The 72,089-nt window shown below is 32.0% G+C and overlaps 4 protein-coding genes and 1 long non-coding RNA gene across 8 annotated transcripts; 2 read left to right on the forward strand and 3 right to left on the reverse strand.

The window, feature by feature from the left end:
- Window positions 1-8,824: 8,824 nt before the first annotated feature.
- Window positions 8,825-15,410, reverse strand: LOC139510480 (uncharacterized). The gene is made up of 5 exons (XM_071297055.1): window positions 15,202-15,410; window positions 12,587-12,638; window positions 12,090-12,187; window positions 11,107-11,232; window positions 8,825-8,907 (listed from the first exon to the last, which is right to left on the reverse strand). The coding sequence occupies exons 1-5, from the start codon at window positions 15,245-15,247 to the stop codon at window positions 8,873-8,875; spliced, it is 357 nt and encodes a 118-aa protein (XP_071153156.1). The 5' UTR covers window positions 15,248-15,410; the 3' UTR covers window positions 8,825-8,872.
- Window positions 15,411-17,067: 1,657 nt separating this feature from the next.
- LOC139510481 (uncharacterized) lies at window positions 17,068-23,800 on the reverse strand. The gene is made up of 4 exons (XR_011661890.1): window positions 22,987-23,800; window positions 22,531-22,578; window positions 19,365-19,470; window positions 17,068-18,584 (listed from the first exon to the last, which is right to left on the reverse strand). It is a non-coding gene; the product is annotated as an uncharacterized lncRNA (long non-coding RNA).
- Window positions 23,801-43,680: 19,880 nt separating this feature from the next.
- LOC139510134 (perlucin-like protein) lies at window positions 43,681-48,417 on the forward strand. Its single transcript, XM_071296446.1, has 5 exons — window positions 43,681-43,743; window positions 44,702-44,796; window positions 45,623-45,749; window positions 47,468-47,669; window positions 48,313-48,417. Exons 1-5 carry the CDS (start codon window positions 43,710-43,712, stop codon window positions 48,344-48,346), a joined length of 492 nt encoding a protein of 163 aa, XP_071152547.1. The 5' UTR covers window positions 43,681-43,709; the 3' UTR covers window positions 48,347-48,417.
- Window positions 48,418-52,375: 3,958 nt separating this feature from the next.
- Window positions 52,376-57,853, forward strand: LOC139510135 (perlucin-like protein). The gene is made up of 5 exons (XM_071296447.1): window positions 52,376-52,487; window positions 54,331-54,416; window positions 55,875-56,001; window positions 56,629-56,836; window positions 57,730-57,853. The coding sequence occupies exons 1-5, from the start codon at window positions 52,454-52,456 to the stop codon at window positions 57,761-57,763; spliced, it is 489 nt and encodes a 162-aa protein (XP_071152548.1). The 5' UTR covers window positions 52,376-52,453; the 3' UTR covers window positions 57,764-57,853.
- A 1,379-nt stretch (window positions 57,854-59,232) lies between these two features.
- Window positions 59,233-71,777, reverse strand: LOC139510132 (E3 ubiquitin-protein ligase ARK2C-like). 4 transcript variants are annotated; one of them, XM_071296445.1, is made up of 8 exons: window positions 71,619-71,737; window positions 70,869-70,983; window positions 70,047-70,447; window positions 64,402-64,516; window positions 63,071-63,411; window positions 62,009-62,143; window positions 60,639-60,875; window positions 59,233-59,635 (listed from the first exon to the last, which is right to left on the reverse strand). In XM_071296445.1, the coding sequence occupies exons 3-8, from the start codon at window positions 70,428-70,430 to the stop codon at window positions 59,588-59,590; spliced, it is 1,260 nt and encodes a 419-aa protein (XP_071152546.1). In that variant the 5' UTR covers window positions 70,431-70,447; window positions 70,869-70,983; window positions 71,619-71,737; the 3' UTR covers window positions 59,233-59,587. The 4 variants fall into 4 exon arrangements, with proteins under 4 accessions (XP_071152546.1, XP_071152543.1, XP_071152545.1 ...); XM_071296442.1 differs by lacking the exon at window positions 70,869-70,983 and having other exon boundaries at window positions 71,619-71,777; XM_071296444.1 differs by lacking the exon at window positions 70,869-70,983 and having other exon boundaries at window positions 71,085-71,681.
- Window positions 71,778-72,089: the final 312 nt, after the last annotated feature.

Raw genomic sequence — 72,089 nt, forward strand, 5'->3', positions numbered from 1 at the left:
TCTTATAAACAAAGATGTGTTAAAAGTCGGTAACCAAGAAGTCAAATTTTTTTTTAACTCAGTTTATATTGATGAATGTTTATATCATATATGTCTAACTATTTTGAATTTTAACCCTTTATTATACCTCAGTTATATTTTTCTATATAATATAAGTACACAATATTGTGTTTTTTTTTTATTTCAAATTGTAAACGTTAAACTACTAGTATTGGACCTGGGAATAGTTTCCATCTATTGAACCTTGATGAATCTATTTGACCGCAAAGGTCATTACAATTTGCGCAATATCCAATGCTACAGGATTAGATTATTTTGAAAATTCCGCGGGAGTAACTACGTCGCTTTTTGCCAATTGTATCGATGGTTGACGTCAGTGCAAAACGTAGCCTTATTATTTCAGAATATTTAAGAAGTTAACGTTATGGTTGGATTTCTGCCTTTTATACTACGATAGTTGATTATTCACCATCATTTATTGTCTGTTGTCTTTTCAATATAATAAAACACTAACTGAATGGATATTCGTGGAACAGTAGGTTTATTTGAGTTGGTCAGTACATTGGAAATTATAATTGTTTTAATTTTTTTAATTGATTTTTCTACTGTTATGGGGGACTTCGTCCCCTAATGAAATAGTCTTAGATGCATGATTTTTATTAGCTGTTACGTTACTTGCCTTAGACTAGCTGTTAGCAAGAACTGCGAGTACTTTCAGATCCGTGCTCGTGTTTTTTGCTTTTTGTTTTGGGAAAATATAAGTACCGGTCAAAGTGCACTCTCTGTTTTTGTTAGATGTATTTATATGTGTATCCATCCGATGAATTGCCTTTTTCAACTTACTTTTATAGTTTGTTCTTATGCTGTACTGCTATACCAATGTCCCAGGTAAGATGGTATGCTTGTACACGTCCACAGTCAGGTGATTGTAATTAAGTGGTTTTCTTTTGTTTCTGTGAAACGTATTTGTTTTTCGTTCATCATATGTAAGTGAATTAGGCCGTTAGTTTTCTCTTTTGAATTGTTATACATTTTTAATTTAAAGGCCTTTTTAAGCTGACTATGCAAAATGGGCTTCACTCAATAATGAAGGTCGTACAGTGATCTATCGTTAGTAATTTCTGTGTCATTTAGTCTCTTGTGGAGAGTTGCCTCATTTGCAATCATCCCACATCTTCCTGTTCCATTTGCCAACAAAATGAATGGTTTTATTTGTTAGCTGTTTTATTCAATTGTTAATTTTTTCAATTGGTTTTCATTTTATCAATGCAAATACCGTAAAGCGGAAATCTTACCTTCTTTATTGGCTTCAAATCAAACAACATAACAAATTTTCCGTCACCAAGCAAATGAATTGATTAGTAGTATATTTGCGTATGAGATGACTATCCAGTATAGGCAAATGATCAAACTTATGATCAGTGTTAATCGGTTATAACTCATCATTTAACAATGAGTAAACGATGATATCGTTAATCTATGCATAAAAATCTTCAATTATCTGTATATATTTATTCTTTTAAAGGCCACAACAAAGTAAAAATGTATGTAAAAGGGTAGGAATGGAATATAGAAAAAGAAGATGTGATATGATTGCCAATGCGACAACTCTCCACAAAGAAACAAATGACACAGAAATTAACAGCCATGTGTCTCCGTACGGCCTTCAAAACGATCAAAGCCCATACGGTGTTGTCAGCTATAAAGGGTCTCTAAATGGCAATTGTAAAACAATTTAAACGAGAAAACTAACGGCATAATGGAAACAAAAAATGAACGGAAAACGAATTAATACGTCAACCAATGATAACCTTCATATTACAGACTCCTGACTTGGGACAAGCGCATGCATACAGAATGTGGCGGGGTTATACATGTTAGCGGGATTCCAACCCTCCTCTTACCTGGGACAGTGATGTAACAGTACAACATTAGAACAAACTATAAAAATAGTTGAAAAGGCTTAACTCATCGGAAGGGTTTTAATTTTGGCAAAAAAAAAAACGCTCAATCTGAACAAAATTTGAGGATTGTCTGCATCAACTAATGATAAAACCATGCATAATATAAAAATAGATAGGCAAAGAAAATGAAAAATAATGTTTAAAGTAGAATTTCTTTAAATTGGCTTTATTTTCGGCATAAAAGTCTGAGTCATTTGTAGACGAAACGCGCGTCTGGCGTAAATATAAAATTTCATTCCTGGTATCTATAATTTTCTAGCATCAATGACGTTTGGTCTCTTGTAGAGAGTTTTCTCATCAGCAATCTTACTAATTATTCTTAGTTTTGTATTTAAACTATTTTGAATCAAACGTCAGACGCGAGTTTTGAGAAAACAGTTAAATGTCTGTATGGTATCCTTATAACTGTATTTATTATCTGAGAAACAGACTTACAACCAAATCTAAGAATTAACCAATGAACTGGTTGAAATTGAGGTCCAGCTCGGATTGACAATTCTTGTCGGATGTGTCAATTAAGAGTGCATTTCTTTCTAACCAATATTTTGTAAACGTTGTGTGGCTTTTGTTTTTGATTTCTAAACGCTACACAAGTAGAAACAAAAATATCGTTTAATCAGTTTTTACTAGTTTGTCAAAGTTAATGTAAATTTTGAAAGCATATGTTAGAAACAAATGATCCAAACATGTGCGCGCTTAGCCGTTTGCATCGTATGCAATCTAACAATCATTTCACAAAATATAAACGATAAAAAGGTAAACGGACCAAACGAAAATAGATCTAGTGAATTAGAGCCAAAACATTTTTTCGGTGAAAGTAGCAAATATCTGAAGAAACATTTGCTTGCGTGTCAGGGAGAGTTACAGGGTTTTTAAAAACATTAAGAAAAAATGTAAGTGTACTTGAATTATCGTTTATCATAATCTATAAAATAAAAAAACGCCATTTTACTCCAAATTTAAGGCCCTAATTAAGGAAATTTTCACAAAAACGAAAAACACCAGTTTTAAAATTATCCAAAAGGATAGATGTTTGTAATGTGGTTACGTTATATAGCAAAGTAACATAAGCTCTTTAGAAGGAAGTTGATATGTAAGATTAGAAAATTAACATCATCTTTATTTTAAGATTTTATCGGCAAAGACATAGTTTCTTTCAACCAATAATTATAAAAACAATAATATTTCTTCCTTATTCTCTATTTTGTAAGAAAATCTTTTCAAAGCATCTATAGGTCACTATTTTATCTTCAATAATCAGGAAAACCCCGTACAAAACAGTCAGCTCTAAAAGATCCTTATAAGTTCAATCCCAATGACCTGTTTTAAGATAGCAGGTGCTGCATGTTAAGCTGAAGACGGTTTCCAATGTCGACGGTTTTCTATTAATAGGAGATCAATAAATATAAATAATTTATCCAAAAAATTAAAAGATCTAATTTAAGGGGTACTTAATTGAAGCTGTAGATTGCGTAAATTGTTAACAGCAAAAGTGCAATAAAACTTTGATTAATCTAAATAAAAAAAAATAAAAAAGAATAAAAAAAGATACCGTATTGCAATAGTTACACACTGACTACCGTAAAACTGAGATGTGTCCAAAATTATTGTTTATGAATTCTGTAACATCATTATAAATCTTTATACAGAGTTCATAATTAATCAACACATCTTGATTGTTATTTTTTTTCTATTCTAGCAGGGAACCTGTTGTTAGAGGCAGTAGCCACTCTTCTTCACAAGGCCTAACTAATTATATTAATAGCACTGTCACTGGGGTAAAGCTGATGACCGTAACTGCATTCACGGTCATCCCAAGATGTCGGATGAAAAATTAGGTCAGTTTCTGTATTGTCTGTTAAAGTGTTTCTATATCATTTTCTTTACAAATCATACATTGAAACGATGTAAATTTATATAAGAATCACTCGAAAATCACTAATTACTTCCGAGAAATGTGCATGAAACGGGAAATTCGATTTGAAAAAATCGTTAAGATGACCGTAAATCATAATCAAAATATTTTCAAGATGACCGTAACATAAAACAAGGATGACCGTGATTGGTAAAAAGATGACCGTAACTTGTAAAGGATGACCGTAAATTGCATTTTTCTCGTAAACAATGAAATATTTATTGATATCGACGTTAAAATTTTAACACAAATTGACAGCGATACGACGAAAATTTGAAGAAACATGAATATGTCCCTATATAGCTAGTACACGGATGCCTCATCTACACTATCATTTTCTATGTTTAGTGGACTATGAAAATGGGATAAAACTGTAATTTGGCATTAGAATTAAAAAGATCATACCATAGGGGAAAATGTGTACTAAGTTTCAATTTTATTTAACTTGAAGCTGGACAAACGGACAAACAAACAGACGAACGGACGAACGTACGCACAGACCAGAAAAACATAATGCCAATAAGTGGAGCATTAAAAACATTAATAATACATACGAATATTTGGTAATCGAGCCCATGTGTATGGTTCCAGAGGAAGCAGATTAAAATCTTAATTTGTCTTGATATATGCAGGCGGAAACACTTTTGAAATAGAACAAAAGAATCGAAGCTCTGTGTTTATCGAGAAAGCGATAAATGTTAACTGTAATGTTTGATATAGTAACAAAATTTTAAAAAGTTAATAGAAACAAATAAAACGACAATTTTCTTATTTTAAAAACACCATTTGCATAAGTTTTCAATGTATCTATTACATAGTAATGCAAAACAATAAGATATCAAGTCGACGACATGGTTCTTATCGGGGCCTTTTATAGCTGACTATGCAGTATGGGCTTTGCTTATTGTTGAAGGCCTTACGGTTACCTATAGTTGTTAATGTTTGTGTCATTTTGGTCTTTTCTGGATAGTTGTCTCATTGGCAATAATACCACATCTTCTTTTTTATATATAGTATCTATAAGTTGGATGTAGAAAATGCATAACCTCCGATTTTTTTTTATCACGGACGGAGAACATATCAATCTTTTAGTTCAGAAATTTTCGTGTCTGTCCTTCCATTATGTGAATCAAGAAAAAATTCCCCAAAACAGGTAACGATTGTATCGAAACGAGAAAAATCGAGTGCACCTTTTTATGTTAGGGCATGTTTGGGGTGTATATTTTGTCTTTAAAACGTACAAAGCAAGAGTATTTTATATAACATCTCGCTTCAGATTCTATCATTATTATATATCAAAGCTACAGGTTGACTTCATAACGTAAAAAAATGACAGTACGAAAAGATGAAATATATGGGTCAAGTGAGATACCTATCTAAAGAATCACAAAAACAGAGTAGGTGTGTTCGAAAAGCTATTTTTTCTAAAAGTACTTGACGACAGTCTTTTAATTTGGATGATGAAAATGGATATCTTCGAAAAAATATGATTTTCTTGTGTGTGATAACTAGGGTTTATAATCTTCAACTACTGAAAAATGTTTAGTCTGCCCTTCCACGAAATATTTAATTAGAATTTTTTTAAATGCTTAAGAATTTTCAAAAATTCCATCTGACATCCGAACAGACAATATTTTTAAGTTGAATCAATGCAGACAAGATCATTAACTAATGCTCATTAGCTAGTAGATACATTTGTCATTTAAAATATAACTGACGTATAACGATCGATCGTAATGGTGCTATGTGGATAAATTTATCAGTTTTCAAGAGCAAAATTGGCAGAGCGTCATCCCTACAATGGCTTCCATTTCTACGATTGTGAGCATGAACTGGCGTAATGGGGAGATAATTTTGAAGAAGTAGAATCCTGACTGTATGAATAACATTTCTGTATATATACAAATTGACAACGTTCCGCCTTATGATACGCTTTTCGTACAATACTATTTTAAGGATCTACTTTGCTGGAGCTCACTAGTTTATTCGAATGATATTTTCAAAATGTTTCTGTTATTTTATTTGCATGACAAAATGAAAGACGATATAATATCAATAGGTGTACATGCAAATTTTTGGCATTTTTAAAAATGTGTATTTATTATATGTCTTTTAAAGGAATCCCAGAAACAAAACCAAATCTTTTGTCGAGCAGTTGAAGGCTGTGCACCGCATTTTTTTCATTATGCTTGTAAGGTGTCATTTTATCGCGCTTTTGTAGCATTTTTTCCCTTCCTGTTCATTTGCATGTCTTTTGTCAAATTCATTTTAAAAATTAAACCCTCTACTGTAAAAAAGATACATATGGTAATCTTTGCATTTGAAGCACGTCTTATTTTCTTCTACCTATAGGATAAAACTCTCATATTAATATGTGTATACCAACACGATTAATCATTTGATATAAAAAGATAGTTATATAAATACGGATATTTCTTAGGATTGAGGGTCATCCTTTAAAAGTTACGGTCATCATTTACAAATTACGGTCATCTTAAAAGCAGTTACGGTCAGCCTTGTTATGAATCTCTGATTCTGTTACGGTCATCTCGATTGTGATTTACGGTCATCTTGGCGATTTTTTCAAATCGAATTTCCCGTTTCATGCACATTTCTCGGAAGTAATTAGTGATTTCCGAGTGATTCTTTTATAAATTTACATCGTTTCAATGTATGATTTGTAAAGAAAATGATATAGAAACACTTTAACAGACAATACAGAAACTGACCTAATTTTTCATCCGACATCTTGGGATGACCGTGAATGCAGTTACGGTCATCAGCTTTACCCCAGTGACTGTTAAAATTTGGAATTACAATGCCATGAAAGGATATGAACAAATATAGGTAAAAAAAAGAAATAATGACCAAAATTGACAGTCAATATAGAATATACTTTGAAATAACTCTTCTACTCTCATCCAAGTAATTTTAAGAAATTGACATGTCCAAAGAAAATAACATAGGGACCTAAATAAATTAGTCATGCAAATCAAATTTTGGTCAATTATGCTCTGAGTTAGTTGGAAATTTATGTTGTTAATGACATCATCTTTTATCCTGAATTAGTTTAGGAAAAGTATGTTTAAATAATGTCAGTATCTAAAACTATCGAGCTTACGGTATCCTCGAGTAATAGCAGTTCATTAGTCTCTGAAGCGTTGGGTTTGGATGCAAGGGTATACTTTTTTTTACAAACCTAGAAATTACATTTTACTAACCTAGAAATTACATTTTACAAATTTAGAAATTTATAATTTAATAATTTTTTAAGAATTAAGAAATTTGATTGAAAACATAACGCAATATTAATTTAACAATTCAGACATTTAGAATTTCATCATTGGAAATTAAGTGAAAAGAACAAAGGAAAATTAGCTTTTTCTTTTGATAGCCCTGGTCGAGAAAAATCAATGATAAAACAATGCCGATGACGACTCTGATCAAACGTCATTTCTAAATAAAATTGAACATATCGTAGAAAGTATTTTTTAAACTGTAGTAACAAAAATATACATGCAAATACACAATGTTTTATGTTCAATAGTAATCAATAGAAATTGCATTAAAAACTTGTTAAACTGAAATTTAAGAAACACAAATCTGTGCTGCATATTGATAACAAATATTTAAAACAAATCATGCACATACAAAATCTAAAGATTGTTCGATTCACCGTTTTCAAGTGTTCCATAAAGCCCTCAAGTATAATTACAATTTCCAATTAAAAAAATTTTGCACATTGTAATTTTTCAAATACATCGGTCTGCTCTTGTACTATGAAATTCATTACATAAATATAGTCTTTTTATTAATATCTGGTTTCTATAAAATTTGAAGAAGATGTCAGTTCTTGATCAAACCATTTTTTATCAGTTTTTGCTCTTTTCTTTTTTTTTTTATTTAGGGTGATTCCCACATTTTTTTTAAAAGTGAATGGATTGTTTTAGTTGCTTGGTGAGTACCATCTGAATTAAAACTTAAATCTTCTGTGATAAAGTTCTTTAACTCATTTTGGATAGCAGGATGAGCAAAGGCATTTTGAAAACTTATTAATTTTTCCTCATTCCACTCGTATCTTGTTGGGAAATCTTTTAAATTTGAGTAAATGTTCTCGTTTGTAAATGAGGATAATAACTTAAATGATAGTTTACAGTGGCCATCTGAAAAAGTTAACTTGAAATCTGATACAGACATATATAAAATGTTACAAAATAATTGTTCTGATGCTAACACATAATCAACTACACTACAATCATTATACTTAAAACATGTATGCTTGCTGCCAGTGCTATTACCTAATATTCTCGACTCCCGTTCAAGTTACGGATTTGATTACATATACAAAAATCATAAAGGTCTTTCCCTCTAGAATCTACAGTATTATCGCAGCTGGTTCTTCTCTTATTCAAAATATCAATGTTATAATTGCTGTTGTTTAATGGAATGTGGTTGGTTGTGTCTCCTTCAATAAAATCACAATCATTTTCAGTTGGGGCGTTAAAATCGCCAAGCAATATGATTTCTCCCTTTTTTTCCATATTTACATGATTGATCTCTATTTTAAGAGCATTCCTGATGAAGGATAACCCAGAAAATCGTTTTAAACGAACGAAATTAATTAAGTGTTGTTTTCCTTTTTCTGGCACTTGTTTATCATTGTTGTCATCAGCACGGAAGTAAAGACGTGTCTCGTAACAGAAATGCTTTAAAAGCACAATTCTTAAATTGGTCGTTAATCAATTATAATGTATACAGAAAGTTAGAAAATGACGTCGGCAACCAAACAACTGTACTGTCTTTTGAATATTAAACATACTATAGTAAATTATTTTGCAAATTTGCTGCTTTAATTAGAGGGACTTTACTTTTACCATAATTTCGATAAAAGGATATTTCTATATAGCATATGAAATTATTATAAACATTTTTGAATAAAAACAACTTTTTTTAATGATAACTTTTTTTATTGTTTTCATTGCTTCCAGTGTTATTAGGCGAGCTTTGGTCTCCCTAGATAAGACCTAGCTGAAATAGAAAAAAATAAAAGTTGCAGTTTAGGGTGTATAGGTGGGGTTCGTGTTGTTCATATTTTAGTTTTCTATGTTGTGTCATGTGTACTATTGTTTGTCTATTTGTCCTTTTCATTTTCGTCCCTCTTTTATGCAGTTATTATATCTAAATATCTTGTTTGTCACAATTTTCTCCTTCTTTTATAAACACCTCGGTGCCTTTGTAATAAATATTAAAAATACGCAATGGGTCTCAAACGTTTTATAATCACCAATTCCAAATAAACAGTACAAGTTATTTACTGGAAACCAATAAAACATTTACACGCCATAGATATCAGAGTTTATTCTATTAAAGTATAAGTTTATATGAATTATTGTGAATGTTGTTAAGGATTAATATGAAATATACCCCCCCCCCCCCCCAAAAAAAAAACCCATCAGAACTGTGATATCACAGTCACTTGTCCCAGAAAAAAATTTCCTATATACCTTAATATAACACAAGGTACTTAACTCGCGATTTTGAAAAATGTCATACGGTGACGAAATTCCATTAGAAATGCCGTGTCTCGGCTGTCAACCCCACTAAAACTTGTTATGCCGTAAATCTAAATTGATTTATCTTCACAATGATGTATAACGCGCCTACTGTTGTTGTCGGAATCATCCGTAGCAATCCTACCCAAGTATGTCAATCGTAATTATTTCGTCAACCTACACAAAATTGGCAATAAACGTCTCGCAGTAAATGATTAATTATAAAAATTGTTTCAGAAAATCTGTTAATTTTCGTATGAGTAGAACTTATCATACAGTTATTAAAATTGTGTAATATACCGTGAAAAAAATCTAACAAGTGTTGTTTGTTGTATGTCTAATAAGTAACAAATTTTTTCCATGACGTCAATGTCATGCAGACTCTCTCTTGAATTTACGTATGAAATGAAACAAGATCAGATAACTCCGAGAATCATTTAGACTTTCCCATAGAATTGACCAATCGGAAACCGAGATATACAAGGAGGCGTGACGCGTTTATTGCCAATTCTTCAGCGGTTTGCAAAATTATTACGATTGACATACTTTGGTAGGATTGCTACGGATGATTCCGACAGCAAATGTTGGCATGTTATACACATATTAAGATTTACAATATAACTAGTTTTAGTGAGGTTGACAGCCTATAAAGCGGCATATAACGGAACTTCATCACGACCTGCCATTTTTCTTAAATGCAGGTTAAGTACCTTGTGTAATATTAAGGGGGGAATTCTGAGACAAGAGCCTGTGATATCAAGTCTCCATTTAGTAACTATGACCTTGACATTATAATGAAAATTTCTCGAAATCGGTACGGTAAAAGTTTCTAAAATTTTGGGATGAAACAATATGTTAAGTTAATTTAAGTGTCAATTTTGAATGCTCTGCTAAAATATTTATTTTTGAACTGGTGAAGATATAAGATTGAAAAATTTTAGACTTTTCTCCTTTTTCTATTATTAGTAACAATAACAAATTTCTCAAAATAGAATAGCAGAAATACAATTTCATTTTTTTTTTTAATTTGATAAGGTTATGTGTAAGGGTTTTTTTAAAGATAGATTAGTAAATTATACTATATAGGTGTCTTAAAATTACATACTATTTAAACCCCTAATTTGGCATTTGAGGACAAAAAAGAGGGGCACTGTAATCCAGATCTGTTGTTAACATCAAATATTTTGCGGATTTTTATTTCATAGTAAGAACTCTTAGACCCCGTATACTTACAATCCTTGATAAAAATGTAAATTATTTTGCATGTTGTTTATTTGCTAATTGTGGGCCGAATACCTTAACAAACATTTCTTTTTTAATAATTCTTGAAACAAATCATCGAATATTTTAAACAAGGGCCTATTTCTATAATCCAACTATTGTGTAAAAAGGAAAACAGTATTTGATACACGCATAATTCAATAGTGACCATAAAGACATTTGAATGAGTGAGAATCACAAAACAAAAGATATATGATATCTCATCTCATTCAATTCCTTTAAAACTAAGGTCTCAGTATATAAGAAAACACTACAGAAGGTGTATTATAAGAGTGTCATGGTTTTGAACATACATATATTTAGCTACATATAACACCCCGATAGCTACATAAATAGCATGGGATGAGAATTGAATTTTAGTATATGTTCCTCTTGTTGTTCTATTTATATTTACCTCTGTGTTTTAAAAACAGTCGTTGTTTTCTGAATCGTTTAAAACATCTACTTTTGCTGTGGTATTTTCTATAACAACTGCACCACAGTCGATAGAATCGTGTTTTATTACAGGTCAATTTATATCCTAAAAAATAAATATAATTACATTAATCACGAGAAAAATACGAATACTATTTTATTCTTGCGGTGAAAGGATACACTTGCACACACCGGAGCTAATTTTAAAAAAATCATAACATATGCAATTGTTTGATTTGCATACAAAGCAAGAACCCAAGTTCATCTAATGTCTCGTTTCAATTAATGTTTCATTTACAGTTCTCTCAAAAGGAGACTATTTTATATCCTGGGTATAACTGTAAAATCATCATTTAAGAAATACTAGATGACAACAAATAATGTTCAAGTTAATACCAGATAGCGTTACTGTAAACTGGTCAGCAATAGTTTTCAATATTTGCTGTCAAGTTTGTCACTTGAAGATGATTCATATGAAATAGAAGAATGTCGTTGATATAACGAGCTAGATAGTCTATTTATTTAAGAGTGTATAGTAAACATGTTCTTCTTTTTGTGCGTTAGAATGCACGCACTTTACCTTTTGATTCTCAGAACCTCAAACTGCTTAGATATGTTTAAGGCAAGTGTTGAAAACAGTAACGATACACATTCTGTCAATAGATACAGTTACTGTGGATTAATTCTTTTCCGTGGGTTCCAATTTTCGTGGTGTCAGGAAAACTTGCATATTCGTGGATATTTAATTTCCTGGTTTTGGAAAAGTTTGCATACATTCCTTAAGAATTTCTTTAATTCGTTGAAGATGCAAATTCGTGGTTTTCCTGTACCCACGAAATCAATGAAAATTGGTCTCCAACGAATGTTAATGAATCAACAGTATTAATGCTTAATCATCGCGGCCTTAGTGCAAGAGAAATCTAGTAATCAGTTAGACTAAACAGTTAAATAAATAGTACCTACCTATTCCATTGTAATGAAATATGCTCCGTCTTATTTTAAATCCGTGGTATCTGTTGTAGTATACTAGTCCGTACTTTCCACCACTGTAAATGGCAGGGCTATATAAATTGAAGTTTTAGTGCATTATACATTGTCATCACAGATAAAAACCGATGTTGTAAGTTGTTCTTATGCTGTAATTGAATAATTAGTTATCAAAAGTACCAGGATTTAGTACGCCAGACGCGCGTTTCGTCTACATATGACTCATCAGTGATGCTCATATCAAAATAGTTATAAAGCCAAACAAGTACAAAGTTAAAGAGCATTGAGGATCCAAATTTCAAAAAGTTGTGCCAAATATGGCTAAGGTAATCTAACCTATAACATCTAGAATGATATTAGAGTAGACAAAATATCTGTGAAAACCATGCAACTTGTTATCATTTTCTTTCGCTTTAATTATTCTAACAATCGAAATCATTATCAGCATTAAAAAAAGCATATTCATATACTCACTAGAAACCTTCTTAGTATAATTGACATCGATGTTATACCCATATGTAGCAACTGTAAAAATAATACATTACTAATTACAATGAATTATGGCTTGTATTGTCGTCCGTGTTTGTATTATATATATATTTATTCTCTCGAAAAGGTGATCTGAATCGTAGACAGAAGAATATAGATGTGTGCCATGTTTAATTGAAATCTAATTGTAAATGAATAAAATGAAAAATCATCATGCTGTTATCTGTTTAATTTTTTTTTTCGTGTTCGCAAATTAATACAGTACCGGTAATCATTCTGTTCAGACTTACCGGTGGTGTAGACGTATTTACACTTGTATGCAAATTTGTCCGCCATTACGTAAAATCACACAGGTTCCTGTAAACTTTGACATCATAATTTAAATCATTTGACGTCACAATTTAAAAGTGATTGTTGCTTGACGTCAAAAGGTGATTCGGAGTCGATCTAAGGTCATTCGGAGGCAAGATCCAGCTAAATACCAAAAGTGTAAATACGTTTATTGGTCAAACAAAGTTTGTTCGTTTTAAAACTGAGTATTATGTAACTTACATTTATAATGGTAAATGATTGAAAACATGGGGAATCGACAAATAACTTCAAAAAACACCACCAGTGAGTCACACGTCAAGGAAGCAATAGCATAATTAAACAGTTATCATTACATTTATTTTATTTCAACGGTACGTGTAAACCCCAACCCCATGAATCTGGAAAAAGCTGATTACTAAATCAAAACAGGACTATCATAGATATGCAAAATCCAAAAATTTCTAAATAACAAACCATATTTGCAACGACAAAAGACAATCACAAGTTACTTTTAATAAAAAATAATTTCACAACTGTTAAAGGCGTATACCTGCCAAATTGCTATGCACTGATTTGACTCAAATCTAATATTTGATTTATTTCATACTGAAACGTATATTTGAATTACAAAATGTGCAAAATTAACAATTAACAATGCATGCCATGGTTCGATTATATGTAACAATATGTGTATTTTTGTCTAAACGTCATCAATTATCCTTCGAAGACTGCCGATGGCAACATATCCCGATATAAATATAAATATAAAAAGCGACCACGTGCAATTTAATATTTGTAGGTTTGTTCAATTTCATATGGTGGGTACAAAGTATCTTTATCATCGATTTTACCTATATACAAATGATTTTTGTATCGATCAAATCAGTCAATCAATCGGTCCATCCTTGTATCATTTTATTATTCCTTTTAATTACCGAATACATGCGTAGCAAAACTCAAACTTTTAACTTGTTTGCATCTGTTCTAAGTCAGGAACCTGATGGTCAGTAATTGTCGCGTTTGTTGATGTGGTTCATAAGTGTTTCTCGTTTTACTTCAAGAGTAGGCCGTTGGTTTTCCTGTTTGAATGGTTTTACACTTTAAACTAGTAATTTTTGGGCCGTTTATAGCTTGCTGTTTAGTGCGAGCCATTGCTCCGTGTTGAAACTCGTACTTTGACCTACAATGGTTTACTTTTACAAATTGTGACTTGGATGGAGAGTTGTCGAATTGGCGCAAATACCACATCTTCTTATATGAATTTAAAGATAGAATTTAAGGTCACACGCATACGGCTTCAATGAGGTTAAAATTCTTCTCTTTCAAATGAATAAATAATTAGCGATGGTTTTTTTTTTGGCTTATTAGGATTTTGAAAAAATTAAACTTTATTGGCATTTAAAAGCGAATTATTATTTTACTATACCACTTTCAGTAATGATCGAACAAAAGAAAATTATATTTTATTTTTTTATATCTCGTAGCTAATGCCCCTTAAACAGGAACTCACAAATATTGATACAGATAATTTAAAGGAATGTGTATCTCAATGAGTTTGAAATAGCTAATTTGTATTGAATATTAAATTAGACCGCGGTTTACTATTTGAAATTGCAAGAGGATATTTCTGTCATATGTTCTCCCATTTATTTGTATTGTAGTCTTGTCATGTAATGTTGTCATTTTAATGTTATATTTAACATTGCCATAAAAGCGGGATGTTTTGCGTGCCACAAAACCAGATTCAACCCACCTTTTTTTCCTTAAAATGTCTTGTACTAAGTCAGGAAAAAATAGCAACTAATTACATAACAATTAATTGTGTAATAATTATGTCATAATGAAATTATCACAATTTGAAAGATTAATCTTTCTTCTATCTTTTGGTACCTCATTTATAAAATATAAAGAAGGATGAAATGAATTACATCAGTTTAAAGTTGTCTGATTGGGATGCAAAATCTTTGGATTGTGCTACCTTAAATACGTATGTATTGGTATTCCAAACATAATAGCCAAAATTTAGCAAGTAACAATTGAAAAACCAATTTTTATTTTGTTTAAACAATGCAGAAGTTTTGAATAATTACTACACACACAAGAACACATTCTTAGAAATCAGTTTGTTGATTATAATTTGAAGGAAACGAAATGTATCATTCAAATAAACTTTTAACTTGTACAATTTTGCTAGATAAACGAAAATATTGTATGTATCGAAGATATATTCTTCGAGTCATGATAATTAGATGAAACCAAATGTGGAGGGAAAATAATGAAAACTTACCTGTAGCGATGACCACTAGTAGCAAAACATACATTCCTTGAGCCATGTTGAATGATATGCTGTTACTACTCTATCGATAACTTATATACTAAATGGTCTGTGCCATATGTTACCATGTACACGATGAAATGCATGAAGTAACTGTTTGAACTTTTCAATATTCTCGTACACAATGCATTACATGTGATAAATGGAATATAGTTTATCGCTCTGACATTTTTTTTCCCACTTCATTAACTATTTAAAATACTCTGAACATTTGATTTATAAAGTAGGAATATTTTACATTGATTCACCTTAATTGAGTACACAGTAAACCATGTTTGACATTTTTTCGCAGCATCATATTATGTGCAATGTTTGACAGGACCTTGTCATAAAACCTTTGTTTCTTTCCGCTATAAAATTGGAAATATATCGGTGCAATTTTCACTAGTCGGTCAACACTAAAAGAAAGTATAATTGTAGTTTCATTTCCAAATGATATGTCTTAAAAAAATTCTTGGCAAGAGAAAAAAATCCCACTTTGGTGTGTGGTTTAACCTTGACATGAGCAATTGCACACAAACATTTAGATGTGTTTTCTTTAGTTTTTCTACACAATCGTTATTTTCTCATCCGTCTTCTTAAAACAATTCCCTCTGGCAAAGTTGACCTCAGAAGAATTTGGCTATTTTTAGAGGTTCTTTTTGGTCTGATAGCACTTTTTAAAACTGTTTTATTTCTTATACATACTTTGCTTTCAAGTATTCGGCTTTCAGCGTTCCTAAGGTAGTTAATTCCAGCGTTCCTAAGGTAGTTAATTCCAGCGTTCCTAAGGTAGTTAATTCCAGCGTTCCTAAGGTAGTTAATTCCAGCGTTACTTAGGTAGTTAATTCCAGCGTTCCTAAGGTAGTTAATTCCAGCGTTCCTAAGGTAGTTAATTCCAGCGTTCCTAAGGTAGTTAATTCAATCATGCAATTTATAACGTGTTGATCTTCTGTTGTTTTTTAGTTTTTGCCTTTTTCTTTGGTGTAAAATGTAACATTTTCATAGTCTCAGTTTCAAGAAAAATGCTTGATAACATGTTTCGTGTTTGTTTTTATTGTGATTAAGATTTTAACACATTGTACCCCTAATTTTGACATTTATACAGTTTTTGTACCTATTAAGTTGTTTTGTTTTGCGTACAAATTGTTGTCAGTAAAATGAAATTTTTAAACGACTGTCATACAAGGCCCCCCCCCCATACAGTAGGAGTTTTTGCTGGCTATATGGCAAGGTTTAATACACCTTTTTATACATGAGAAAATGGCTGTACCAAGTCGGGGGAAATGATTTTTGTTAACCATAAGTTTGATGTGTATGAGCTTTGATTTTGCCATTGGATTAAGACTTTCCGTTTTGAATTTTCTTCTGTGTTTTGTTGTTTTACTTCTTAGGGCATTGAGATGGAATACCAGTGTACTGAACTAAAAATGTTAAGTCACACAAACACATTAATTAATTCGTTCATTTTCTCGTCTAATATCAGTGAAAAACTACTAGAAATAATCTCATAGATATATAGGCTGATAATGTAATGCACCACACAATTACCGTGAGTGACGTCATAAATTATGTAAATAATAAAGTACGAAGTTCAAGAGCATTCAGGTCCAGATGGAAAACTAGAGTTTCTTTCGAAAAAAATAACACGAAATACGTGTTCCCAAATTTTTCTCGCAAAATGCGTGGAATGAATTGCATGTTAACAATTCTGCACTAATAACATGTACTGTATTTAAAACATAACATGATTATTATGGTTGTTTGACGAAATAATTTAATTCAAAGGCCATATAAAAGTACGATGTGTTCGTAAAAGAGTAATTCATGACAAACCAACATATTCTATAACTTTATTTTTTCTTATTTCAGCTAACTCTTATCCATATGGACCGAAGAAGATTGTTCTTCACAAGAAAGCAAAACAAGACTACAAAAAAAAAAGAGATTCACTCACAAGAGGCAAGTTGTGATATTCATGGATAATTCTGATAATTTCATTGTGGGATACTTTTATTTAAATTCCGAAGAAAATTAACATGAAAATAGTACAGATTTGACTGTCCCTCTGCTATCTTTCGTCCCTTTTTTGCAAAATACGAATAATTTATCTTGAATAGATTCTGCATTAAACACATAATTGGGTAATAGAATCTTTTAAAATCAAGACCTCGTAGAAGGAGTCCACTATTATTCCGGCGCGTAGACTTTTTGAAAGATCTTGTTCGGGTGATCATTTTCCTATTCACAATTTTACTCCGTCTATTGTTTATTCTGCAAAGAAGTTGTAAACAGCTTCATTCGATGGCAATCTCTCCTATTAGCAGTGAACAATCGATATCGGCTTTTTATTCAAATCAAACAAGTACACCCCTTTTGAACGATATTAACCGATAAAGAATTCAGACTATAGTATATATGGTAAACATCGAAACTAAAGAACATCAACAATAAACAACATTAAAACTAGTCATAAGCGGATAATATACCCAACAGTCCCACCCATTTGGATTTATTTATTGTCATGGATACCAATTCAATTCAAAGTTTAATTTACAGTTGATATTCAGTAAACCTAATGCACCAGCTCCCATAACCTATTGAAATCGACTAAATAACAAAAGAGATACACACATAAAAAAGTCATGAAAAAAAATAGTTTTAAATTGTAATGCATGAAATGTTTACAAAAATGTCAAATACATTTAAACGCACAACTTAAGTATTACATTAATGTTTTTAAAATACAATATATAAAGTAGAACATTGAGATAGAAACAAAAAAAAACTGTATATTAACCACTCATACAGTATGACAAAATAACGATCAAAAAGCACGGATACAAATTTTCGTAAAAAAGTCTGCATATTTTTACTGTCTTGTATATTTATACTCGTGATAGTAATTATTAGTTGTGAGAATCCTGATGATGATAAAAGATTCGCATGTTCTTATAGAAATCATAATTTTATATGCAAATATTTCTTACCAAAAACTATCATTATGATCAATTTTCAATATAGTTAACCAAAACTTGAACCCATTTTAAGAAAAGCGGCATTCCAAATTCCGATGTAACCATCTTCTTCAAAACAAGTACCACTTATTTAAAGTAATAAGATGCTAGGCGTAGGTATTGCAATGGAATATCGTTCTCAAAGCAGACAGGTGAACAATTTTTAGCAGTTTCGGCACAATCAAACTTTAAGTGGTATTCAGTTTCATTTAAGGAGCAAATGCGTTTCACTTCTCCAACTTCGTGAAAAACACATTTTAAAGTGCAGTCGCATTTAAAAGGGAAGAAAACACTTCATAGAGCACATTTGACCTCGTGGAAATGGAAACTGGCAAAATGCTATGAAAGAAAAAATAACATCATTTTAGACGTGATTTGAGTTTATAGTTTCCATCAAATAAAAAAGACACCAAATGATGGCAATGTAAATTGTATTTTATTTGTCAATATACTGCATATATTTAATCAAAACTATTACCTCAGGTCTTTTTAAAAATTAACATATTTAGTTAATTCAGCAGGTATGTTCCAATTGTCAACCAACAAACTACAAACAAGTCTACTTTTCCTCAAATGTGACCTACCGAATACTTATCACCTAGTTTCAGTAATTATGTCACATGTGATGCAGGATCTGCCAGGCCTTCCGGAGCACTTGAAATCATTCCCTGTATGTTGAAGGGTTAATCTTGCTCATTCTCTAATTTTCGATGTTGTGTTTTGTATATTGTTGTTGTTTAGGTTTTTTCCCCATTTCAATTGTCTGTTTGATTTGGACTTTAAAGTTCGAATATGTCTTTTTTAAACTATTAAACGCGATTCTGATATCGATTTATCTAATTCTTTTGTAAAAAGCAAAACCACAAAAAGACCGAATTCCGAGAAAAAAAAACGATAAGTTTCTTATCAAATGTCAAAATCAAAAGCTCAAACACAACAAACGATTGGATTGAGTAATCTGAACAAGAAATAACCTAATATCAATATGACTTCGGTGTTGATTATGTATGACCAAATAATATTGCCCCCTACCTTAGTTAGCTTTGACTTACAATAAATGAAAATGCAGTGAAATTGTGCTTCAACAAATAGTAAACAGACGCCGTTCGAAACACTTACGTTCTGAATGTAATTTATTGTACTCCTGCATCTTTGAGTATTCTACAAGATTGGAATAATGGGTTGTATTGTTGGCACTGGTAGCATTAGCGTTGCAATTATTATCCTACAATAACATAGATTACATTCTAAGAATTTCATTTAGCCAAACTGTTATAACTTGATGATATTAGACCATACTCATAATAGGACTAAATATACATGTACACCTTGGGCAGAGTAGCATGCAGATAAAACTAACCAGTCATAATTTATTGAATCGTTTAAAGTTAAAAGTTGTACAAATATTTTTCTTAGGATAAACATTGTAACGAAGCTATTACATACTTTTTAAATTACTAAAATCCCGTCACATTTTCGCGATTGTGACAAATCGAATTTGACTTATTACCGGTTAGGTATTTATACAAACAACACGATAGGGGCACATGTGCAGCAGAATCTGCTTTTTTCAGGACCACCTAAGATCGTCCCCGGTTTTTGGGTAGGTTCGTGTTACTCCGTCTTTTGCTTCCTTGTTGGGTTTTTAGAAACTATTGTTTGGTTTTTTTTTTACTATTTTAAAATAAGTTGTCAGTTTATTTTCGACTTATGAATTTAAATGTTTCTATGGTATTTTTCGACTCTCTTTTACAAGTTTGAAATAACTCTAATATATATATGACGTTACTTTTTGTCAAAAGCATAGCATTAACGAAACACCACCATGTTTTTTCCTCAAGTTGCTTGTGTCACTAAATATTTCTCTAATACCGTTCGACTTTTCAGTTCTAGTTGTCGTTTCTTGTGCTTTGAATAATCTTGTTTTGGAGTTTTTTTTTACTTTTCCCCATATAAAGGTATCAGGCGATGTAACAAATACAGGTGAATTTGTACTTTCATGTCTGTTTTATTATAATCTAGAAATGAAATACTGATTATTTTAAAAAATACTTGAGGATTCCGACTATTTTTAGATACAGGTAATCCGGATTTAAACCAACAGAAATTCCCTTTTCCAATATCTAATTATTTACTTATTTATAACGCCAGGAAGTTATATTTCATGATTAAATCAAAATTGATCAACGTTTACAAACAATGAAAGTTATCTGCTAAAGGACTGTAAATCTTTCATGTTACTTCAACTTGTTACTTTACTTGACCTTCCGTACTTGTTTGACTCGAGGGTACTGTTGAATCTTTTGTAAACAAAACACCAGTCTGGCAGTACCCAATTTGTAAACAAAACACCAGTTTGGCGGTACCCAATTTGTAAACAAAACACAAGTCTGGCGGTACCCAATTTGTAAACAAAAAAAACAGTCTGGCGGTATCCAATTTAAACCCTGATATGTATACTGAGTAAACGTATGAATGAAAACACGTAAAATATGTTAATAAAACTATAATGCAACCACAAAATAATATGTATCTACATCAATTCTTCAAAAATAGATATTTACACAAAATGTGAAATGTGAAGATATTAATCACCACTTTTGATAACGATTTTATGTTATTGTTCACCTCTAAAACACATATACCTTTATGCGTTCAGCAAAAAGTAATTGGACCACGTACTCTGAACATTTCAGTTCACCTTCGCATCACATATTCGTATGTTGAGGTTATTTATGAATAGAAAAATCAAATATTAAAAATCTTGAAATTTGGATCTTGATTCTTGAATCTATATATATGTATAGTGTAAAATAACAAACATACTGAACTGAAAATTCAAAACGGAAAGTCTCTAATCAAATGGCAAAATCAAATGATTAAACACATCAAACGAATGAACAAAATATATATCACAAAGAAAATTGAGAATTTGAACTTATGCCGAAGAAAGTTAAAAAAACAATTCAACCCAGTAAATATAGACGAATTTAAATATACTTCCAAACTCAGCGTTCGTTTAATCATTGTGTAAGATGGGTAAATCAATACAAGCTACCCCATTGAAATAAATGTATACGAAGAAGATTTATAATTATCATAATTATGTATTGCTATTCAAGCATCTCAAACAGCTACCCCGCTATATTGACATGCAAACCTTAATGATTTTTATTAAAGAATTTTTAGATTAAACTCAGATTTCATCACATGATTTCTTACATAAAAAAATAATTCATTTTTAGCCGAAGCACTTGCCATCCTCCCCGGTCTATGATGACATAGGTGTTGCTCAGTCTTTAATTTGCTATGTTGTGTTTTGTGAACTGTAATTTAGTTGGTTTTTTTTCTACTTTTTTGCCATGTTAGTTTTTTTCGACTATGTTTCATCTTTGGTCTTTGTTTTAGCTTATTTGGACTTGAAATTACTGAAAAAAATGGTGAAATGAAACTAGTTCATGTTTGTTCTATAACTTGTATGCATATGCTATAATAACGTCTTTATAAGATTGACTTGTGATCAGTAAAGTAAAAGCAATCTAAATATTATTGTTTTGTACATATACACAATAGTGGGTCTACAACTTTTTGATACCTTCATATTGGCATTGCAAAAAGTTATTTTGTTCTGACTGTTTGTGGCGTCTTTTTACTAAATTCATTGGATGTTGGGTGTGTACTGATTGATCTTTTAATATTAGATACATTTTTTATTAGTTGTTATTGACTTTGAACTATCTGTCAGTAACTGTGAGTACTGATCAGTACTCTTAGATCTGTTCTTAATGTCTGTTTGTTGTTGGTATGTACAAGAACACGATCACGTCTACTCTGTGTTTTTGTTTGATGTATTTCTATTTGTATCCATCAAATTAGTTACATCTTTGTCGACTAATTTTTTATGTTTTTTCTTATGATGTTTTACTTTACCACTGTCCAAGGTTACGGGAGGGTAAGACGCCCGATAACATATTTAAATCCCCCTCCCCCACATTTTGTATGTGCGTGTCGAAAGTCAGGAAATTGTTATTCAGTGGTTGTCGTTTGTTGTTGAATTATATTTTTGTTTTTGTTCGTTATTCTGTACATAAATTAACCGTTAGTTTGAATTGTTTAATATTTGCCATTTCGGGACCTTTTATTCCAGACTATGCAGTATGGCATTTGCTTATTGTTAAATGCCTTACGGTGAGTGCATCATTTTTGTTCTTTTGGAGAGTTGTTTTCATTGGCAATCATACCTCATCTTTTTATATATTTATTTAGACTATTTAAAAATACTCACTTTCTAGGTACCGGTGTAATGCATTATATTCGTTCACCTTTGAGTATTCTGCACAATTAAAAATATGATGTGTATTGTTTGAGATGGTAGCAATAGGTTTCCTGTAATAATATTTCTTAAACTGAAAAAAAAAACTGAAAAAACTATAATTTAATAACAAAACTGCTAAGTAAATGATTTTAGTAAACCTAAGACAGTTGCACATCGATAAAAGTAAGTAGTCATACTTTTTTTTAAAATTTATTCATTGAATTGTATTTAAAGAATCGTTAAAGTATATCACGGAATAAAAATATATAACAGGGCAATGCAGCTTTGAAATAACCTTGATACATAACTAATGATTTTTTTTTCTTAATTTCATCAGAAAAGTGTTTAATATAAACGAAGTTTCGAATTTCTCATATCAAAAAGTTAAAATTAAGATTATTTACGAAAAGTTAATAAAGTTCTTACCTCAGCATCACATTTTACTACATGTGTAGGCATGAAACGATTATGATCAAAGACCACATGTCCAAACACAGCAAGGTTGTATTTCTTTCTATTGGTTTACGTTTATCTCTTTTATCAACCAACTTTTCATTTCCTTTTCTCGTTGTCTTCACCTCATTGATTAAATACTCACTAGTGTCCTTTTATTAAGCGTGCCTTGATAAGTTCTTGTTCCTAATATATGGAATACGTCAATAAAATAATATAATGCAACCATGATTCTTTTCTATTGCATAACTGTGGTGCTTACAACATCCGTGTTGTGTTCAAGTGTCAAGGTACAACGGTGAAAATTAATGCAAGATTGAGAGTCCAAAATTTTTACTGCTACAAAGCTGTTTGATGCGGATAATCCTTGTCTGAACTTGCATATGATTTTTATTGAATTGTACATGTTTATATTGCACTGTTAGTATAGTTTTTAACAATCCATAATTTAAAAAAAAAATGGATAAATATATCCATTATTCGCAACCAAACATCGACAGTACTTTTTGTAAATTAAAATTCTATGTACAGAATTTTGGTGTTTAGCCCTGCCATAAGTAAAATACATCATGTTTCACTTCCGTTTGTTTTCAGTTTTCAGTCTCCCCCCCCCCCTATTTTTCGTTCGCATTAACTTAACAGTTGTAAGATCATGAAGATATATAAGGTCTTTTCTTGTTTTAAATAATCTATCATTTCCAATTCATTTTACAGTTTTGAAAGACATCAATTACAACATATTCACATAGGTCAAATCTTAAAATCTTATATTTTCTTTTTTGTTAAATAACAGGTTTTTTTTTTAGATCTAATAAGTAAAATTTGGAAACCGAATGAATTTTCTTTGATAATTTTGAACATGAGTTAAGAATGTGTGCTGCTCAGTTTCAAAATAAATTAGTTTCCATAAAACTAGTATATATTGATAGGGGATCAATTGAGGAATTAAAAAAGCAAAACAAATATATATATATATATATATATATAGGAGTCAATGTGCTTGTTTTCGAGATATTAGCCATTGGAATTTTGGCGGGAAAATGTTCTTTCTTGATTTTTCATAGCTTTATCCTTGACTAGTTAAAGTTCTCAAAAACTATTAAAAAATAAATAAGATATTATAAGACTTTTACAAATGGCTTATATTTATACATGTAAAAGAATTATAAAAAGAAAAATGAGGGTTCATTGGCAAATTTTTTAAGGCATTTAAATGGATTAAATAAGGAGATTTCGAAAATCTGACAAAAATTCCAAAACATGACCAGCAAACTTCCTTAAGTTGTAAATCAAATAAGTAAAAAAAATTAAAAAAAATTAAACCAACTCATTCCCTTCTAGTACAATCAATCCTCCAGCTTCCACACAGACACCATGAATATTGTATCGAACAACCGACGGCATTGATGTACTTATGTTGTTACTGGTACTGTTCCTTGCTATCGGAAGGTTGGTCGCTAATATACACGATTATCAACTACGTTTACTTTATGTGCATGTCTCTATATGTTGTTTGTTGCTGTCTGTAATATTTGTTTTTGTATTTTTAGGTAAAAAATCAGGCCGTCCGTTTTCACGTTTGATTAGTTTGACAATTATTGCTTGTGCCTATTATAGCTTACTTTGCGATACGAATGTTGCTCATTGTTGAACGGCGAACGGGTATTACGTGTTATGATGTCAAGTTTACGGTAAAATACCTTTAACAAAACCCTAACCTTAGACATGAAATAAATAAATAATGGTAGATCGGACACATAGGTCAGAAATAATGCGCTTCCGTTTATCGCAGCTAGTCAGGACAGACAGAATCATATTTACATGAATTATTCCTATTGGTTCTATCTTGGTCAGTCTTTGGGTAAACATACACAGTCTAAAATAATAAAAATTAGGCAAATAAGGGACTGTGCAATATTTATCTGAGGGTGGGGCCGGTGTACAGCAAATATTAAAAAAAAAAAACTGTATGCCCCGCCAATATTTATTATAAAAAAAGTTCTTGCCCCGCTTCAATTAATGAAAAAAAAAGTCCTTGCCCCGCTGGAAAAAAAATGAAACACATATATGGAAACATGATATTTTTTAACTAAAATGCACAACATTCAATAATACATGTATATCAGAGTTGATATTTCAACTCAAATGCATTTAATTCAATATTATAAAGATTTTATTTTTGAAGGAAGTCAACTTAGGAGCGCTGTGATTGAATGTAAGGGTACAATATATTTTTTTGTATTTATCTATGAATAATTGCAGTGTGTATATTTACAAAATAAATTTGATAACCTATTGAAATATTTTCTAGACAATTATTTGAAAAGACTTCCAAAATTTCATAAATTTGGTATAAAATGATAGTGGGCATCAGACTTCAGTTATTTTATACTATTTTGAAGCTTTTTATAAGTACATTTGATTTTTATCACAAAGAATAAAAATTATTCACTGAGAACAATACTGTGTTGAGAAAAGTGCTGATTCATCATAATAAGTCAAATTGATGGGTACTGATATAAAACTTTATTCTGGGAGTTCAATATTAACTATATTGTATAAAATGCACCAAACTATAGTTCTTTTGTATTTCTTTTCACCTTTCGCAATAAATAGTTCAATTGGAAACACCAGAATTCAAGACGCGACAAATGTTTTTAACTGAGATATTTGCCTTCTTTGCTGTGTAATTCCCTAATGTATCACTTGGGTATTTCTCTAGCTATTAAAATTGGAAATGTTCTGGTTAAGTTTGTACTGTTTATGGAGTAAGGCAATATTTAATCATACTTGAAGCATTTTCAGCGTTAAAATTGTCTATCTAAGAAAAAAAGAGGCCCACTTGAGGCCAAATTTAGATAGAATTTATATTCTCCTGTGTAAAGAATTTGTTCACATTCTTGGCAATTCATGCAGAAAATATTTCAATAGTGCTTGATTTGTAGTTTATATCTTTAATTATATCAGGCATACATAATTTTTCATTTTCTACTGTTTGCAAGGACTTTTGTTGGAAATTAATACTCCCAAGGGACATAATTCAGCTTTTTCATAGATTAAGTTGTAATTCTTTTAATGTTTAAGAATTTAATTTTGTCATGTTAAAGATTTATTTAAAATACAATTGAAGTTGTTTTATGTTTAAGCATTTATTACCATATGTTATGTCATATGTTTAATTTTCAAAACATTGTTAAAAGTTTTCCAGAATTTTGATCAGAATTTCATTTTTTTTTTATAAATGATTATTAAAAGCATAAACACACAAAAATATATTGAAGCACTGTATTAGGTTATTTTGTTTTAGATTCAATTGTTCTTTTTCTATCAAGTTACTTTTTTCCACAGAAATCACAAATAGTTTTAATCTGTTATACTCTGATTTAATTTTTTTATGCACACACGAAGGGTTTTTAAAAAAGTGTGCGCCCCGCCAAAGGTTTGTTACATAAAACTTTGCGCCCCGCTCATTAATTGCATGAAAAAAGTATGTGCCCCGTCCATGTTTGCACCGGTCCCACCCTCAGATAAATATTGCACAGTCCCTAATACATTGGCTGTCCATAACAATTATTTCCTTTTTCTATTCCATTTCCAAAAATTAAGTTTGTGTTCTAAAAGATAAGGACAAAGACCTCTGAACCTAATTATCATCATTATTACAACACAATGATACATAATATATTATATACAATCATCGCCATTGTCTTCATGACAGACTTTTTATCTAACAGCTAAGATTTATAAGTTTTTTCGGGTATAACTCATTTATTTTTTGTCATTGTGTATGTCGTTGATAAAAACGCGGGTAAAATCTAAACAGTTAAATGCATGACTCTCAAAGCTTATATCATCCCTTCGTAAATTTTACGAACGCCATCACCATTTAATTGACCGTTATGGAATAACAGTTTCACAGATGATATCGGATATGTTTCTTATGTCGTAACTAAAATACCATTCCCTTTTCACGAATGTTACATCCCAGCTCCTTTGTTCTAACAGGTGTGATCTGAGCCGGATCACCACTACCAGATCACCCCAGTTTGCGTTTCTTTGTTATGCATGCTTTCCTTTGTTCTGTAACATGTTGGCGGGAATGTCAAATCCACTATAAAACTTATAATCAAATATACAAATATACGGAAAAGACTATCTATCAAAATTCACGTAGAAAAAATCCAGTGTATATGCTGGGATTCGAACTCAAGACCTTTGGCATATCAAGCCACGGCACAATCACTACACCAGGACGACTGGATACGACTTAAAGCATACTAAAAAGAAGCAAGATATTTTCATAAGTGGGGCGAGTTAGCAGACCTTTATTCAGTAGGGTTTAAGCCCTTTTCGTTAATAGATGAGTTGTCAGTGATTGTTCAGTTTGATTTTACACTTTTTCAAAAGTGGGTCGAGTCGGTAAACAAGAGTGAGGCGATTTTTTTCATAAAGTGGCGATAAAGGTTGGACCAATTGGCCAGTGGGGCGAGTTGACATCATTTGATACTACTCATCGTGTTCGGGGGTCAAAAAGGGTATAAATTCTATAGTAATGTATAAAGAATATTATAATGGTTGTGTGACGTTCTAGATGTTATGAATTGTAAATGGTTTATCGTCTAATCTAAAACAGCTGGGATGTAAAATAGTTATCCCACTCGGACTTGGTGTGTCCGGCCATTGGGGTGATCTTCCACTGACACACCGCGTCATCGTGGGATAACTATTAATGACCTACCGAATTAAAGTGAGAGGGTTAGCGCTATAGAACCAGGTTTAATCCACCATTTTCTACATTTGAAAATGCCTGTACCAAGTCAGGAATATGACAGTTTTTGACCATTCGTTTTTGATGCGTTTTGTTATTTGATTTTGCCATGTGATTATGGACTTTCCCAATTGATTTTCCTCTAAGTTCAGTATTTTTGTGATTTTACTTTTTACAACTATTTACCGAATTTGTAATAACATAAGAAATACGACAGGTGCCACATGTGGAGTAAGATCTGCTCACCCTTCCGGACCACCTGAGATCACCCCCAGTTTCTGGTGGGGTTCGTTTTGCTTAGTCTTTAGTTTTCGATGTTATGTTTGTCTGATTGTCTTTTTATTTTTAGTCATGGCGCTGTCACTTTATTTTCAATCTATGAATTTGACTATCCCTCTGGTATCTTTCATCCCTCTTAATAAATATATCTTTTTTATTCTTCTGACTTCATCAATTGTACGTAAATATTTTGGTTTGACACATTTCTTTATTTTAATGCTATTTGAATAACTTTATCTTTCATGAGACCATTAGTTGTAAAAAGCACATCTTTATCATTATTTATCATTTAGTAACTGTGTGTCTTAATGGCAACAAAACCACTAAACATTTCTATGCAATATAATAGCTTAAGCTGATGTTATTGTGTACAGCCCTTCGGACCTTGCACTTTTCTGACCCTCAAATAGTATTCTTGCAAGTTCAATAATGAGTAGGTCTTACACATTATTCTACTGCTGAATACAACATTAATATTAATTATTAATCCAATATACAAAAGATTAGCAAGTAAATTTTAAACGAATGACAACATGTCTAAAACATAAACTACGCTTATCCTAAAATTATTCGGAAGTACGACACAAAAACCGAATGAACATTATAACGGTGGTAAATTGGAAAGTTTCCAGTTTCCCCTTTTTGCTTGTAAAATTGTTGTAAATTCACTTGTGCCCGCTAAGACACTCACCGATGATACTATAAATTATATTTTCTATCGGTGAGGTTCAACAGTAGAGGACATTACATTAACACACTCTATATGTCGTTTTAACAGGTTATTGCTCAATATAATTATCTACAATTATGCCAGTGTTTATCATTACTTTTGTTGTTAAATAAAACAATAAACCCGCTGAAACTTTGCTTCCCAAAACATAAAACATTCTGTCAGCAGAATATTAAAAGTGCTATTCACTACTACAAAGCAAAAAAAAGAAGAAGCTATAGTTTATGATTGTTATTCTTACCTGTGAGCATTTAGCTAAAACAACAGAAAAAGTAGTTATCATAATAACAATAGTTGATATAACTAAAATGACAAGAATTGTATGCTTTACATCCCAGCCAACACCACATAAAGTTGATTGTCTTCGTACTTGTTCACTTTGATCAACATTAGAATTAGCTACGTGTATGCTCTCTGCATGATGAACATTTATACCTTTGGACCACATATTTCCCTCTACATGTAACAGTCTTTCTTCGTCGCTCCTTTCTTCGTTAGGTAACAACTCAATATCGTTCGTTGTCCACATTCTGAATTACACACACTCACAGAAATCAATTTCTAATTCTTGCTATACCTAACGAATAACAGTTTTATTTAAAACCGGTACGTAATATAGCAAAGTAAAATTACCTCTATAGAAGGAAGTCGATGCATCTGATTACAAAAAAAAACCCGTCATATTTAATTAAGGAATTCATCTAACAAAAGCTTCCTTTCAACGACTAACAATTATAAATATTTCCTTCTTTTTCAATATTTTCCCAATAAATATTTTGTAAGCAAATATAGGTCTCCATAATAACGTCAACAATCAGGAAAACCCCGTATCAAATAGTCAGCTTTAATTCGCCGTTTCAGAATCTAATGCATCCTTGGTAATATTTTCAAAAGTATACAATAAACGTCCTGATTGGTTAAAAATGTCATAAACAATGGAAATCTAACATGACGTTATTTTCTTTTTGGGGTACGAGCAATGAAATTACCCATGGTTCTTTAGATTCTGAAACGGCTTATTATACTTACTTCGGAACTGACATTCAAATATGGATGTTTTTTTATTAAAATTTGCTGTCACTAATGTGAGAAATTATTTTAAAGTAAGGAATGTATCACCCGTATGCAAAGCTCTGAATGTTTGCCCGGCTTTGGCTATACTTTTTGTGCCTTTTTGAATTGTCGCTCTTCATCTTTTTAATAAGATTTAAATTTTAAAATATTTTGGCCTCGAGAATCACTGAAGAGACAATTATTGTCGAAATGTGCATCTGGTTCAGAATAAATGGTATCATTAATATTATTACAAGTTTAAAAAAGGAAAGCATTCAACATTAATACCAACGACATGTTTTTATGATAGCGGGTGATGAATGTGTAACAACAAACCTTTAACAATGTTAATGCATTCGATCTCTCCACTCTTGGAGTTACATGTGAATGCCTCAGTTTTTTGTACGGAGACTGATTCGGTTCCTTTTTGTTTCAATTCGAAAATCAATAAACTTCCGTTGCGTTAATTTACAACACAAAAAAGCGACAAATTACAACCACTGAATTTGGACAAACACATGACGAACGATGAGAGGTTAAACATGCCCCAATCTACAACAAAAGCTTGGGAATCAGATTTGCACGAGGGACTAATACAACTTTAAATTAATACAAAAGACATAAGGCCTTGTACCAATCTAGTACGAAAAGGAATAGTAAATATAGTTATTCATTTTATAACTTGTAAAATGCAATTTCTTAATTTGTTTAATCAATTTCGTAATTTGTTATTTGCAATTTCTTAATTCGTAAGATGTAATTTCTTCATTTGTAACATATATTTGATCAACCGTAACATGGATTTCAACATTTCTTGATTTGTGAAATGTAACTTCTTAATGTGTACATGCAATTACTTAATTTTGTTTACGTATTACTACGTTCGTTACATGAATTCTACATGTCTCGATGTTTTTTTATTTGTTCAATTAAATTATAAATTCTTAATCCAAACTATGGATTATAAATTGTAAAGTTGTTTAATGCAATTTCTATGTTTGTATAAATAAATTTAAAAATATAGTATACCCTTGCATCTAATCACCATCCAAAACTTTAATAATTATTGGTCCTCAATTCTCTTCAAATTTGTACTTTATTTGCCCGTTTTATTATCTTTTTATTCGATCATCAATGATAAGTCTTTTGCAGACGAAACGCGAGTCTGACGCAAATACAAAAATTCAATTCTGGTATCTATGATTAGTTTATCATAATAAACAAAAAAATGTACGGGTTCTGTTATTTATTTTAGTAATGACCTTTAGACTCATCAGTGACGCTCGAATCCAAAAAAGTTAAAAAGGCCAAATAAAGTACGAAGTTGAAGATCATCGAGGAACAAAATTCCTAAAAGTTGATGAATTACTAGTTCTTGAGAATATTTTCGGCTAAGTGGTTTTTCGGCACTGACATTATATAAACATACAATCTTAAATTTATTGTTGATAAATGAAGAAGTTATTTTTAAGAGAACATAAAGTTCAAACTCCACTAGAGCATAGTTGATCAAAGATGGATCTGCATAGCTATTTTATTGAGGTTTCTTAGGCCTTTTCGTTTAAAATGTTTATTTCTTAAAATTATTGGAATGAGAGTAGGAAAGTTTTTTTTCAAAGTATATTTATATCGAATCTCCGTTTGGGTACAGTAGAATAAGCTTTAAACAAGTTAAAAAGTAAAATCACAAAAATACTGAAATCCGAAGAAAGTTCAAAACGGAAAGTTCCTAATCAAATGGCAAAATCAGAGCTCAAACACTTCAAACAAATGGATAACAACTGTCATATTCCTGACTTGGTACAGGTTTTTCTTATGTAGAAAATGGTGTATTAATATTGCTTGTATTTTGATAATTATTTTCATCTCATACTTTATTTATCCATGTCGTTGCAAGACCAATTTATATAATTCAAAGAATGGCAGGTGCTATTAATATGATTAGTCATTCATGTAAAGTAAAGAAACCATATCCCCCTACTAAAGGTTCTCTGCTTGAATAGCAAATTTGAACAAGATCTATAACTGATAGCTATAACGGATGGCACCCTCGGCCTTACATTACAAGGGAAACAGTGCCATTTAGAAAATTCTAAAGTCAAAAAGCGCATCTGCACATGTCAATTAATATTGTTTAAGGAAGTTTGCTACTCAGTTTCAAAATAAATAACTTTCCTTAAAACTAGCATATATTGATATATTGATAGGGGATTAATTGAGAAGACAAAAAAGCCAAAAAAAATATAGGGGTCAATGTGCTTGTTTTCGAGATATTAGCCATTGGAATTTTGGCGGGAAAATGCTCTCTCTTGATTTTTATAGCTTTATCATTGACAGTTAAAAGTCTCATAAACTATTAAAAAGACTTTTACAAATAGCTTATAATTATACATGTAAAAGATTTATAAAAAGAAAAATGGGTGTCCAATTTTTTACCAAAGAAATCAATTATTAGAGATTTATTTAACAATGTCAAACAAGAATAACGAAATGTTTTAAATAGTTTCCGCACGTAGGTGACCATGGCCAAATTTCTAACCCTATCCAATATCCCCATTTCCCAGTGACCGACTTTCATTCCGGATGGTCTATATTATAGGATCGATTCATTTTACTTATGTTAATGTGTTCTTATCGCGAACATGCACGAAATATTTACCACTAAAAGTTAAGCAACCAAAAATCAATCAATCAATCACATTTGTTTTTAACAAATATCTAAAATCTTCGCTTAAATATCAATAATACTAAAAGCTTTTTAATGGTATTTCAACACTGGATCCTTAACATAAAAACAACTATTAGTTAATCTGAACATGGAAAGAATACTTAATATCACGGACTATAACTGTAACTCTAACATGACGTCCTTCAAACGCTTTGAGTACACACCTGTGGTAAAATATGAATACATTGCTTGGGCTGTTCCGATCGTACTCCCACGTCATATGCGTTTTTATGAATGAGGTAACCGACGTCATAGAACGATGACGTTAGAATATATGCATTTTACGAGAAAATACACGCTTGAGAAACCGAAAATCATCTCAACAAGGAAAGGTAAAAGACGATGCTAAAATGTGGTATAAGCCATTTTTTATATACATATAAGACATAACAAAAGTAAATTATCATTTAAATTCATCAAAAACTATCTTAATACGTTATTGTAAACAGTTTAAGTATGTCACTTATTCAGTTTGCTCCGTTCTTTTACGCCAATTTAATAGTGCGTTTATTTAAGGGAACGGCAAACATTTGCCTCCACCTAGAGCGCTTCAATCCAAAGGAATTGCCGTATTTGTCCTATTAGAATCGAAATAATTCATTGGGGCTGGAATATATCTAGATTTTACCACGGGTTGGCCCTTTATGCCGTGGTAAAATCACGAGATATTCAAGCCCCCATGAATTATTTCTTAAATACAAAAGATCAAAAACCAAGCGATATGGTTTATCCCGCAATGCATGAACAAATGTGTTGTTTTTCAGTAAATATCACGTGTTCTCGGTTTGTCGTAAACACATCGTAGCCCATCATGCTTTGTTTCCTGGTTACTCATTTGGAGGATTGGTAAAAATAAATAGGTAAACAAAGCGTCAAACTTAAGTTAACAATTGTAGTACGAAGGAATTTAGCGTTTTTCCGCATTTACTTTTATGGGGACCCGATTGTCCATTACTTTTTTTACTTCTTCTCGACCGTGATAATATTCTTACCAATGTCCTGTGATTAATCATTAGCTGGTTTTGATTTTTTATCCTTTTTTTCCCATTCTAAAGTATCTTTCGATGTTAGGAATATACCTGTATTTGTACTTTCTGTAAATAATAGTTTTTAATGTAAAATTTCCCATAGTACATGGGACAAGTTTCTAACTATATTTCGAAAATACAAACATCACAAACATGACAAATACACATTTCTTTTTCCAATATCTATTTATACATGTTATATACTTGCTTATATCGTCATTTTAACTAGGAAGTTATATTTCTGCGATTAATGTAAAACCCTTTTACTTTTACAAACCATGACTATATCTGATAAAAAGTAAAATCACAAAAATACTGAACTGAGGGGAAAATCAAATCGGAAAGTCACTAATCACATGGTAAAATCAAATGACAAAACACATCAAAAACGAATGGACAACTACTGTCATATTCCTGACTTGGTACAGATATTTTCAAATGTAGAAAATGGTGGATTAAACCTGGTTTTAAAGCGCTAAACCTCTCATTTTGTACAACAGTATCATCAAATTCCGTTATATTTACAATAAAGGATTGCTAAACTGTCATTTCAACTTTATTTTCTTTTTGAACGTTTTTGAGTCAACAATTTGTAACCTGGATTTGTTTTCTCTCAATCGATTTTATGAACGAATGAAAGGAAATATGTTGACCACCAATTTGAAACAATAAAATACAATCCAACGAATTAAATAAATGAGCGCTGATGAACGTTTCACGTAATTCTTCGCAGACTAATATTTTTGCAGTTATTTAGAAAGTAGTACCAAAAACTGAAAGACAAAAAATAATAAATAAACCGTTGCACAACACCATGATCGACATTTTAAATAAAAAGACAATTTGACAAAAAGGCCACACAAAAACAAGGTAGAGGAAATGGTAACCGTTAAATTTAAAAGTTATAAAGCCCGATGGCATCCGAATTTTGTTTTGCTAATACATGTAATAATATGGCAAGTTCTAAATATTCTAAGTAAAAAGAAATTAAAATGAGACTATAGATATAGAAGATAATCATAATGTATTCCAAAAAAGCATTAAAAACTTAAGAAAACCATCAGAATATAGGTGAGGTAAAATTATAATGTTATAAATCTCAACCCTTCCCCTTTTTTTGTTATGTCCGCGTTTTACTTTTCAAGACGTGTGACATTCAGTCATATCGTGTATAACTGATAAAATAACTGTCCTCAACATTTATATACACAGTATCTAAAAATGTGTTTCTTCAATTAAAATAACATTGATTAGTTTTAAGCTCTAAATGATAGGCAGATGCTTTATGAATTAACTAGTTGTAATTTTAAGTAGCGGTTTTTAATAAAATCAACAAGACTGAGATAGTTTTCGAACACTTTTTTCTTGTTGTCATAGTTAAGTTTCATAGTTTATTAAAGAAAAACTCAGCCGCAGAAGACTGCGTAACAGGAGCATATATACACAATATTAATCACAACATATTTCATAATACATTCAGTATACATTTTTATATTATACATCTTCAGAAATAAATCTTTGTTTATTGCAATTTTAAATCAGACAAGCATCTTTTCTACCTTTTGAATAAAAATTGACAGCTTAGACAGCACATTATTATTACAATATTTAAGCATACCCAGTACTTTTTTAACATTTGGATATTTTGAATAATATAGAGGTATGAACTTCCCCCTTAAATTTTTAACTTCACAATTGGTACATATACATATATAGTGGTACACATCCCCAAGACCAGCTTTACAAAGTGGACAAAGTCTCTCATTTCGTGGTACATTTCTCCATCTTCCTGTTTTAATGGGAAACTTTGTATTACATACCCTTAGTTTACATATATTAACTCTATGACCCCGCCTCAATTTTAACAGATATGGTTCTAAGCAAAACTCTTCTTTGAAGTGTAAATAAAATTCCCCCCTTGATGAGTTATTTATATCAGAGAACCATTTTTGAATAAACTGGTCCTGGAGACGCTGCCTCACATTATTTTTAATATAATTATAATCAACTTGCTCCGGAATATTATATACTTCACAAAAGCCACAGTCATTAAACACGGATTTTACATAGTTAACCCATTTGAAATTATAACCTTCATGCTCATGCATGTACCAAAGTAACTTCTACAGTTTACCCGATAATTTTTTATCGTTTGTTGCAAGCTTGTGCCAAAAACATACCATTTTTAACTTCTGCAGTTCAAGTGGAAATCTTCCAAGTTCTCCATACACCATAAAATTTGGCGTAGAGGATCGCACCCCCAAAATACGCTTACAAAACTGTAGATGTAATTTTTCAGTATTATTTTTATTTTCAAACCCCCATATTTCCGAAGAATAGGTCAAAATAGGAACCACCAATGCATCAAATAATTTTAACTGTAAATCAATCGGGAGTGAGATATTTTGTATCTTCTTGTATAGAGCATAAAGTGCTTTTTGAGCTTGGTCTACCAGTTTTTTTCGAGCTTGAAAGAAGTTTCCGTTGTAATTAAACAGCAGACCAAGATAAACATACGAGTCTTTAATTTCAATAATTTCATTACATAGTTTAAAAGTAACATTCTTATTAAACTTTCTCTTTGAAAAAATTACAATCTTAGTTTTTGATACATTCACAGTGAGTTTCCACTCAAAACAATATTGCTCAAAAACATTCAGAGCCTTTTGCAACCCTTCTGCCGACTCCGCAAAAATAATAGTGTCGTCGGCGTACAGAAGAATAAATAACTTGATATACAAATCAAGATTCGCTGTAAATTTGTCAGTCATAAATGTTAGACCTTCAACAGAGTTTTCATCCAGATATTCCTCCAAGTCATTCAGGTATAAGGCAAAGAGAAAAGGTGACATTTTTTTCCCTGTCTTATACCTACCTCACACGGGAAAAAATCTGTTTTTAGTTCTCCATTTTTAACACAAGACTTAATATCCGTATACATGCTCAATATAACTTTAAACATTTTCCCACCAATGTTATATTTTAACAATTTTCGCCATAGTCCCACCCTCCATACTGTATCAAAAGCTTTTTTAAAATCTACAAAAGCGCAAAATAATTTCTTTCCCGAACTCAAATATAGTGAAATTAAAGCATGCATGATAAACATACTATCTTGGACAGAATACCCCTTACGAAAACCACCCTGGGCATCAGTTATAATCCCGATCTCGTCTGACAGAGCATTAAGTCTTTGATTAAGTATAGAGGTGAACACTTTTCCTTAATTCGATGTAAGACAAATAGCTCGGTAATTATCCAAATTATTTGGACCCCCCTTGTTTTTAAATAACGGCTTAGTGATACCAATAAGCCATGATTTGGGAACGATTCCAGAATCAAACACTAAATTGAATAACTTAGTGTAAATAGGCAAAAATTGATTCACCGTGCTTTTTATATATTCGTTCACAATCCCATCTTCCCCTGGGGCTTTGCCATTACATAATTTTTTAACAGCTGACAATATTTCGTCCTCTGTAATTTCCTGATCTATAATTTCAATAACCCCCTGACTTTTTATACTATTAACTAAATCCTCAAAATCAATATCATCATCTGGAACATCGCTCTTATTTAATGACTTAAAATACTCATATAATTGATCAATAATAATTTTGATATCTTTATCAGACCCCCCTCTATCCAATCTTTTCAAGATTTTCCAAAATTTACCAGAATCTTTTTTCGAAAGTTTACGCATGTCAGATTCTAGTGCATGTTGAAAACTCTCAAAACTTTTATTCATTTCGGCTCTGTAAACTTTCCCGCACTTTTTCATCTCATCTCGGTTCGCTTTATTTTTATTAAAACTGTAACGGTTTTTCGCTTTATGGAAAAACTTTCGCTTATCTCTGCATTGTTTATTAAACCAAAGTTGGTTAGAAGAATCAGACAGATAGGATCTTCCCTTTGGCTTAAAAACACGACTAGCAGTGCTCTTAAAAATATCACATATTTTGTCAACGACTGTATTGATTCGTTCTTTTCGATCGCTACTGTCCACCGATAAAAGCAGTGATATCTCGTCTAGTTTTGTAACGTCACTGACGAGTGTCTCAATTAACCGGTTTTCCTTGTCTGGAACCAATCGCGCATGACCACGCTGACTACTACAATTATCATCGGAATGTGTAGTAAAAATGTTCACTGAAGCATGAAAACAAAAACATAGGCCACAATGGACATCAGAAAAAGTGGATTGAATTCGAGAACATTGAATTCTTTTATCAGTGAAAAAATGTTGGAGGACAGTAATAAATAATCAATAAGAGATACACTATTACATGTAGTCAAGCCTATCATATAGTCATTACCTGGTAACCTACTATTACCAATATACAAATTGTTACGTTTACAAAAATCTATAAGTTTGTACCCATAGTTATTAGGCACACTGCCATCTTTTGAACATCGCTTTAAAGATACATTATTGTCACATAAATTTTGGTAATCGAACAAATATGATACAAAACTGACATCTTCAAAATCATCCAGTATATCAAAAAGACCGTCATCAGGGATGACAACATCATTTAACAATTTGGTTTTGGCATTCAAATCACCAACAATTAGAGGTTGACCATCATACTTATTAACAAGTTCTATCATTTCAATTTCAACCTCTTTGAACGCCTCATTGCTTGAATACTTAGTATTTTCAGATGGAAGATACATACAACCCATTAACAAGTTTTTATTAAAATCAACTAACCCCTTTTCCAATACTACCCACTGTACAAATTCAGAATTAGATTTTGGAAATTTCAAAAACTTTTCTAGATTACTCTTGAAACAAATAATTATACCACACGACTTCTTTTTAAATTTTGTTCTATGCTTAGCAAAATACTTATACCCATCAGGCATCCCTAGAATGTCAAATTCACCAGTCTTTGATTCCAAAAATATAAGTATATCATACATCAGCATCAGTTCCTGAAATTCAGGAGACTTAAGCTTCGATCTCAACCCACATACATTTAGGCAAATACATTTCAGAGTATTATTTGAAAAACAATTTTTCTCAGTTCTCAACAGATCACTCCTGTTACGGAGTCCATCCTCGATACTTTTGTGATGTTTACCTTGCTTTTCAGTAGATGAAGGGGTAGTATTTGAACTCAGATTGCGTTTTCGCAGAGCTGGTGTGTGAACAATTGCCTCAACTACATAAGTATTACCAAAAAATGAGGACAATTCAACAATGTATTTATCTACCCCTTTATCACTGATATGTACTCCGCTAGGGTCATTAATGTCATGAAGTGGCCTCACAGCATTACCATTTCGACAAAATATATTAAAAGTGTCAATCAGAGATACAGAACTATCCTTTTTACTTAATTTAGCAAGAAAATTGTTTACAGATTGTGTTGTTTCATTCAATTTTAGAATGCTCTGTCCTTTGCCTTTACGAGGAATGATAGTGCAGAGACCTATTTTTGCATTCGGAAATCTTGATTTCACACAGTTAACAGCACTCGTAGCGTTTACATTCACTTCATCTGGGTCACTTCTATTACGAGTGATAGCATTTGTCCCGAGACAAATGACCACCTTTTCGACACTCGCATCTGTGTCATCCATGATGGACAGAGCATGATTAAGAAGTTCATCTATATTCTCAAAGGAGGCACCAGACACAGACGCATTTATAACATCAGGGCTAAAATCTCCCAACCGTTTACCGTTTGATGCCCCAAGTATTAAAGTTTTTGATTTTGGAATCACTTATGTGTCTTCTATACCTGTGTCACACGGTGTTATGGATTCGTCAAAGCTTTGTGACTGACCACGTCTCCCTTCAAAGATTTCATCTGCGTATTCTCCCATTTCTCGCCTTGTTTCGTCATCCTGATATTTTTCACAGTCCCGCTTTATATTCCCCGCTAACAAACAATAATTGCAGACAACCTCCTTCAGACAGTCTTTAGATATATGTCCAAGCTGATGACAATTGTAGCATTTACGGAGTTGTTGGGGTTTTTCTCTACATTTGAACGAGGGGTGATCAGTTCCATTACAGAATTTACAGGATGTTCTATTATTGTCGGCAAATAGTCTGATTTCATGTTCACCAAATGATATCTTATTAGGAAGTATAGGTACACAGTTTTTAAGCTGTAAATATCTGGTACCATTCTCAATACTGGTGTCTTTGATGACACCTCTCCTGATCGAACCTTGGACCACTTGCCCGAATTGCGACATTTGTGTTGTAACGAAACTGTCACTAAGTTCGTAGGGCAAATCTTTAATTGTGACATTTGTTAATTGTTTATCTATTTCTACAAAATTAACTGACCTGTCTCGAATTTTAATTCCAACAGTGATCAATCTTTCCCTTTGATTTTTTTCCTTCACAGTAACTTCTCTAGAGATCACCTCTTCAATTGCACAGAGTACTTCGTTGTGTTTTAAACCGTATAAGTACTTTGTTGAGAAATGGATAGATAGGTCTCTATTGATATCGCCCATTTTCTACTAGTTAGTGAGTACTCCTCAGATAAATGTCCAAAACATAATACCAGTAAAAGTCATAAATCCGAACTTTTTCTTCGATTTGAGTATTAAATCATCGTTAGTAACACTTCATCTGCATATGGGTCATATTTCATAACTCTAAGATGCTTGTAAATTACTTTAAATTAGTATTTTGACGGACCCCCGAAAGTTCATGTCAGACACTCTCAGGACCGGTAACTCTCTACCTAAGTTAGGTTGTTGTGCCTTGTGGTGACAGTTTGACATTACAATCCAGAATGATATTTACATGAACTATTTCTATTCGCTCTATCTGCGTCAGTCTTTGGATAAACATACACAGTCTGCAATGTACACAAAGCATAACAACAGTGTGAATGTACATCAATGGAAGTTCAAAAAGTTCACATGTTCACCATATCTTTACGATGAAGATAAACGATGCGAGTAATTCGCAAAAACGAATTATAATCATGTTTAACATAAAATATAGGGAACAGATCAATTTTAAATCTGTTTCTGAAGTTAATTTTGATTTATAGAAATTCAAAAAATTCCTTAATTATACCTCAATTCTCATTTTGTTTATAAAATAAGTATACACAACAATTTCATTTTTTTATTAAAATTGCAAGCGTTGAATTTTTGGACCTCGATAAAACTATTTGATCGAAAGCGTCATTATATTTCGCTCGATTTTCAATGCAGTACGGGATTGGAGGATTTTGAAAATACTTCAGGAGTAACGACGTCACGTTTCAACTATGGTATCAAGGGTTTACCTCATTGTACGACTTAGCCTTAGGATTTCAGAATATGTATGAAGTAAACGTTATGTTTTAGTTTCTGCTTTTTATATTACGACAGTTGATTTATCACCAGCGCCAATTATTGTCTTTTTCGATATAATGGAACACTTACTAACTAGATAATGGAATAGAAAGTTTATTGTCCCCTCCGGTACAATGTTTGCCCTCGGCTATGCCTCAGTTTGTGGCTAGCCTAACCTCACGCTTGTATGATAATGTTAAATATAACATTAAAATGATTTCATTACGTGACAGGACTGCAATACAGATAAATGGGAGAACATATAGGACAGAAAAACACACAAATAATAGCTATCAACAATGCGTAGTAAGTCTTATATATCCATATCTTTCGCCCAGATGCTAAATACAACGTTATTGTTTAGTTGAGGCTTATAATGGTTGACCATTTAACTTACTTCCAGAGCACTTGGGATCACCCCTAGTTTTGTTAATGGATGTAACTGTTGCTCAGTCACTAGTTTTCTATGCTGTGTTTTTCGTACTATTGTTTGTCTTTAGTTCTTTTTTTTTAGCGATGTTGTTGTCAGTTTATGTTCGACTTACAATTTGAATGTCCCTTTGTTATATTTTGCTTTTTGCTTTTTAAAGTAGAATGGATAAAATAATGTTGATTTAAGCACAGAAATAGTACCTTATACCTAAGACATTGCGTTTTTCCCTTCAATCCGTGCACTTTACCACCAAACTGGGATACTGCGACGGAATTCTATTAAGTTCGACATCCTTGTTTATTAGACATAATCAATAAACTCATCATAGATACCAGGACTAAATTTAGTTTATACGACAGACGTGCGTTTCGTCTACAAAAGACTTATTAGTGACGCTCGAATCCAAAAAGGTTGAAAAGGCCAAATAAAGCATTGAGGACCAAAATGCCAATGCACTAACACACAGCAACATAAACCGTTCATGATTATATATATGGCTTTTCATACATGAACTTAGTCAGTTAGACAACATCAACGTGTAAAGTACATCAACAATATATAGGTCTGATTAACATACTATTTCTCCGTACTTAAGTCTATGTATGTGGCTGATTTTTATGCAAGTTATTTAAGAAAGAGGGACGAAAGATACCAGAGGAACAGTTAAACTCATAGATTGAAAAAAACTGACAACGCCATGGCTAAAAATAAAAAGACAAACACAAAAAATAATTGTACAGAAAACAAAACATAGAAAACTAAAGACTAAGCAACACGAACCCCAGTCATTAAGTCATAGAAAGAATATAAAATCACGTGAACTTTGTTTGAAAAAAAAAACAGATAGTTAAATTGCAATAAGACAAATTGGTACCGTTTATGTTGTTGTTTAGTACTATGCAAACTTCATAATCAATGTTGATATTTCGTTACTGGGTATTCTTACCTATGAACATTTAGATAAAACAACTATCATAACAATAATAGTTGATATAACTAAAATGACAAGAACAATGTGCCTTATATCCCAGCCAACTCCACATAAATTACGCGAAGTGTGTATTTCATCGGTCTGATTGTCGTTAGGGTGATCTATTATAATTTGACGTGCATAATGTACATTAACGCCAATAGAATTAATATTTCCCTTTAAATGTAATTGTCTTTCTTCTTCATTCCTTTCTTCATTAAGTAGTAACTGCAATTTGCCCTGCTCTATTCTGTCGTGGGTATTAGTACTATAATAATTCGGTGAAAAACAAAACCTACTTTCACTCAAGCAACACACAATTTTTTTGTCGAGGACGGAAGTGTTCACTTTTAATTAATTTAGAAGTACAACAGAAAACTCAAATTCAATTTAAGATAAAAAAAAAAATAGTTATTTAGATTGGAATCTTAATTTTAAAGTATTAAACTTAAGTTCTGTTTATCTCGTTACTATTAGATGTCCCAGAGACTTTTATTGAAAAATGCCAATCGATATGATACCCTTTAATCAATTTGATGCAATAGGAATTTGTTCAACGTAGAATATCCAATGTCCCCAGTATTGGAATTGTAAAAATCGACAGTCAAAATTAATAACACAATACAATTTGAAGTTGATCACTCTGTATACTGTCAACAAAATATGTGAAATATGCAGGAATATCCTTTTTTTTTGAAAAATGTTGTTATCAAATAGATCGTTTCTATGTGTGTTGGCGTTTGTTTTTGTTGCAATTCATTGTTCCAGTTGTTCCTTTATTTACCTCTTATAGTTGATGTGTTTCCCATGTTTTTATTTTGTAACTATGATTCATTTTCTCTCAGTAGATTTATCACATTTAAACAGCGGTATACTACTGTTGCCTTATTGACTTTCTAAACCACTTTTATGGGGTGTTACAATTTGGTGAACCCTTGTCTTCATGATTTTTGCTGAAATAAAGTACGATTTTTCATTTGGTTGAAGAGTTTTCCTGTTTGATTATTAGTATGAAAAATATGTCTTTTCATAAAGAAAAATATCATTGAAATATGAGTTAGTTATGGGTTATATTGTTAACTGGTTGTTGAGTTTGTATCTCCGAAGTCATAACGACGTACACATAGCATTAAACATGTATGAACGGGAGATATTTCTGAAATCGTAAAACAAACATCCACCAGCTATGAATTAGTGGTCCGTAACTTTATAGGAAATTCGATATTTAACAATCGAAATATTGTTTGGCGGAGTAGTTGGACACAGTGACATTCTATCATACATTTGTCGGTCTAAGTTGATATGATAAAAGAAATGAAATATTGCCTGTCCATAAGAGATAAGCATTGTGTACATGATTGATAAGAAACTCTGATATCAAAATTCTGAAATGTGGATTGTTACATTACTTTGCATTACATTAGGTTAGTTTGTTTTTTCTATAACGTAAAAGTATGATAGGTAATGATCATGTATGAAATATTTACGTGTTAGCTCTAGTTTCGAAAAATACAAACACAGATTATTTGATTAGTAACATATCTATATTGTTGTTCTACAACTGATTCCTCTGGAAAAAGTGTTTACAATGTGCAAGTGTTAATTTTTTATTAATGTACACGACATTTATCAAATATAGATAAAAAGGGTCTTCAGAACTAGAAATTAAATAAACAACAGACAAAACTTCCTCGGCCTCATTTTACATTGCGTTGTCAGTTTATTTTCGACTTATGTCCTTGAATATCCCTCTGGTATCTGTCCTTTTCATTTTAGAATGCTACCTCAAATTTTGGTAAAATATGGCCAAATAAGTACCAGAATCAATGATCAATGAGACGATTTAAATTTTCAAGTCATCAATTTCCACATACCTACGTTACAATAGGCCAACTTCGCCTGCATAATGAACATTAAGTTTCCAACGAACTCGGTATCCAATAGCTTGCAGTTGCTACTCAGACTTTATAAAAACAGGCATAAACCCAAGTAACCAGCATTATGTCAAATAGCGTCTCTTACTTTTTTTTTCTTCTTTTTTATAAGTTGATAAATATTCCGTATCAAAGTCAACAATAATATTTGATGGTCTGAAATTATATATTCTAGGAACAGTATATATTCTACGTTTTGAAGTTTTTTATCACCTCTGATTTAATCTCCACTTATTTTGCGCCTGCACACATTCATGCTTTTTTTACTCTTTCCTTTCGGTCTAATTGTCTTTTTCGTAACTTCTTTATGAGAAGAGTAGGGTTTGTTGTACCGTTAAATGTTATATTTTTAAGTTGTAGTGAATCACTTTAAACTTACATTTAATTTTTCTTTCTATTTCTTAACAAAATGTGGTAAAGATTTAACGTTCTTTGTTGTTTTCTACAGGCGTGGTTTGTTCCATTTGCCCTCCAGAATGGCAAACACACAATAGCAATTGTTATTTATTTAGCAAAGAAGTCCTTTCATGGGATGGCGCACAGGTAAGACTAAAATAATGTAATCTGACCCCTTTTCAATTTTACGCATAGCTGTAACAATTTCAATAAAACTAAAAAAGTGTTCCAGACAATGTTTGTATATTATGGAAGGCCTATATAAAATGTGTATGCAGATCCTGTTCCACATGTAGCATTATATTAAAATGCATCATTTTCTGAACTTGGCTTTGTGAAACCTCAGGAAATACGACAGAGATACGAAGGAGTATAAAGACTCATCTATAAAATAAACTTATATCATCGTTATCTTTAATGATTCTTGGTTACAAACTAAGGTAATCCATTTTGCAACTTTACATATGTTGAAGCTGATTTTGTAATACCAACTCGTTTCAATGTGAATAAACATAACACGTCATGTTGTAAAGACAACTGAGGCTCGTAGGTGGTTATCTGCTGTTTCATCTTAAAGTTTTGTTAAACTAGGAGATACTGGGATTCTATTTTATTTGATTATCTCATAATTTCTGTTTGTCTTTTGGCGATTTAGAACCGGGCATATTTGTATAATTTTTATACTAGTATCGTGACTGCATGTTTACTTCAAAGGGCTTTGTGTGTGTCTTCAAAGTTCTTTGTGGTTGGCGTATACCTTTTTTTAAATACATATTGGATATTTGAATTTCAACTTTGAAGGGGTATGTAATTACACCTTCATAATAATTTTACGCATATCCAACAAATCACATGAGAAATGCGAAGTATATACTTTTTGAAAATAACATTGGTTATACATTAATTCATTGAAAAATGGTCCACTTCGATTTGTTATTTTTGATATTCGAACTATATCAGATATTGTATTTAGGATTATTGCCAAGAATTCGGAGGTTACTTGACAGAAATAACAACCAGAGAGGAAAACAGTTTCATAGAACAGACGTCAAAACACAACTATCACCCAAACCGTACAGCGCACGGGAAATACTTATATGGTAAACATGTAAAACGAATATTGTCATTACGTTACTACCGATATGGTTATAGATATATAAAACTTTAATTGTTTTATTTCCATATATGAAAACAAGGAGATGTGATATGACGGCTAAAGGTCAATAGAACTGGATATAAGCAGTTATAGCAAACGAACGGTCTTCATCAATAAGAAAAATAAATACCGGCTTATAAGCTCATTTTCTGACCTATAAGAGATCCTTGAGGTTTTGATTCACACAGGTGCGCATGTCGAAAATAAATGTTTTTGTTGTATTAAAAGTTAGCAAAATACCAAGATTTTTTCACTCCCAACCAGACAACCTTAAGCTGATGTTCTATAAATTTATTAATGAGGTATCAAAAGAAAGAAGAAAGATTAATCTTTCAAATGGTGATAATTTCGTTATTATTAAATAATTAATTGTTATGCAATTAGTTGCTATACTATATATATGATGTCCTCACTTTAGCTTCTTTATTATTCGTAGCATCCCAAAATATTTTAAAGATTATTGTACAACACAGCTTGACCTCCAAATCCGTGTCTCAGATTTTTCCTAAAGTATTTCATTCTCTCATAAACTTCAAACGATGTTTGCGATATCAATTCATAAGAGATCACTAAATTTGATTGGGTATAAAATTTGTTCTATTGATGTTTTTGGAAATCTGAGACATGGATTTGGAGTTCAAATTGTGTTTTACAGGAATCATGTAATATTTTTGGATTCTTTGAATGGCAAAGAAGCACCTCATTTATAAAACTTAAAAAAGGATGAATTAATGAATTAAAAACTTTATCTTGAACTATATCAAACTTTTCGAAAATAATCGTGACGTCATTTTTACCTGTGTTGTCATTATGAAGCGTAGCGTTATTCATAAGGTGACAATGCAAGGTTATTTTGTACTGTTTTATGTGGTTTCGGTTTTTGTTTTACGTGTTTTTTTCTATTCTGTGGTAAGTCGCCGCTTCGGTGTTGACATGATCATCAATCAATATTTTTTATAGATTTAAGTAAGAATTATTTTAAATACTTAGGATTTTCTTATCCCAGGCGAACATAACCTATAGCGTATTTTGGTACCATTTTTTTTTTTTAGAATTTTGGGTCACCAATGATCTTCAACTTTGTACTTATTCGGGTTTTTTTACGATTTTTATCTGAGCGTCACTGGTGAGTCTTATGTAGGCGCACGTATTGTGTATTAAATTGTAAGCCTGGTACCTTTGATAACTATAAGCATGTCGAAATGTCTAATTGTAATGCATTTCTTTGTTCTTATTGTTCTTGCATTTATTTGTACTGTAGTCCTATCAAATATTGTTAATCTAATGTTATATTTTAACATTTACATAAAAGCTCGAGGTTTGGTTAGACGCAAAACCATGTGCAACCCACCATCTTTTTTTTTCTAAAAATGTCCTGTACCAATTCAGGAAAATGGTCATTGTTATATTATAGTTCGTTTCTGTGTGTGTGTTGCGTTTTAGCGTTGTGTTTCTATTGTGTCGTAGTTCTCTTTTATTTGATGCGTTTCCCTCAGTTTTAGTTTGTTACCCGGATTTGTTTTTGTTTTTTCTCAATCGGTTTATGAATTTCGAACAGCGGTATACTTCTGTTGACTGAATATTCAGTTGTGATCAGGTCAAAATATTTTAGAATAAAAAAATGCTTCAAAAAATGCAAAATTAATTGGTCTTCCATTTAAGGATACTGGACGGGAGGGAAAGAAGACCTGATACATGGATATTGGTATTGGGGTGGTAGTGGACAAAAGTTCACGTTTACTGACTGGTCGCCTGGTGAACCAAGTAATAGAGTAGAAAACTGCATGCATATAAATTCTAATGAAGGATTCAAATGGAATGATTATACGTGCACACGGCATGAGTATTTTATTTGCGAGAAGAGGTAATATATAAGTTTCATTCTTTTTAATTTTCAATTTCAGACCCACAAAACAATCGGTATAAGAAAACTAAGCGATATCTATGAGACCGTTAGAAAAAATTAACAAGGATAACAGGTCAATGAGTATGTGCGCCAAAAGACCGTTGGGAGGCCGTGCAATTCAAATATGTAGCTGAATAGCATTATAACCGGAAAGGTCGAATAAAAAATAAATGCCAAATAAGGATAGGGCAAACATTACATAAGAAAAGAGAGAAAAATCCACATTTCATAAACAAAAATTGATAAACAAAATAACATAGCTACCTCAAGATTTTTTTCATTTCAATACAGAAGTGCTGACAGCTGATAAATATATTAATTATATTGCAACTGATTTATATTTATGACTTTCATTTGATTTAGTAAAATGTGTAATCTTGATTAAAAACATATTTTTAAACAATGACTATAAGTTGTATTAAAAATAAAAAATCACTGTATACAATCAGGGGCACTCACATGTCCACCCACTGTAATATCTATGAATATCATAAGTTATTCATTCACAAGCACTCGCATGTCCGTAAACATTAGTTTTTGACCATTTAATTTTATGTTCCATATATTTGCATTAACTAAAACACGCATATTTATTTTTCAGTCAGGCAACCTCGGGCCAAGGTGTAATTGGATAAATTGACACTATTGTAAAAATTGTATTAATTGAGATTAAACACATCAAATAAAAAGATATAAACAAAATGAATTTGTGTTTTAAAACAGCAAATAGTCCAAATGGTGTAAGTGACTGTAACAATATTATTTCAACAGTTGTGAAAGGGACTTTACCTGCACAAAAACGCAGGGATGTAACATATAGACGTTACAAAACTTTTGATATTGATGAATTTACAAATGATTTACAGAAAATAAAGATTTCAGAAAATTGTACAGAGAAAGATTTAAATAGTATATATGATGATTATGAAGAAGATTTTAAAAACATATTAAATAAACATCCACCTGTAAAATCGAGGGGTCAAAGAAATAAACCACTTCCATGTATGAATAAAGAACTGAGAGGGGCCATTTATGGAAAACAATGGCTTTATTCACAATATACTAAAAACCGTAGTGACAAAAATTGGGAGAAATTTAGAAAAAAAGAAATTTGGTAACAAAGATAAAGAGAAAATCAATAAAAATATACTTTTTAGAACGTTGCTCTGGTTGGTCAAAATTAGCGATTTTTGGAAAACAGTCAAACCATTTTACTTTAAAAAAATGGGAACTGTGAAGAGCAAAAAATCTTATTATGTGAAAATGACAAAATTGTAAATTGTTCAAATGAAGTTCCAAATGTTTCTAATATTTTTTCTCCAAAGCAGCAGACAAAATTGGAGCAGATGTGGTATATGACACCTCAAATCACCCAAGTATAAAAGAAATTTTGAGTAACAGAAAGCATGATTCTGATTTTGAATTCAAAAAAGTATCTTTAACGAAAATGTCGAAACAAAATTGAATAAAATAAGCATAAAGAAGGCTACAGGAGCTGATTGTATTCAAGCAAAAATAGTAAAAAATTGTAAATCTTATATTGCACCACAGCTGACAACTCTTGTAAATTTGTCAATTGAAAATAACTGTTTCCCTGATAAATTTAAAGAAGCCCAAGTGACCCCCTTCATAAAAAGAGTGACCGACAAATTATTTTGACTGCCTGCCTCACAATATAATGCTAGATAGATAATCAGCATATTGTTGAACCCCCAATGCAGTTAGTCTTTGAAAGTCCTATTTATCTAATCCGTTAAAAATGGTAGTTTATATAACTATGCAGATGACAATAATTTGTCTCTCTGTACTCCAGATTTTGATTTGTTTATTTTAACTTTGGAATCTGATTCAAAAAATCTTATTGAGTGGTTCAGGGTGAATAAAATTCAAGCAAATCCTGTCAAATTTCAAGTTTTGGCTGTTGGCAAACAGACCTTTGAAAAGAGCCCATCCATACATATTCAAAATTCGAACCTTACATGTGAAAAACAGTAAAATTATTTGGCATTGAAATAGACAACCAGCTAAATTTTGATGTTCATATCAGCTCAATCTGTAGGAAAACATCACAGCAATTAAAAGTTTTAAAACGTTTAGGCACAGTTTTGAATAGACTAAGTAAACTTACTATGGTTCATACTTTTATTCTTAGTAATTTTAATTTTTGCCCTTTGGCATGGCATTTTTGCACTGAGAAAAAATCCAAAAAACTAGAAAAGGTGCAGGAAAGACCACTACGTTTTGTATATAAGGATTTTACCAGCTCCTACAAGGACCTCTTACTTAAAGGTAAGGTGCCCATCTTGCAGATCAGACGGATAAGAACAATGGCTCTAGAAACTTTTAAAACTATGAACAATATAGCTCATGCGTGCTTAGAAAATTTGGTGAATGTCAAAAATATGTAAATATACTTGAAATTCCACAGGTAAAGTCTGACACCTCGAAACCAGCCATAGTTGTCTATAGAGTTTACCCTAAAGTTTACTACCTTTGCAACGATTTTGAATAACCGTGTGTGTTTGCGCAAAGAATTTCATATATAACTGTACTCTTCTTAGTCAATACGCATAATTATACTGTATTCCCGGGTTTTTTTACGCGAATATTTCATCATAGATTCTATGATAAACATTGTGTACGTAAAACACGCGTTTCATCTAAAAAAAAACTTAAACACATCTACTTATAAGTGACATCCGAATCAAAAATTTATAAAAAGGCCAAGTAAAATTCCAAGTTGAAGAGCTTTATTTACTGTTGATTTATCATTAGGAACATACCAATGATACTTTCTTACCATCACAAGTGTTGACTACTGGGATAATGAGACAATCGGCAAGAAAACCTGCGCTAGCAGGGGAATCAACCAAGTTAATACTTTCGTAAGTTGCGTTACTTTCATTTTCATCCTGTCATAGACACGGTTAAACACATCTACCATTTACCAGACCAGGATATTCCTTATCAAACCGTACACCCCTATTCCTCCGACAAAAGAATAATAAATTTAGAAAATACCTAAATACAACAGAGACTTTGTAAAAGACTGGAATTTCAGTAATCTTAGAAAATATTGAAATAAATAAAAACATATACAACGATCGTTTTACTATCATAGTCTGATTTAGCTGTAGTCAACAAACTATTTCATATTATCTACCGGGTAGTGACTTAAAGTCATATGAAACGAGTGACTGGTTAAAAAACCTTTTTCCAATTCTTGAACCAATGCAAGTAATTATCAAAGTTATAATTTGATATGCGAAATGCGAGTTTTGTCTACATATAAGACTCATCAGTGACGCTCAGATTGTCAACAGGAAATTTATAGAAATGAACATATAATTGATATTTATGTCAACACCGAAATGCTGACTACTGGGCTGGTGAACATGTATAAACTTAGTCCCCTCTGCACCATTTTATATTATTTTTACGCACCCATATCGAATAATCGCCCCCAGCCCCGAAAAAATCCCTAAGTCTGTTATGATGTGAAATTATGCCAGCTAATTATTTGTCGTGATTTGATTGTCATCTAAGTGTACAACCAACAAATAAGCATTGATTTGAACACGTGTATGACATGTACAATAATATAATAGTTTACTTATATTTCAGTGACAGATCCATACGTATTTCGATCACTTGAGTTTTAAAAGAAAAGTTACGCCGAGATCGCTGCATACGCAAAATTTGCGAATTGCTTACTGGAAGATTATAGTATAACCTTGCATCAGTAACATAATTACTGCTTGAACTCATAAATAAATTTTGCTATTAAGGCACTTAATACAAATGGAAATTAGGAAATGAAAAATCAACTGTTTTCCTTATTTTTGCAACACAACAAGCACTGTTGATTAAGGGTTCCCCTTGTATCATACACATTTTTTGATACCCCTTTGTACTAATTTTATATTATCATCATTACAGTTTTAAAAATTAATTAAAACATATCAATGTTAATTTATCTTTAGCCATTTGTAAATGCATATCTTTTCTTTGTTGTGATGTAACACAATTGTTTCAGTTAAGGGTGAACGTTTGGTACCATAAAACGGTTTAAATTCGCTGCAATTGTTTGCACCTCTCCTAAGTTGGGAATCTGATGTTCAGTAATTGTCGTTTGTTAATATGGTTCATAAGCATTTCTCTTTTTTTTTTCTTTTTCATATAGTTAGATTCCTGGTTTTCCCGTTTAAATGGTTTAACACTAGTAATCTTTTGGGCCCTTAATAGCTTGTTGCACAGTGTGAGCCAAAATTTCGTGTTGAGACCGTACCTTGAAATATAATGGTTTATTTTTTATAATTTGTGACTTTGATGGAGAGTTGTCTAATAGGCATTCGTTCCTTGTTCATGTTATTTTTCTTTATCTATTTATGATAGAATTTGTTTTTTTGAAATAACAACTGTTTAATTAATAGCAAACATTTTTAACCCGATAAAATCCCGACACAATGAACCCAGACGTTGCAGCTTTCAAAAAAGAGTACCAGAAATACCGAACTCCAAGGTAAATAAGTAAAACTGAAGCGATAATAAGGATGAAATTTTGGATGAAAACAGTTTCGAATGACTTTCTAGAATTTATGGAAGTATGTATCAAATTGTTCATGAACAGTCTAGTTTATCTAATCAATTATGCAATGACGATATTGTTGCAAAACCTGCATATATAAGACACGCAAGGTTGTCCAAACAAAGATAAGGAACTGGCAAACCAAAATATTGAAATGGACATTGGTGTTTTACTTTGCATAACCTTAGGTATGTTTACATTGTATATCTACAAAATAAAAGTATTAAATCTCTAACGTTATTGTGAAATATAAAAACAATATTCAGTCAAATAGGTAATGATCATGTTAAATGTTTACTAGAATTTACTACGTAATAAAAATATTGAGTCACATAGGTAATTATCAAAAAATATTTGATTAATAACAAAGTGATAAGTATTATTAAAATTGTTTTAAAATGAGTTTGTAAGTTTAATAAATTCTATACATCAAATTGATATTGCGCCATTTTTGGAATTTGCCAAAAGGGGTCATGTAACTAAAAAATAAATTTCAATATGAGCTCTATTCAAAAGCGATCCTCATGAATGAAAATTGTATAACCCCCTTTTCCATCCAGGATGGTAAGGTTGTCAAATATCAAATTAAAGTTCATTACGCGTTCATTTCTAATGTTTTTTTGTCGTATAACAAACAAAAGGTCATACTGTGTATGTTTTAAAATGTCAAACTCCTGTCCCCCCAAATATTAGTTGGATAGGGTTATTAAGTTAAAACAATCTTTCAAAACAAAACTTTCTAGATGGTGGTGTTGTCGCATTTACAATTGACTTCTCATTAAGTCTACATTACAAATATCATGCTACCGATCTAACAAATGTAGGGTGGTATATGAAAAAAGACGATATGGTATAATTGCAAATGAGACAACTTTCCACACGAGACCAAATGACACAGAAATGTACATCTATAGGTGACCGTACGGTCTCGAACAAAAACCAAAGTCCATTCCGCATATATAAAAGGCCTTGAAATGATAAATGTAAAACAGTTAAAACGAGAAAACCAACGGCCTAATTTATGTACAAAAATGATTAACTACTAGTAACATAAATATGTAACATTGCAACAATAAACCACTTTCGAGTTCATCCGTCACCGGAAAAAACTGGTTAATTAAGCGCGCCGTTGTGACGTCATTTTCCAGATAGACGGGTCGCCTGTATCCCTGCACTATCAACGTTCATCAAGCGTCTAAGTGATCGTTATTGTGCAGGATAAACTAGAAATAATTTTTGTTTCGTAGGTGCTCAGTGGTGGATCCAGGCGGAGGGTCCGGGGGTTGGAACCCCCATTTTTTTGGACGATCAATGCATTCAAATGGAAGCATATTGTTGAAACCACCCCCTTTTTTTCACTCTGGGTTGAGACCCCCCCTTTTTATAAATGGCTGGATCCGCCACTGGTGCTTAAGCAAAATTCCCTAATGACAGCAGTGCTGATTGTCAATTATGAGAATTTAGCTTGCCAAATAAATCGTGCAATATAGTATTATAGTTTTCCAACCATTCGCTCAACATTGGAATGGAACTGACGATGCCCCTAAACGCACGAATGATGTTCACTAAAGCCAGAGTTTTTGACGGAAATGCATCGAACTCGAAGTTGTCTATTGACATGGAATGATTTAAAGGCTCCTTGATTTGGACAGGCATATACAGAATGTGGTGGGGTTAAACTTATTTGAAGGGGCCAGCCCTCCCATAACCTAGGACAGTGGTGAAATAGTTCAACATAAAAAATAAACACTATAAAAATAGTAGAAAGAGGCGTTACTCGTCAGATAAATACAAATAGAAAAAATATCCTTCAAAAACACCGAGTGGACGTGACGATTACTTTGACATCGATCAATAAAAAGACACAAAGTACAAATCTGAGAGTACTCGCAGCTACTGATAGCTAGATGAAAGCCAATACCAAAACTGTTAAAAAAAAACATTCATCTAAGACTAAATCAATCAGTCATATTTTTTTTTTCTTATTGTGGTTACTTTATAATTTTCGTACTGTTATATTAATTGTTGCAGGCCTAGTGTGTCCACCGGACTGGGAACACCATGATGACAACTGTTATTTCTTCAGTAACGATACCCTTCCATGGGATGTCGCACAGGTAAACTTATGAAAATTGAATCACTAGTATACGGAAACAACAAAATTGTTGTAGGGATTTTATATGGAAGGTTTTAACACAAAAAAAAAAAAGTTTAAGCTTTAAATGTTGATTGCTTGCAAGATACCTTGTAAGGGTTCTTAACGTGCAAACAGCGTGGCAATCTCTTTTCACGAGGCATAGGATTCAACGTTCCGATTCTGACCGGACGTTACTGCAAACTTGAACATCAAGTACAGCAAAATGGACACCAAAAGGTTAGAAAAGAAATACATACGAGTAAAACAATATTCATTCCATAATGTAATCTATAAAATGTGCATTAAGACTGTTATCTTTGAAGCTTTTTTTCAAACATTGGTTGAATACAACTACTGGTGGACGTTCCGAATGATACGGAATACACATTTTTTTTACTAGACATTTCCTGTTAATTGCAAGTAATGAAATGTTAAATTCATTTGGAGCACAAGATATTTGTACCACAGAAAACGATGAATATAGGTTGATTTAGCACATTTTGTTTTTAATCTTATGTAGAGTAAACGTTCGTCTGACGTACGGAGCTTGTGCATGACTTTAATGTGCCTGTCTATACAACATGTCACAATTCTTTTTGAGAGGATAAAATATGAACCATTGTATAAATTTACATTTAAACAAAAGCTTTACTGTTAACGCATTTTTAATTATTTTAATATCTGTATAACCTCACTTAATTCATCTGATTTGACACGTCTTCAATGAGCTTTCATTGCAGTAATTCAATATGTAGTTATTTTGTAAATAGAATGTTAGTAAGTATTGAATACTTGTTTGCCGATTCTAATCAAGTCAAGTTTTTTAAGTTATATAAAGGTTATTAACAGAGATAGGGCAAATTTTATTGCTTTCCTTTGCATGTCAAAATCAAGAAGTTTTTAAGACATTGATGAATATTAACATTACTTTTCTTTACGGTGATTTGAGCCTTGGCTCACACCAAACAGCAAGCTATAAAGGCCCCATAATGACTGTTATAAAACAATTCAAACAGGAATATCAACGGCCTATACTATTAAAAAAAGAAACAAAAAACACTCATGAACCACATCAACAAACAACACACCCTGAACAACCGGCTTCTGAATTAGAACATGTGCAAACAAATCCAGCGGGTTTACACTTTTGACCTCCAGTACAATTTTAATTTGATAACAAAAGCCATTTCATTTGCAATAAATTTCCGGTTTTGAATCATCTTGTCGAATTCAAATTTTGAACGATGATAATAAAAAAAAACCTTATCTGGCACTGGTTCCCCAAAAAAAGAAGAATAGAAACGTTCACACTGCATGCGAACGTCAGAATATTATTGAAATACCTTTTGAAGACAGTCCTGGTATGAAATATTCAGGGCGAATTGACCTTGACTCATTTAGTTCGAACATTTAAATAAATATATTTCATGGTGTTTAGAACTATTGTCAAGAATTTGGAGGTTACTTGGCTGAATTAACAACCACAGATGAAAACAATTACATAGAACAGATGTCGAAACACTACTATCATCCAAACAGTACAACACAAGGGGATTACATATATGGTAAAATATATATTATAATAATTATAATATATATATATAAATTTATACATGTGCACGTTTGGAAAGGAGAAAAACAAAATTGGAGAAAATATTGTGCAGCAACTACGTTATTCAACGTTTTTCTATCAAATAAGAAATACAAATTTAAGAACTGAAATTTAAATAGTTCTATGCATGTAGTTAGTGCAATTCAGTTTTACAATAAAGAGATCCTTGATTTGTTCAATCCGGTCATTGAGCGCAATGCAAATGCTGGGGTATCACCAGCCAAGAAGTGAGCACTACTATGTTGACTTTAGTTATTATTGATATGTTCATAATTATAAAATGTAGATTTTTTTTAAATACTAAGGCTTGTCTACATCAGGACTAGATTACCTAAGTTGTATTTGGAAAAACTTGTATGAATTTTTGGTCCTCAATGCTCTTCAACTTCGTACTGTATTTGGCCTTTTTGGCATTTGTTTTTATTCGAGCGTCACTGATGAGTTTTTTTGTAGCGGACACCAAAATTTCCATCCTGGTATCTATGATGAGTTTATTAAGTTCTATTTCCACCCAATCCCTATGTTGATAATCGATTGTCGGATACAGATAACTGTTAAATACATTTCTCTTCCAATAAAGGATACTGGACCGGAGGGGTGAAAAACCGGACCGATGGCAATTGGTATTGGAACGGCAGTGGTCAAAAGATCACATTATTTAACTGGGCTAAACCTGAACCAAATGACCTTGCCCGAAAAGAAAACTGCATCCATATAAACTCTAATGAAGGGTTCAAATGGAATGATTATGTGTGTACACAGAATGAGTATTTCATTTGCGAGAAAGGGTAAGATAAGAGTATATATGATTATTTGATGCTTGATTTTAAACCCAACGAAAAAATCGTTATGAGAAAAATAAACCAACATCTATGAACTTCAGATGTTACAATCGACGCCTCCTAAAATTCATTTTATCTTAAGAATATATTAGGAAATGAAAAATTATATTATAATTATTATGTATCATTACAATTAACCAATAACACTTGAATTGATATGTTATTATTGCCTCAAATTTATTTCACAAAACATTTCTTTTTAATATTTTATGAAATCTGTTGATTGAAATAGTTGTAGAAAGGGTTCCATAAATAAAGGCAACAGTAGTATACCGCTGTTCAAAACTCATAAATCTATGGACAAAAAACAAAATCGGGGTAACAAACTATAATTAATCCATATTATTAATCTGTTTGAAATAAAGCTGGATAAAGTCGTTATTGATGCCACAATTAATAAATTAATACACTTGAGGAAAAAACAAAAAACTCACAAGTGACGCTCGAATCAAAACAGTTCGAAGGCCGCACCAAATATGACCATCCATTAATAGCCAAAATTATCAAAAGCAAATAGGCCCTATAATGCTTAGGAAATCTATACATGGGTTAGTCGCAATTAAACATTTCATAAAAAAAATTAATACAGAAAAACATTCTTTACAAAAATTGTCAATTAAAACGTTAATTATATTGATGATATTGCTTTTATCTTTGAAGCCGTGTCGACAAGAGGATTGGATTTAAATCTATGATTTATATTCAATTTAATGCACGGTGTATATGAACAATCAAAAATCGTTAAAAAAAATAAATTTTAAAACCACACGGTGTAGCAAATATAAAAGTTCACCACACATATATTCATGAACTACAACACTTTTCATTTCTTTTTTCAGACAAGCACGTTACTGCCCAGAAGTAGTAGGATAAATGGATACTATTGCAAAAACTGTAGTCTTGTACCTTTTTTTTTTTCTTTTTTTTTTTTAAAGTATTGAGATTAAAGATGTATTCACGATATTGAATTTTCTATTAATACTTTTTGAAATATGTATTAAGGACCATTTAGCACAACTGTCTGAAACAAATTAAATGTAATGTTATGTCTGAAGTCACAGTCCTTGACTACAATTTGCCCAGTATTCCGCGAATTGAAACAGTTATGATAACACACAGATAACATATTGTCTATCTTTATTCAAACATTGACATCCTTTTATGCTCGGCTCTTTCAATCTACAAAACCGATTCGCTACACAACCTATTCGGAGAATTTGCGTTTAAATATGGAATCAAGTGTAAATCATTTAATGAATAATGAGCACATAAGAGGAGATTCTGAAATTAAACGTATGAACGTAAAGTAACTTTTTAAAACATGTTGAAGTTATTAAAGTCAAGCAAAGTTTATAGGTTTCGTGCCATTTCATTTGTTACGGCATATCTTCCCTTGATAACTAGATACTAGGCCAGCCGACGACGGTTGAGCTAGTGAAGAATCCGTTAATGCGCTGGATTGTAACAGAGGTCCCGAATTAAAATCCCACAGGAGAAAATGTGATTTTCTAGTGAGAATCACGTTCACATGTTACATTTTGCGCCCATCTAAAATACGCACGGTGTATACAAGGAATTTCCAGAATATATTTGTAGCCAGAAAATGTGTTGTGCTAGTCATTTGAATCTTGCAATAAAATATGTGTGACAGGACTACTCCTCCTTAGTATTAAGCAATAAGCGGTTTATATAATTAAATACGTGTTTACCTAGGTCTCCGTCGGTTAGAGTGCTGACTAGTAAAAGTGAACCAGGGATAGAGTCGGTACGAGATAATTTGATTTTCTAATAATAAGCAATAAATTACCTTTTATATGTACATAGTTATATTATAATACTATTGTGATTTTTATTGTTATTAAATACATCAATAATCATTATTGCAAACCTAATCTTGAACTATATCCTTTTTTTCAATTTAGAAATTTACTTGAGTGATGTAGTTATTTTAGTGTTATATTTATCATTGCCATTAAAGCTGGTGGTTTGGCTAGCCACAAAACCAGGTTCAACCCAACATTTTTTTCTTAAAATGCCCTGTATAAAGTCAGGAAAATAGATAATTGTTATATTTTAGTTCGTTTCTGAGTGTGTTGCATTGTCGTTTGGTTTTATGTTGCATTTTAGTGTTTCTGTTGTTTCGTTGATTTCCTCTTATATTTGATGCGTCTCCCTCAGTTTTAGTTTGTAAACTGGATTTGTTTTTCTCTCAATCGATTTATGACTGTAGAACAGCGGTATACTACAGTAGCCTTTATTTATAGGTAATCACCATACAAAAATAATAAATGAAAATACAAACGACATGCGAATAACATATACGTACAAAACAGAAGAAGATGTTTTTATCTTTTATGTGATAGCTAGCCTACATGGGCATCAGTATAATTGGACTAGAAAATAACATTAGAATATTATATGACGTAACCAACAATAAGAATACAATTAAACGAAAAACGATAGATGTGGTATTGGTTTTTACTTTCATTTTAAATCACTTTCTAAAAGCAAAATATGCAAACTTTCCGAAGAAAAAAAGTTTTGAGTGCTAAAGCTTCACAAAGTGAGTATTGACAGTTTCGGATTGTATATTAATTTTAACAAGAAAAAAAGGAAGTTGCGAAAAAAAGGAATAAAGTGCATAATACATAATCCAAGAACAACCAAAGAATGATAAATAATAACAAATATTATTCATTAATTTGTTTTGATATTCCCTCTGCAAACCGGACACACAGCTTGACTCTGAAAATAAAAATATATATATATTCTTAAAAAGAAGTTCAAAAGTTAATGCCGGAAATTTTAATTCAAAATAATTTAGGGAATTGTAAGTAAAGTAAATGCGAAGTAATCAAATTGTTAGTTTAGTTAACAAAGGGAATTGTAAGCTAAATTTTCAACAGAGGTAAGTTAAGTCAAGACATGAAACTGGCAGTTCATACAGGGAATTGTAAGTTTAGTTAATACAAGGAATTATAATTCAAGTTTTCACAGCGAATATATGAACCTCCTTAGTCAATATACATTATTACATATACAATTGTAACTTTTGACCAAACATATAATTCTGCATTCTCTAAAATTACAACCAATCTGATGTAGCCGTAGACATCCACTTTTTCTTTTTAACCAACGAGAAGTTCTTAAACTACTTGCAAGATAACTCTTTCAAAATATTACCAGGATCAATAATTAAAAAGAAGATAGACGAGAAGACACGAATATCCGCCAAAAAATTACAGATTTGAAAAGTGAAGATTGAGCAACATGCCCCTGAAGGGTAGGCAGTTCCTATTCTATAAAGAGCACAAGTCGACATGTGTTGCTCATAACATGTTGACCTCCAGTGAAAATGCATTAATGAGGAAAAAGAAAAAAATTAACAAAAATCCTAGTGACAAGGAAAAAGAGGAAGTCCATAGAAACTGACGGAACGAGTGAAAAACAACTGCCGTATATTCGTATAATTGACCTAGTACATATCGTGGCTAATACGTATTAGTTGGGTAAAATATAATGTACACTAGAACTCATATAAATATTTGCTGCATGTTGCTACATAAGAATGAAAATAAATCATCTCTTTTAATATATTTAAAACATGTCGCATACTGTTGATTAAGAGTTTAATCTCCTTATATGAAGAAATGAAGGTCTGTACATTTTGTTTTAGTGCTGTGATTTGTTTTTTCCTATTTTAAGAAATACTGTTTAAAACTTTTAAGACAAATCAAATTTTTCTCACCTTTAACCATTTATCTATGCATGTTTTATGATACGAATGGAAACACGGCAACGTTTTTATACTTTCTCCATCTTTGTATTCATTTAGGCATATACTACATGAATTTTTATCACTTTTGAAAGTTTTATTTAGTCCTGGTGTAGATTTGAATTTGTGACAAGGTATTCGTCCTATTTGTTCTCCCGTCAGTCCTTTACTACGCACATCGCCGTTTCTTTCTTGTAATTCCCATAAGGCCTGTAAATATCAATTGATTTTTTTTTAATTTAAAACTCCAAAGATTAAGCTTCTTCGTCCCGTATGTGGTTCAATGGCTTGGACAAATACTCTGCAGATAAACTTAATTCGAAAGTATAAAAAAGCTGGTACTACAGATGCTTTATAAGACTAGTTTTTTCTACCAATCCATTTATTTATCATCTTAAATAAAAATAATTGTGTCTTTCTCAAATTAATTTGTTTTTAGTTCATTTTTTAAATTCAGTTGTGTTGTATGTCTGTGCTGTATGTGTACACTGATTTGGCTACAGGAGCCAAACTATTGTCATATTAACCAATAATGTCTGTTAGGGTTGCGCACCCAATGTTATCAAAATAACTGGACTATAAACAACTGTAATACAAGTGGAAGATTTGGCTAGCTAGAAATCTAGGTTTAATCCACTTTTTTCTTCGAAAACACAGGTACCGAATCAGGAATATGAAAGTTTATTTCCATTTATTCCGTTGGTTGTTAGTCTAACGTTTGTTTTTCAGGTTTTGTGGACTTTCGCCTTTTTGAATTCACATTGGAGTTCTGTATTTTTTTATACTTTTTTTCTTGTCCAGAAAATTCATTTATCAGGTTCTTACATATGAAAGCAAAGTCCTTAAACAAAAACTGTGTAATTCTATATACAATGTACGTGTTAAGATTTTTGCTTAAAAGAGAAACACTACACCAACCTTTGTGTAGGCATGTCATACAGCTACAAAAAAACTAAGCCCTCAGTCAGTGGACAAGCTGTGCTTCGTTTGACTACTACATCTACCGTATCCAGGGAGACGGTAAATACAACTAGCAGTGTTATAACCATTGTTATACAATAGAACTGTGTAATAATTACAAGATACGGACTGTGCATAGAACTTGAACACAAATCATTGGAATATTGGAGAGCTATCTGTGTTGTTGAAATGTATATAAAAGTTATATTTTAAAGAATTCTGTGTAAGTCAAAAATATGACAATTGTTATCCATTCGTTTGATGTGTTTGAGCTTTTAATTTTGCCGTTTGATAAGGGACTTTCCGTTTTAAATTATCCTCAGAGTTCGGTATTTAAGTGATTTTACTTATCCTACAAATCTGTTGCAAGTTTGTAAATTTACCTCATAATCATCAACATCTATATCATCACTCGTAAAACGGCTCATGTTATCACGGTTCTGAATGGGATTCCTGTGATAACCACCAAAGTCCATTAACCTTGCTCTTAATCCTCCAGAAGGTAGTAGATTGTGTGGCTATAATAAAAAAAAATATGTAACTTTAAAATCAATGAATTGTTGCCCTTTTAGTTTATGGCTAGGTATTCGGCTATACATTTTGTCATTTTTGTGGTTCTATCAGCTCTCCAAGCTCTTTTTTAAGTTATGTCTTTCCGTTAGTATTATCATATTGAGTAACAGCAATACTCAAAATTTTATTTACTTCGCGTTTTGTCTGTAGACATGGTTTTGAAGTTCCTGCTAAAGAAACTCATCGTAGATACAAGTATACCAGGATTAAAATTTTGTACGTCAGATTCGCGTTTCGTTTACAAAGTTCGAATCTTAAATAAAGTATCTCGTAAGCAAAATAATTATAAGTCCTTCGAAAGGTTTGTCCATGCTTTCCATTGAATGTACTTGTAGTCAAAATCCCAAAAATAAACAATAAAGAATTGTGGTATGATTTTAAAAGAAACAACTATCCACAAAAGACCAAATTTTGAGGATGTAAGCCTTAATAATTATGTCATTTTATGGCTTTCAGCAATGAGCAAATCGAAAACCCGTATAAAAAACTATAAAAGGTCCTAACATGATAAAAATGTGACACAATTCAAAATAGATTACCTACGGCTTAATTTATACTTATAAACGGAAAAAATAAATATGAAAGACTTCAACCAAAGACAACCACTGATTTAAAGGCTCCTGACTGCCGTCAGACGCGTTCATATGTTGCGGGATTAAACGTCATTGTGAGCGCTCAACCCTTCCCTAAAATGGGAGAGTAGAATAACACACAGTATCAACTATAGACATCATTTTGAAAAGGCTTGACTTTATGTTTAAGTAATCTAACAACTTTTTGAACACTTATATGTTTCAATCATTATTTATATAATAATTATTATATAATAAATGAGCTCTGTCTCCTTGACCTATATATATATATATACATACATTCCTCTGAATTGGGGGTTGCACTATGTCGTGTCGCTGCTCTTGGTTAAAATCCGGCACATTATCTCTATTTCCTCTTAACCGAAACATGCCTGGCAAAGGCTGTATATCCGGTCTATGACCGTTTTCATCTGCCCTCTGGAATCGGTTTGGATCCGGTCCTCTTCTATTATATAGCAGTCTAGGTCTTGGTTGGGGAAGTATGGAGGGCTCAACATCTGTTCTCTGGTTGTTTTCGTCTGTCCGAATATTCCTCTGGAATGGGTTTTCGTCCGATCCTCTTCTATGGTGTTGCAGTCTAGGTCTTGGTTGGGGCAGTATGGAGGGCTCACCGTCTATTTCTATAAGGGGAAAAAACTTGGTTTTTGAGGGTGAAATTCATCATAAAAAATGCTTAAACGTTGCATACTTATGATAATATGACCAACACATTATAAATCATGTAGGTCAAAAGTTGGAGGACATATTTTAAAATTTCAAATAAGCAGCAATATTATACTCACAAAGGCGAGTGGAAATTATGCTTACTCTTCTTACTCTTTAAGAGATCTTGAAAATATCGGTCCTACTATAAAAGTTAGAATAAATAATATCATAAAACATTTTCGCTCAATTTCCTTTTTTTTCCAAGTCCCACTCTTTACTCTTTACATACCACTTGTTTTACACACCATATACCACATAACACATTTTGTTACCCACTAAATCCCACATCCCAAAAGCGAACCATCCCTTCGTATATTGTTTTCGAATGTTCCCAAAAAAACATTTATTTGGCATCAGAATCTGATGTTTGTTTTTTCTTGTTAGTAACTTCGTTAATATAGCTTCATATCAATTTACACTTTCGAGGCGTCTTAGTTTTTTACGGGGTCAGTAACCAGAGGCGGATTTAGAGGGGGCCAGGGGGCCCGGGTCCCCCCTTTTTGGGAAAAAAATTGGTTGCTTATATAGAAAATCACTGAAGCGTAACTGGAGTGGGCCCCCTCTTCGCGCAGTCAGTGCGCGAAAATTTCTAGATCCGCCAGTGGTAACGTTGTCCAATCTTTATTTTTGTGTATTTGGTGTTTTGTTGGTTTTTTTCTGTTTTGATAATTGCTTTATTTACTCCTTTGCTATCTAATTCGAACTGCATCTATGCTTTCGGTAATTTTGTTTTAACTTCGATGAGTGGGCGACAATGGCTGTAGATATAATAACTTAATCATATTGTGCCTTTCTGTGACTTTTTCTTGTCTACTTCTACTTGGACAACTTTAGTTTTGGATGTTGACAAATCTTTGTAACAATATTCACAAAGTGATGCAATATCTTTTTTCTGCATCATATACCTGTTTCGTCTGAACTGCTGTCTATTAATGTGCCGGGACCGAACACATGTAGCCCTGGACTGGATGGAAGTGTTCCCATCATAGATGGCCCTCGAACTGATCTGCCGAAGTTCATCTGTTGAACATAAAAATATGCAATTATTACCTTCTTTTTTTTAAACTTATTTGAAACATGAAATTGCACCAGTCTTAACCGAATCACATTGAACATGAAGATTGTAAAAAGATTCAAAAGCTGTTCGGTTTCAATGTTTTTATTTTATAGTGAGTATTTAGTTTAGTCTTGTTTTGATAGGGTTCGCCGTTTTGACATATTTCAGTTCAAGATAAGGCTTCGTTTATACATGTTTCCTGTTAGATAGTGTTCGGATTAGACAGATTTTCGTTTTAGACAAGGTTCAGTTTATACATATTAGGATAGTGTTCACTTCCTATAATTCGTTGTCTAATTAAAGAGGTAAACCTTACTTCTGTCGGACTATGTTTACCTTAGCTGTATTTGGCAAAATTTTTAGGAATATTTGGTCATCAATGCTCTTCAACTTCGTACATTATTTGGCATTTTAACATCTTTTTATTCGAGGTCACTGACGAGTCTTTTGTAGACCAAACGCGCGTCTGGCGTAAATATAAAATTTCAATCCTGGTATCTATGATGAGTTTTTTTATTGTATGAGACAGCTCTGGTTTTGATTAAATGAAACTCTTAAAAGAAGTATAGACCCGAAGGCGTTCCCGTTGTAAGTGTTTCAATATAGAAATTGATGAATGCAGTCGAATCTGAATAATTTAAGTGTCTTAATAATATTCTTTGAGAAATGTTTCTCTTGTCAACCTGCATTTTTTATTAGCCATACACTCTGCTGTTACAAAGGATTTTAACGACATACTACAAATCACACACTTGTTGTTTTAAAAATCTCTGATCATATGCGTCTAGTATCAAAATTATGGACGTCAAGTTGGTTACTTATTCCTTATTCCCTATTCGTAACCTATTCCCTATTCCCTATTTGTTACCTATTCCCTATTCCCTATTCGTTACCTATTCGTTACCTATTTCCTATTCCCTATTCGTTACCTATTCGTTACCTATTCCCTATTCCCTATTCGTTACCTATTCGTTTCTTATTCCCTATTCCCTATCGTTACCTATTCGTTACTTATTCCCTATTCCTTATTCGTTACTTATTCGATTTTTAATATCCTTCTCCCTTTTTAATTGTTTATACTCTTATATCTGGTTATAGTTCTAAATTTGTTGAGGTAAAATGATCTTTTAGACCTATTTATATGTGTTTGTGCTCAACCGATCCTTTTACTTTATGTTCGATACTCATTTGTTCCTTATTTGATTTTTATGCGTTCTACCTTTTAACTGCTTTATGTCCGTATGTTTGAAGATGGATCTTGGTTCGAAGCGATGAAATCACCGTGTTAGCGCTTGTATAAAAAAGAAGATGTGGTATGATTGCCAATGAGACAACACCCCACAATAGACCAAAATGACACAGAAATTATCAACTATAGGTCACTGTACGGCCTTCAACAATGAGCATAGCCCAAACCGTGTAGTCACCTATAAAAGGTCCAGACATGACAATCTCAAACAATTCAAACAATAAAACTAACGGCCGTTTTTCATATACAAAAAAATAAACGGAAAACAAATATGTAACACAAAAACAAACGATAACTACTTAATTTCAGGCTCTTGTCTAGGGACAGGTACATACTAACATATTGTGGTGGGGTAACATGTTAGCAAGGGTGTACATCGTTTCGGAGCATACTATTACCTTGTTTAATTCGTTCCATCAGTCGCTTATAATTCGCTTATAATACATGTATCATACGTTGCACCTTTTAAAACATGATTTTCAATTGTTTTGTTGTCTCTGGTGGTAGATTTGGGTTCTTAGAGGTAATATAACTCTATAAGCGCATATGTACCCGTTCCAGCGCTCGGATAATACCCTATTAAATATTCGTTACTTATTCGCTTTTAATACGTTTGTTGTACGTTGCACCTTTTAGAAAAGGATTTTCAATTGTGTTCATATCTCTGTTGGTAATAATGTGTTCTTATAGATGAAATACCCCTATTATCGCGTATGTACCCGTTTCAGCGCCCGACTGATACCCTGTTACTTATTCGTTCCTTATTCGCTTTAAATACGCGTGGTATACGTTGCACCTTGGAATAAATCGATTATCTATTGCTTTCATGTCTCTGGCGGTAATTATGTGTTCTCTGAAGTGACAAAAAAAACCTATTGGCGCATATGTACTCGTTTCAGCGCAACACTGATACCCTGTTCCTTATTCGTTTCTTATTCGCCTATTCAACGTGTGTTATGCGTTGCACTTTAAAAAAAAGAAATATGTTTGTGTCTCTGGGGGTAACTGTCGGTTCTTAGAGGTGAAATAACCCTAATCGAACATATGTACCCGTTTCAGCGCTCGACTGATACCCTGTTACTTATTCGTTCCTTATTCGCTTTTAAAACGTGTGTTATGCGTTGCACTTTAAGAAAGAAATATGTTTGTGTCTCTGGTGGTAACTGTCGGTTATTATAGGTGAAATTACTCTAATAGAATATATGTACCCGTTTCAGCGCCCGACTGATACCCTGTTACTTATTCGTTCCTTATTCGCTTTAAATACGCGTGGTATACGTTGCACCTTGGAATAAATCGATTATCTATTGCTTTCATGTCTCTGGCGGTAATTATGTGTTCTCTGAAGTGAAAAAAACCCTATTAGCGCATATGTACTCGTTTCAGCGCAACACTGATACCCTGTTACTTATTTGTTTCTTATTCGCTTATAAAACGTGTGTTATGCGTTGCACTTTAAAAAAAAAGAAATATGTTTGTGTCTCTGGTGGTAACTGTCGGTTCTTAGAGGTGAAATAACCCTAATCGAACATATTTACCCGTTTCAGCGCTCGACTGATACCCTGTTACTTATTCGTTCCTTATTCGCTTTAAATACGCGTGCTATGCGTTGCACCTTGAAATAAGAATAAGTAACAAGGTATTAGCCGAGCGCTGGAACGGGTACATACGCGCTAATAGGGTTATTTCATCTATAAGAACCCGTTATTACCAACAGAGATATGAACACAATTGAAAATCCTTTTCTAAAAGGTGCAACGTACAACAAACGTATTAAAAGCGAATAAGTAACGAATATTTAACAGGGTATTATCCGAGCGCTGGAACGGGTACATATGCGCTTATAGAGTTATATCACCTCTAAGAACCAAAATCTACCACCAGAGACAACAAAACAATTGAAAATCATGTTTTAAAAGGTGCAACGTATGATACACGTATTATAAGCGAATTATAAGCGACTGATGGAACAAATTAAACAAGGTAATAGCATGCTCCGAAACGATGTACACCCTGCTAACATGTTTAACCCCACCACAATATGTTAGTATGTGCCTGTCCCTAGACAAGAGCCTGAAATTAAGTAGTTATCGTTTGTTTTTGTGTTACATATTTGTTTTCCGTTTATTTTTTTGTATATGAAATACGGCCGTTAGTTTTGTTGTTTGAATTGTTTGGGATTGTCATGTCTGGACCTTTTATAGGTGACTACACGGTTTGGGCTATGCTCATTGTTGAAGGCCGTACAGTGACCTATAGTTGATAATTTCTGTGTCATTTTGATCTATTGTGGGGTGTTGTCTCATTGGCAATCATACCACATCTTCTTTTTTATACAAGCGCTAACACGGTGATTTCATCGCTTCGAACCAAGATCCATCTTCAAACATACGGACATAAAGCAGTTAAAAGGTAGAACGTATAAAAATCAAATAAGGAACAAATGAGTATCGAACATAAAGTAAAAGGATCGGTTGAGCACAAACACGTATAAATAGGTCATAAAAAGATCATTTTACCTCAACAAATTTAGAACTATTACCAGATATAAGAGTATAAACAATTAAAAAGGGGAAAGGATATTAAAAATCGAATAAGTAACGAATGAGGAATAGGGAATAAGTAACGAATAGGTAACGATAGGGAATAGGGAATAAGTAACGAATAGGTAACGAATAGGGAATAGGGAATAGGTAACGAATAGGGAATATGGAATAGGTAACGAATAGGGAATATGGAATAGGTAACGAATAGGTAACGAATAGAGAATAGGGAATAGGTAACGAATAGGTAACGAATAGGGAATAGGGAATAGGTAACGAATAGGTTACGAATAGGGAATAGGGAATAGGTAACGAATAGGTAACGAATAGGGAATAGGGAATAGGTAACGAATAGGGAATAGGGAATAAGTAACCAACTTGACGTCAATATCAAAATTAATGTAATTTCATATCTGAAAGACAGTATATAAAAGTCAAGTTCCCATGATAGGTTGGTTTAGAGGTTCTCACTTATCATGATTTTAGATATAAGAATAAAGTAATGAATAATTAACATACAGAAGTGATCATTTCATGTTGGCGAACCCAAAAGGGTACACATAATTATTTTTTTTTAAATAATTGTTTACACTTATAAAAATCAAAGATCCAATGCAGAGAAATGGCAATATCCAATAAAAATAATGAAAAACGATAAATGGAATTACCAAAAACATTAAACAGTTCAACACACACACCAGTAAATACTGAACAAAAGTATCAGGCTTATATTTGGTAGGCCAGGCGTGCGTTTTGTCTACTCACAAGACTCATCAGTGACGCTCAGATAAAAATAGTTAGAAAGCCAAACAAGTATAAAGTTGAAGAGCATTTAGAACCCAAAACTCCAAAAAAAGTTGTGCCTAATACGGCTAAGGTGATCTATACCTGGGATAAGAAAATCCTCAGTATTTCGAATAATTTATAATTTTGTTCACAGTAAATTATAAAAATGACCATATAATTGATATTCATGTCAACACCAAAGTACTGACTACTAGGCTCGTAATACACCCGGGAACAAAACGTCCACTAGCATTGACATCGACCCAGTGGTAAATAGATATCAAAGGTACCAGGCTTTTAATTTGATACATTAGACGTGTAAAAGACTTACAAGCAAAACAAACAATTACAGACACAAAGCATGGTAAAGATAGCATGACTTGGAACAAACACAAAATGTTGCAGGGTTAAACAAGTTTCCCCTGTGTCCCTTCTCCGTCCCGTTTTGCTTATTTGAACCGTATGCCATAAAAGTAATATATTGATTAAATAAAACGTGCCCAGACCAGCTACCACTAAACTGACCATCAGTAATAACAGGCTGCATGAACTAGTGAGAGGCGAATAACCATTTAAAAATCGTCAGACCAGTGAAAGAAATACCACTTCAACTAAATTGGTAAATAAACCCTGTAGCTATTGCTGTTGAACAATGTGAGAACCCTCCCAACTTTCACGTGTATACATTTTAATGTTGAAGTCCTATTTACGGCATTAAAATAGAATTTAGGGCGAGAAATAACAAATGCAAGGATATTTTTTCGGACAAATAGCTGTTCTAATAATAACATTTCTCATTTATTTTCAAGATCAGTTGTATATAAGATGTCAGAGTGTTATATATATCTCGCATACTTTACAACTTCTGTAATACAATTAAGTAATAAGTGCTCAATTTACTAGTAATTGTTTTACCTGATTACTTGGCCTAAGTCCATGCATGCTGTGTAATGCCTCATTTAGCTGCGGAACTCGTCCATCCTCATTTTGCCTTTGCCATCCATTCCCATCACCTCCTGCTAATCTTTGGGCAACCTCTCTATCGTGGAGCTCTTGCTCGAGATGTTCTTGTTCTTGCAACTGCAATGCAATAACTGCACTGTGGTCTTCGTCAATATCTGGAGGTAACGGTGTCTGGACTTCTCTTTTTTGAAGTCTTAATGCCAAAGCAGCATCAGGATTTCTCCTGACACTTTCGGTTAAAGGTCTCTGAGCAGCTTCGTATGCAGAAGCAGCAATTTCATTCTGAAGAACCCGTTTTTCAAAATCATCATCGACATGAAACATGCGAAAAGCCATTAGATCAATGCATCATTCTACAATAAAATATAAAGAATCTAGTCTTTTTTGAAATAGTAAGTTATTTTCCTATTTGGTAAACATCTCTTTAAATCACATTTGTAGCGGAACACGTTAAAAAGTATTCTCATTTTGATTGATGTACTGTGTGAATATTATTTTAAACATACCAGAAAGTATTTCTATAGAAATATGTAATCTTATTGATTATCATTGAATCATAATGAAGATAAATGGAATCACCAAAAATATTAAACATGCAGTACGTACAATAGAACACACCAACCATGCACCAACGAAAGATTGCTCCAAAATCCTAGACTTGCAAACAAAACAAACAAATACAGAGACAACACAAAACTTTGTAGAAAATAAGAATAGAGGGACACTACTACAATATATTGTAACACATGTTGTATTGCGCATTAAATAAGTTACAAATTAAAGAACAGTATAGCAAACAATTGAAGTGCATGTCCTTATTCAGCTCAGGACTGTGCTTTCGGAATTTATATATGACTTTAAAAAAATCAAACGAATTACTTCTGACAAACTGGAAAAAAAACAACATACACATAAAAGAAATAAAATAAGATGAAACAAAACATTAAATCAAACTTACGAGTAAATTAAATAACTGTCAAATTCTCTAACCTGACGACAATTTATATCGTATCGCTTTCTAAGATCGCTTGTGTGCTTGGCCTAGCTAGAATGTGTATTCAAAACGACAATATTTTCCCCTTCTTTTGTTGTAATAACATTTTGTAATTGTCTAATCGAAACTAAAACATGTGAAACACTTGCTGCTGTACGCAGAATATTCTAGAAGAGTTCTATCGAATGATCCAATACTAACAAGAAGTAACAAAGTTACTTTCGTTTCTACCTGCATATAGGAATGAGGTCATCGAAAGTTTTATCTCGATTTTGTAGTGCTTATATTTATTACAGTTCTCATATCTTCCCATGGTGATATTAAGAAAACAATTTATCACGATATATGTGAAACCTTCAGATTAATGTCATTTAACGTGTTAACATAAATATATTTAATATATCGACTTTTACTCGACAAAAAAATTCTACTTTCAACAATACGAATTTCGTTTACCATATAGTTACAGGTTAAACATTAGTTTATTCATACAATGTGGAAATCTCTGATGATAGAAAGTCAGAACTTACCCATTTTCGTGAATAAAAACAATTAAAGTCTGAGTAAATAGTGGCTGACTACACAGTTCCGGTGTTAAGAACCTGTATTTAATTTCCTTGTTGCTGTATGTTTACTAGTATACATATCTATAAATAAAACATTTCACATGAATGTGTTGATATTATCATGCTTTATTATCTGTAATTATATTATTCATAAATTTCATATTGAATTCAGGAATCCATATACAAAATTCCAGGAAATGTTAATCGATTTTGAATCAATTTTTCTTTGTAATATATAAAACTTTTTTTGCAAGTTCAAGAAGTTTGGGGTAATTGGTGTAATAATCTGGTCTAAAAATATGCTACATTTTGGCTAATGGCAATTTGACATTTTGGCTAAATTTTTATATGTAAATGTAAATTTTCATGTTAAGTATAATATATATATATCTTTTTTTTGTATATGCTAATATTCTATTAATTTGTAATAAATGG

Source organism: Mytilus edulis, chromosome 2 (genome assembly GCF_963676685.1).
Source record: "Mytilus edulis chromosome 2, xbMytEdul2.2, whole genome shotgun sequence".
Classification (NCBI taxonomy): Eukaryota; Metazoa; Mollusca; class Bivalvia; order Mytilida; family Mytilidae; genus Mytilus; species Mytilus edulis.

What these genes read in the sequence shown, in the direction of transcription:
- LOC139510132 (XM_071296442.1), bottom strand. Translation starts at nt 70,430, where the DNA reads ATGGCTTTTCGCATGTTTCATGTCGATGATGATTTTGAAAAACGGGTT. An exon ending in AACCCCCAATTCAGAGGAAT is followed by an intron (nt 62,144 to 63,070) that starts GTATGTATATAT and finishes TTTTTATTATAG; the next exon opens with CCACACAATCTACTACCTTC. An exon ending in TAGATGTTGATGATTATGAG is followed by an intron (nt 60,876 to 62,008) that starts GTAAATTTACAA and finishes TGATATTTACAG; the next exon opens with GCCTTATGGGAATTACAAGA.
- LOC139510480 (XM_071297055.1), bottom strand. Translation starts at nt 15,247, where the DNA reads ATGGCTCAAGGAATGTATGTTTTGCTACTAGTGGTCATCGCTACAG. An exon ending in ACTAGTGGTCATCGCTACAG is followed by an intron (nt 12,639 to 15,201) that starts GTAAGTTTTCAT and finishes TTATTTTTACAG; the next exon opens with TTGCTACATATGGGTATAAC. An exon ending in TATACTAAGAAGGTTTCTAG is followed by an intron (nt 12,188 to 12,586) that starts TGAGTATATGAA and finishes CAATTTATATAG; the next exon opens with CCCTGCCATTTACAGTGGTG.
- LOC139510134 (XM_071296446.1), top strand. Translation starts at nt 43,710, where the DNA reads ATGTGGATTGTTACATTACTTTGCATTACATTAG. An exon ending in ATTACTTTGCATTACATTAG is followed by an intron (nt 43,744 to 44,701) that starts GTTAGTTTGTTT and finishes TGTTTTCTACAG; the next exon opens with GCGTGGTTTGTTCCATTTGC. An exon ending in GCACGGGAAATACTTATATG is followed by an intron (nt 45,750 to 47,467) that starts GTAAACATGTAA and finishes CTTCCATTTAAG; the next exon opens with GATACTGGACGGGAGGGAAA.
- LOC139510135 (XM_071296447.1), top strand. Translation starts at nt 52,454, where the DNA reads ATGGACATTGGTGTTTTACTTTGCATAACCTTAG. An exon ending in TTTACTTTGCATAACCTTAG is followed by an intron (nt 52,488 to 54,330) that starts GTATGTTTACAT and finishes TAATTGTTGCAG; the next exon opens with GCCTAGTGTGTCCACCGGAC. An exon ending in ACAAGGGGATTACATATATG is followed by an intron (nt 56,002 to 56,628) that starts GTAAAATATATA and finishes CTTCCAATAAAG; the next exon opens with GATACTGGACCGGAGGGGTG.